The sequence below is a fragment of the Cucurbita pepo genome, chromosome 15, assembly GCF_057944985.1.
Source record: "Cucurbita pepo subsp. pepo isolate OVF chromosome 15, ASM5794498v1, whole genome shotgun sequence".
In the NCBI taxonomy this organism is placed as follows: Eukaryota; Viridiplantae; Streptophyta; class Magnoliopsida; order Cucurbitales; family Cucurbitaceae; genus Cucurbita; species Cucurbita pepo.
The window spans coordinates 7424216-7496304 of NC_141812.1; the positions used below are offsets into that span (position 1 = coordinate 7424216).

At 35.0% G+C, this 72089-nt stretch overlaps 3 protein-coding genes and 1 non-coding gene across 5 annotated transcripts; 3 read left to right on the top strand and 1 right to left on the bottom strand.

The window, feature by feature from the left end:
- Positions 1-7327: 7327 nt before the first annotated feature.
- Positions 7328-9045, bottom strand: LOC111811516 (phospholipase A1-Ibeta2, chloroplastic). The gene has a single exon (XM_023698407.2). The coding sequence runs from the start codon at positions 8965-8967 to the stop codon at positions 7477-7479; it is 1491 nt and encodes a 496-aa protein (XP_023554175.2). The 5' UTR covers positions 8968-9045; the 3' UTR covers positions 7328-7476.
- A 21934-nt stretch (positions 9046-30979) lies between these two features.
- On the top strand, positions 30980-32557 carry LOC111811533 (Heavy metal transport/detoxification superfamily protein). Of its 2 annotated transcripts, none has more exons than XM_023698426.2 (3): positions 30980-31148; positions 31241-31319; positions 32050-32557. In XM_023698426.2, exons 2-3 carry the CDS (start codon positions 31241-31243, stop codon positions 32409-32411), a joined length of 441 nt encoding a protein of 146 aa, XP_023554194.2. In that variant the 5' UTR covers positions 30980-31148; the 3' UTR covers positions 32412-32557. The 2 variants fall into 2 exon arrangements, with proteins under 2 accessions (XP_023554194.2, XP_023554193.2); XM_023698425.2 differs by having other exon boundaries at positions 30982-31152.
- Positions 32558-49490: 16933 nt separating this feature from the next.
- On the top strand, positions 49491-50751 carry LOC111811534 (Copper transport protein family). Its single transcript, XM_023698428.2, has 3 exons — positions 49491-49586; positions 49666-49744; positions 50236-50751. Exons 1-3 carry the CDS (start codon positions 49578-49580, stop codon positions 50463-50465), a joined length of 318 nt encoding a protein of 105 aa, XP_023554196.1. The 5' UTR covers positions 49491-49577; the 3' UTR covers positions 50466-50751.
- Positions 50752-66204: 15453 nt separating this feature from the next.
- Positions 66205-66344, top strand: LOC147789243 (small nucleolar RNA Z247). Its single transcript, XR_015412027.1, has one exon. It is a non-coding gene; the product is annotated as a small nucleolar RNA Z247 (small nucleolar RNA).
- The last annotated feature ends 5745 nt before the right edge of the window (positions 66345-72089 follow it).

A 72089-nucleotide genomic window follows, 5' to 3' on the forward strand; every position in this document is an offset into this window, starting at 1 on the left:
TCTCTGCCAGGCTCTCATCCAATAAAAAGTAACTCATAATCTGCTATGCACTTGATGCTGCGTCTTGTGTAATAGGGACAAAGTCTTTTAAAAACTTCAATTTGTGATTTTGCATTGCATAAATATTGGCAGCAAACTGAAAAGGGCGTTTAGCCAACGTTATGTTTTGATTGTCTTTGTTATTGTTGATAAAATCCACTGCTTCAACCATTGAGTTGAATGACTTAAAATGGAAGAATGTTGATAATAAAATTTGATCTCTTATAGAAGAATTACACTTTATCTCCTCCTTCTGATGATTATGATCCGCAAAGACAATCAGGCTTCGTGCTAGATCACACTCGTGGAAATGCAAAATACCACAGCGATAAATTCTCCCTCTGAAGTCAAGAAAGGCGGGTAGGTAAAATTTATAGCCATCGTAGGCTCTTGCGAGATTGAGAATCAATCGTTCATAGCGAGAACGCTGGATAGTCTTCATCACAGTATTTAACAAATCGTTAAAGGAAAATTCATTGTATATCACCTCATCCTTCATGTGGAAATCTCTAAGAACGGGGCTAACATCTCGTATATTCATCGTTTGCAGAAATTGTGGCATAAGAAGACCATCGTCAACAAACTGTTCTTCATTTTCCATTAAATGTTTCAACCAATCACTGTTGATTGTAAAGGGCTGACGCTGGAGGGCATTCATGACTTTACACAGAGACTTGTAATCATTCTTATTATAAGAAGAATTCCCTATATATATATAAAAGTTATTTAGGTTAACAGAACTTAATAAGCGGTAACGATCATAAATCTCACCTGTCGGTGCACTTAGGTACCCCCCTGATAGATCTGAGAGATATCTAGAAGATTGATTCGGCTGACACGCACTCTTCCAATCAAGAGGTGGGGATATCATAGGAAGGTTGAGCTTGACCGGAAGTAAAGTAAGATCAAAATTACAGACAATGAATAGATTGCTACTCGACTTTTTCTTAACAACACTACCAAAGGATTCCATTGTAATAGAACTGACCAATCCCCGCTCCTCCATAAACTCGAGTAAGAAGACACCGAAGGAAAACGTTTTTTTCTTTTCCATTTTCTCATACATATGAACATTAGAAATGCTCTTTTTAGAGGAGTGGGATTTTAATAACCTATAATGTGTACGGACAAAAGAGTCGAGTTGATTAATTAAAGAAGCTGCACGGACCATAATTTCGGTTTCTGATGTGTTGAAAACAATTCCCAGAACGTGAATAATTAATGCCTCCAGAGTATATTGCCCGAACTCTTCAAGCATTTCTATGTCATCATCATCATTAAATTTATTAATTATATAATCCTTTGCACTCAATTTATCCTTCTGTATTAAGATTTGAATCAAGTTAGGAACAGCATTATATATTGCACTCTCGTCGAACTTCATACTGTAATCTTCTATTTTCTGTTGGAGCTGACGTAATTCAATTTCTGCTAAAGGAAACTTCGATTTATATTCTTCCATAAGATTCAATACTGACTGTTTATAGAATTGAGATTTGGTCGTGTGAACCTCTTCCCGCGGTAATATAAATTTATTTTTCTCCTCCAAAGAGGCATAAAACTGATTTAAAAACACGTTTAGCTCTTTTGAATCTTTTTGCTTAGAATTCAAAGACGCTAAAATCCATTTTTTTGTTTGTTTTTGATACATTGTGTTATTTTGTTTTTATAATCTTTCCCGATTTTTTTTTCAACCTAAGGAAATTGGGCTTTTGCGCTAAGTTAAGTGGTAGACACCTTCTGATGTTATGTTAACAACTATGAAAACCATCGATGGGAAGACGAATCAACCCGCGATAGAAGTCATGGAAGCGCATATTATCAGTTCTTGTTAGTTTGAATAGTGAGATATTTTTGAGTGTGAGTGTTTAGAAGCGTATGTATGGTGTGTTTTTATGTCTTTTGGCAAATAGTGAGTAACTGAGGATATGCGATATGCTAAAGTGTTTGTAGTGTATGTGTTTGAGGGAGTGCATTTTTTGAGTTAGTGTAAGTGTGTACATGGTGTGTATTAGAGAGGTGTGATTAGTGTTTCAGTTGGTGTTTATAGAAGTGTATATTTGTAGGAAGTAGTATGTTTGGTTTTTTTTGTGTCAAGGCTAGTATGAAATAAGCTTCTTACTCTACTGGGTATCATTTATTGTGGAGTACTTTAGTTTGGATTTAGGATTTATTTGGATTTCAGAATAGTGATGTATCTTTGAGTGTGCGTGTTTATACGTTCATTGATTTATGATTTGTATGTGTTTTGGCAGTAAGAGGGTGAAATGCGATATACGTTCATTGAGTGGTGTTGTAGTGGTCTTTGTTGTTGTAGAGTATTTATGGAGTTTGTGTAAGTGTGTACATGTGGTGTATTATGTAGGTGTGATTAATGTTTCAGTTGGTGTTTAGAGAAGTGTATATTTTATGTAATGTGTATGTTTGAGTTTTTTTGTTTGAAAGTATGTCTGAGAAAGGTTTCTTTTCCTACTGGGTATCATTTTGTGTGGAGTACTTTTTAGGCAAGGTATTGTCAAGATTTAATTTGAATAATTCAACCAAACCCGTTAGTACTCCACTTGCTCCTCATTTCAAACTTAGTGCTTCCATGTGTCCAAGTTCTGACGATGACAAAAGGTATATGGAGAACATTCCTTATACAAATTCTGTTGGTGCGTTGATGTATGCTATGGTGTGTACTCGACCTGATCTTTCACACGCAGTAAGCATGGTGAGTCGTTATATGCATAATCCTGGTAAAGAGCATTGACAGGCTGTAAAATGGATTCTTAGGTACATTCTTGGCACTATTGATGTTGGTATTAAGTTTCAAAAACAAGAAATGTTTAATCTTGACAATCGTGTAGCTGGTTATGTGGATTCTGATTATGCTGGTGATTTGGATAAGCGACGATCTACTACGGGTTATTTATTTACTATGGCTGGTGGACCTGTTTGTTGGCGTTCAACGTTGCAGTCTACTATTGCATTGTCTACCACTGATGCAGAGTATATGGCAGTAACGGAAGCTTTTAAAGTAGCTATTTGGATGCATGGTTTGATCAGTGACTTGGGTATTTTGCAGGAACATATAGATGTATTTTGTGATAGCTAGAGCGCTATTTGCTTGTCAAAAAATCAAGTCCATCATGCTCGTACAAAACACATTGATGTCCGTTTTCACTTTATTCGAGAAATTATTAGCAAAGGGGATATTCGTTTATTAAAAATTGGAACTGCTGATAACCCTGCTGATATGTTTACAAAGGTGATCGCTCGTGAAAAGTTCTGGCATTGTTTGGATTTCATCAACGTCGGAAGGGAGTAGTGTGTTGACCGTGGTAGCAACCAAAATCGCTATCAACTTGGAGATCTTATGACAAGGTGGAGATTGTTGAACACTGTCATAAGCCCTATTCTCTAGACTTGGAGATCTTATGACAAGGTGGAGATTGTTGAACACTGTCATAAGCCCTATTCTCTAGGACTAAGACCTATTCTCAAAGTCTTTTTAGGCTTGTTAGTTTATCTTTAGGTTTAGCAGAAGGCTATATAATGCCATTCTTTCTGCTGTTGAAATCATCAAGTTTTGAGTGTCATATTGTATGTTTTGAGTAACTTTGGTGTTGTGAGTACATTTGTTCCGCTTTCGGCGCACAACACCTACGACGTAGTCCGCCCTTGTACATACTTGTACACGTAGATTGGCGAAGGTATGGATGCACAAAACTGTTAGGAGTTAGTGGTCTAGTCAACTTCTGTTTCATGTTTCAAATATAGTTCTAGTCTTTAGTGAGTCCTATTTTTTGATCCTCTTGGGATTTTTCTGTTCAACTACTTTACGTTATTTGTAGTTTCTATCTTTTTGTAAAGATTATATAATGTCATGCTCAGAATTAATAAGACCGCACTTGAGATCCAATTGTTTTTGTTCTCTGCTATAACAATCTGTTGCTGAACTTATCAATTGGTATCAGAGCCAGCTACAAAGAAGTTGCAATCTTCAAGTGATCAAACACTGAGAGAATGAGTGACGAAAAAACATTAACGAAAATTCCTCACTTAGATGGTCACTATGATCATTTGAGTGAATTGATGGAGAACTTGTTAAAGCAAAAGGCTTATGGAGCTTGGTGGAGAATAGTTTTTCAGAACAGTAGAAGGGACAAAATTGACTCCTGCACAACAAGAACATCTTGACGATGTTAGAGTCAAGGATCATCAGGTAAAGCATTACTTGTACCAGGCGATTGATCGAATTGTCTTTGAACAAATCTTGGACCGTCGTACATCCAAGATTGTTTGGGACTCAATGAAGAGAAAGTTTGGTGGAAACCAAATAGTGAAGAAATCACTTCTTAATGCATTAAGAAGAGAGTTTGAGGTTCTCAAGATAGAAATGATGAAACCATCCCTGAGTATTTTGCAAGAGTGATGCATTAAGAAGAGTTTGAGGTTCTCAAGATAGAAATGATGAAACCATCCTTGAGTATTTTGCAAGAGTGATGCAGGTTGCTAATAAGATGAGAAGCAATGAAGAAGATATGCCAGAGAAGAAAATTGTAGAAAAAATTCTACGCACCCTAACAGACAAATTTACATACATTGTAGTATCCATTGAAGAATCAAAAGATACTAATACTATGTCCATTGATGAGTTACAAAGTTCGTTAGTAGTGCATGAACAGAAATTTCGACGCCCCAACAACAATAATGAAGAACAGGTGTTGAATGTTGTAGGTCGATCAAGTACAAACAACAGAGGGAGAGGAACGTACAGAGGAAGAGGGCGTGGAAGAGGGAGAATAAATTTCAACAAAACAACTGTTGAATGTTATAAGTGTCACAACTTAGGACATTTTCAGTATGAATGTCCGAAGTGGAAGAATGAAACAAATTATGCTGAGCTTGATGAAGAAGATGAGATGCTGCTGATGGCCTATGTAGAACACCATGGATCAAAGGAAGTGACGCCTGGTTCTTAGACTCGGGTTGCTCAAATCACATGTGTGGTAATGAAAACATGTTTTCAAGCTTAGATAAAACTTTTACTCACAGTGTCAAGCTTGGAAATAATACCAGAATGAAAGTGTCTGGAAAAGGTACTGTAAAATTGTTTTTGCAAGAAAATTGTTATACCATTGGAGAAGTATATTGGGCACCTGAACTCAAAAACAATCTTTTGAGCGTTGGAAAACTTCAAGAAAAGGGAGTAGATGTACTGTTCAAAAATGAAATATGCAGTATTTATTATCCACAAAAAGGGAAAGAGCATAATCGATTATGAATGCAAACCGAATGTTCATTTTGCTTGCTAAGTCATCAATTACAACAACTGAAGGGAGCTGGCTCCAAGTCGTAATACAAATCAATCAACACTTTGACACTTTGACACTATCAAAAACTCAAAGTGGAGGATTGCCAAGGATGAGGAGATTAAATCCATTGAAAAAAATCAGACTTGGCACTTATAGCTCTATCTACTGGTGCTAAGAAAATTGGGGTAAAATGGATTTATAACACTAAGCTAAATGAGCTTGGAGAGGTTGACAAATACAAGGCAAGATTGGTGGTAAAAGGATACACACAAGAGCATGTAATAGATTACACTGAAGTTTTTGCGCCGGTAGCTAGAATGGATACTGTGAGGATGATCATAGCTTTTGCAGCTCTGAAAGGCTGGAAACTTTATCAGTTAGTAAACTCAGCTTTTCTACATGGAGAATTGAAAGAAGATATCTTTGTAGAACAATCAAGAGGCTATGAAAAAAGGGGGAGTGAACATATGGTGTATAAGCTCAACAAAGCACTTTACGGGTCAAAACAGGCACCTAGAGCGTGGTTTAGCCGAATCGAATCCTACTTCATCAAAAAAAGTTTTGAAAGCAGTTCTAGTGAGCATACATTCTTTGTTAAAAGGAAGAAAGGTAACATTTTGATTGTAAGCATATATGTTGATGATCTTTTGTTTACTAGCAAACATTACTCGAAGAATTTAAATGTTCTATGAAAAATGAGTTTGATATGACTGATTTAGGATAGATGAGGTTCTTTCTAGGGATTGAAGTAATACAACGATCAGATGACATTTTTATATGTCAAAAGAAGTATACAACTGACATTTTGAAGCGATATGAGATGGAAAATTACAACTTTGTCTGTAATCCCATTGTTCCAGGACAAAAATTGGTAAAGATGAAAATGACATTAAAATGGATGCAACTTTTTTCAAACAGATAGTAGGAAACTTAATGTATCTCACTGCCACTCGTCCTGATCTTATGTTTGTTGTCAGTCTAATAACTCGTTTTATGGCTTGTCCAACGCAACAACATTTAGCAGTAGCAAAAAGAGCTTTGATGTACTTGAAAGGTACAGTTAACTATGGTGTATTCTACAAAAGGGGAGGAGTGAGTGAGCTGATCGGTTTTACTGATAGTGACTATGCCAACGACATAGAAGACCGCAAAAGCACTCCAGGCTATGTGTTTATGATGAGTGAAGAAGCAGTGGCTTGGTCATCTAGAAAGCAGCCTATAGTCATTTTATCATCCACAGAGGCAGAATTTGTTGCTATTGCTGCTGCTTGTGCATGTCAAGCTGTTTGGATGAGAAGAATACTCAAGGAGATCGGTTCTTTACAGACAGAAGGAACCAAACTTATGGGTGATAATGCTTCAACTATTAAGCTCTCAAAAAACTCAGTTCTACATGGACGTTCTAAGCACATAAGCGTGAGATTTCATTTTCTTAGAGATCTTACAAAAGAAGGCACTATCCACTTAGTGTTTTGTGGTACTCAAGATCAACTTGTTGATTTGTTGACAAAACCTCTCAAATTGGAAGCATTTCAAAAACTGCGTAAAGAGCTTGGTGTATGTGATATTTCAGACTTAAACTAAATACAACCGCATATATATTTAAGAATACGATAACCTAAATACAACCGCATATATATTTTTCGTTGCTACCATTATTATAATCATTATTTTGGTATCAATGTATAAAACAATCCATGTTGCTTATAATGCACTTGTTATCTTGTCTCGAATGATGCATTTATAGTGGGTCTACGTGCATACTTAATATCTATCTAATCATAGAACGACTAAAATCTTTTTTTCTAAAAAATAATAATAATGTACTAAAACTTTACCTTATAATCCTTTAGATTCCATATCTACATAAATATACACGTATACATGATCTAATATTTGTTTAGTATAAAGTTTTATAATTTGTTACCCCTTGAATAAGAATAGGATATCCACAATGCACATTTAATTCAAAACAACCATGATATTGACACTACATTATTGCCAGCCCCTTGAAAGTTACATAAAGCATAGACAATTCATTTAATATCATGTACATAAGATTGTAATGAGGGAAAAGATTTTAAATCTCCACCTTCACAAAAATAAATAAATAAATAAAAAGTATAATTTGATCAAATCACGAGGGACTCGGTAAACACCCGAGCATCTGTAACTCCGGATTGAGGCTCAAATCCTTCACCTTCCTCATATACAATTTCTTCATGTTTCCCCTTTGATCATGCACCAATCGAACCAAGCTTCGTTTTGCGTTCGCTCGAAATGGACATTTTGACGACAAGAACCCGTCCACTAGATGTAAATACGCTTCCAAATCATGGCAGCACGCTACGTCGGCGTTTGGCTTCAAGTACGGTGACATCTTCGTCTCCACTCGAAGCTCTGTCCCGACGTGAGAGTATGTTACCGGCGGGACTTGCGTTATTAGATCTTGAGAGTTCACAATTCTCAATACCTTTACGTTTCGTGATGTTATTCGATTTGCAAATGCTGTGTTCCCAACTCGTGGTCCGCCGAATGAGAACACCGCCACCGGTGGAACCGTTGGTGAACAAACGCTAATCTCGTCTGCCACTAGGAGTGCTAATGCAGCTCCTAGGCTGTGTCCGGTAACAGAGATGCTTAGCGTTTCTCCTTTGTAAATTTCCATCAGTCGTCGGATCTCCTCCACCACCGACTCCGATAAGCTCTTCACATGTGCTCCGGCGGTTTTATACAGGCTGAGAAACCCACACTCGACTTTCGGGTCACCGGAATCGGTGTCGGTTGGGATGTTGGTGAGTTGAGCTCTAACATTTTCGGCCCATTCGAGACACGTGGCGGTTCCACGGAGGGCGATGACGATATCCCGCCGCCCCATACGAGCAATTTCACGGCGGTCATCGCAAACTGCCACGTATCCCATCCAGCTTGACCGTTGAGTCATCCAACCAAGATCAGGAGCGACCTCATCGACCCAGCCAGGTAAGCCGACGGATGACGTGGCGTAGAGACTCTTAGTGACTTTGTAGGATTTATCTGGAAGCGCCACGTGTCGAGGGAGTGGGGCCTCATTGAGTGACATGGCGGGGTTTGAGTGGAATGAATGGTATGCTGATTGTACAAACTCACCGTACCGGACGACTTCACGGCGGAGATTTTCGTCGAGCGGGTCGAGTAAACCGGACCAGTCGTTACAACCGTGGTACTCGCGCCATCGCCGGCCGAGGGCGTTTCTTGGTGAATACTCAACCGTTTTCGAGAGCAGCCGCTGCAGCCGGTTCAGGTTTCTCGGCGACATGTCCTCTGCGGCTCTGATCTCCGGCCAGATTCTTGCAAGGTTCAGCCCTTCTAAAAGCCCCTTTCCTTTGATGGGCATAACCGATCCCTTGTTCGGGTCTTTGAAAACCGGTTCCGGTTCGACCTTGGCAGGCGTATCGGTTTTCTTCAGCAACTTGTCCAGGTTCGCTAGGTGTCGGCGAGTCCCATCAACCGCCGCCGTCGCCGGTCTGAAATAAGAAATCTTCGCCGCCGACGGGTTCAACGGCGACATTTGGTACTTGAAACTCGACCGGCGGACCTGAAACCGGGAGAGATTTTGGGCCGGGATCGTAGAATTTATTATTTGCATGGTCTTTAGAGAGAGAGAGAGAGCGGCGGCGTTGTGAAGTAGAGACACCGCGTTGGACGACGGAAATGAAGGTGAAGGAAAACGGAGGAGGAGGTTTTATAGCGGAAGGTTTGGGAAATAGCCTTGATTTATGAAGAAATTACGAACTGTGCCATTGAAAACAAAAATAATATTATTATTTATTATATTATATAAAATAAAATAAAAAGCTGACTGTTTCATTCAGATTACGAAGAAAGTCTACGAGGATTCCTCAAAGGCAACTGTTAAACCGTGTCTGAGGGCAAAACCGTCTTTTCCTCTTTTTATTAATTCTTTTTCTTTTTTCTTTTGACAATTATATTACTTCACATATTGGTGGGATCAATACAAATCCAACAACCTCTACTATGTCCTTTGAAATTATTTTAACTATTAATTTTCTTTCTTAATAAATAATAATAATAAAGAATTAAAAATCACGGCTTATATCAATAAGGTGCATCAGGTTTTCAGTGACTCAATTATAGTGTTTTGTTTGGAGTAATTCTATGTTGGGCGACATATTCTTAATTTTTCTAGGATGCATGTGAGTGAGAACAAAACATACTAAAAAAAATCATGTTTGTTTGTGGGGATAGTTATCACTGTTGAAGAAAAAATCGTGTTGTCTGAGGCACACAATTGACGCATCTGAAATTCGAATTTTGGGCATCTTTTCATTTGGATTTGGTCACGCCCTTTTAGACCTTCTTTTTTCTTCACCATGTCGCTCCTTCTTCTTCTCTTTTCTTCACGGCTCGAATGAAAACGACTCATTTGCTCATCTTTTTTTTTTTTCACTGTTTGAAAGAAACTGACTCGCTACTCCTTTTCCATTATGTTCTTAGCTACAATTGAAAGTGTTCACCATTGTAATTCTCATCATAATCTTCATTTGATTATTTAAACCATTTTTCTTGATTTAAGGTTTAGATTTGTACGATTTTTAGAAGTAAGATCGATTCTTAAAATTGTGTTCGATAGCTTTTTTGTTAGGAGAAACTATCTCCCGATGGCCCTAGATTAGCCCTAGGTTAATGTAGTTGTAGACACAAAAACTTTTCCGATATATCTTTCCCCACAACATATGAGAAGGAAAGATTTGAATCTCTAATTTCTTTTGTCAATCGTATGCGCTAACCGAACATAAGAATTTTGATAAAGAAAAAAAAAAAAAAAAAACGAAGTGGAAGATAAATGTTTGGTTAGATTAAATTGGCAAATGTGAACACAACAATGAATATTCAAAATTTTGGAAGCCTACAATTCAAAAATGAGGAAGTTGGTAGGGTGGCATATGTCAGCTTGGGTGACATAGGCAGGTCCAAACATATGGCTTACAAATAAGAAGTCAGATACACATTATGGTAAACATAAAAGAGTTGATTTTTTAAGATTTTGAGTGATTCAAATGTACAAACAATTTAAAGTCAAATGATAATCTAGGAGAGAGGTCCAACTCTATTTGCTTGTCAATCACGTGTGAAGAGTCAATTTATTTCCTCACCAAGCAAAACAATATCACCCTCCCCATGGAAACCCATTTCTTGAACTTAGGTATAATAGCTCAAACCCACTACTAGCAGATATTGTCCTCTTTGAGCCTTGAGAGAGATTTCCACGCCCTTATAAAGAATGCTTCGTTCTTTTCCTCAATTGATGTGGGGTCTCACAATTCACCATCTTCGGGGTCAGCGTCCTCGTTGGCACTCGTTACCTTCTCCAATCAATTTAGGACATTCCAATCCACCCGTTTTGAGACCCAATGTTCTTGCTGGCACACCACCTCATGTCCACTCCCCTTCGGGGCTCAGTCTTCTCGTTGGCACATTGCCTGGTGTCTGTTTCTGATACCATTTGTAACAGCCCAAGTCCACCGCTAGCAGATACTGTCCTGTTTGGACTTTCTCTTTTGGGCTTCCTCTCGAGGTTTTTAAAACGTATCTGTTAGGGAGAGGTTTTCACACCCTTATAAAGAATGTTTCGTTCTCCTCTCCAACCAATGTGGGGTCTCACAATCCACTTCCCTTCGGAGTTCAACTTCCTCTTTGACACTCGTTCCCTTCTCCAATCGATGTAGGACCTCCTAATTCACCCCCTTCGGGGACTAACATTCTTGCTGGCACACCACCTTGTGTCCACCTCCCTTCGTGGCTCAGCCTCCTCACTAGCAAATTGCCCGGTGTCTAGCTTTAATACCGTTTGTAACACCCCAAACCCACCGTTAGCAGATATTGTCATCTTCGGGCTTTCCCTTTCAGGCTTCCCCTCAAGGTTTTTAAAACGCATCTGCTATGAAGAGGTTTCCACACCCTTGTAAAAAAAAAAATTCATTCTCCTCTCCAACCAATGTGGGGTCTCACGTTAAGCTTAGTTTTGAATGGTTCATATTATAAAATCGAAAGAAAGACGTTTGTTTCACTAGATTAAGTTTATATAGTTCGAGATCATAGAAGTTTAATTTCAAACCCTAATTCATAGTTCTATTTTGGAATATACAATTTGGAAATGTAGCTTGGACGGTAGAATGGGCATGTTGTTGTGGTTGAAAAGTAAGAAAGTTCAATAAAAAGTTTCCTTTTTTATGCAAATAAATTACGTGCACGGTATAATTTTGGATTGTATCACATCAATCTTGAGGATAAATACAAAAAATAAGTCAAATAACAATGAAATTATTGTCCATTGAAACAAATACAACACTTTTCATAAGTGGGGAAAGATCCCACTTCCAAATCTCAATTGTGAAAGACATGTTTTATATGCTAACATAATAGTGGTGGGAAAAAAGAGCTTTCTTGTGTGTGGATGCTTAGCTTTTCCTTTTGGCCACAAAAAATATCCCCAAAACCCAATAACTCAAACCCTAATTCATGATAGAAAATTGAGAAAATGGCATTGAAAAAGAAAAACCCTAAGATCTTGTTGTTTGATCTTCCTTACAAAAACCAATCGAGTGGAATTGCACCAAGTCTAGTGTGAAATGATTTTGTTTGCATATTACAAAGTAAATGGAGATGAACCCAACCAAAAATAAATTAAACAAGGAATGGGTTTCATCATTTTCTAATATGCCAACATGTTTTTAGTGCAAAGTTCTCTTTTTTATATGCAACACAAGAAGTGGGAGTTGAACATGGCCGGATTGGCTTCACCACTACTATTTATTCATCCACCCAAACATATTTATGGACCTCAAATTAATTTTTAAAGATAAACCCATAACAATAGTATCAAGAATAAATATTTTTCAATGATTTATCCCCGTTAGCCTCACAATCTTAAGATGGGTCTGTTAGGGAGAGATTTCTACATCCTTACAAGGAATGTCTCGTTTTTCTCTCCAACCAATGTTAGATTTCGCAATCCATCCCATTAGAGACCCAGTGTCTTCGTTGGCACATTGTCTAGTGTCTGGCTCTGATATCATTAATAGCTGAAGCCTTACTGCTAGCAGATATTGCTTTAGCCTGTTATGTATCGTCGCCCGTCTCACGATTTTAAAACGCATTTGTTAGGGAGAGGTTTCCACACCCTTATAAGGAATGCTTCGTCCACCGCTAGCAGATATTGTTTGCTTTGACCCGTTACGTATTGCTATCCGTCTCATGGTTTTAAACCGCGTTTGTTAGGGAGAAGTTTCCACACTCTTATAAGGAATGCTTCACCCACCACTAGCAGATATTGTCCGCCTTGGCCTGTTACGTGTCCCCGTCCGTCTCACGGTTTAAAACTCGCATGTTAGGGAGAGGTTTCCACACCCTTATAAGGAATACTTTGGTCTTCTCTCCAACCAATGTGGGATCTCAAAACCCACCCCGTTTAGGGAACCCAACGTCTTCACTGGCACACTACTCGATGTTTGGCTTTGATATCATTTGTAATACCCGAAACCCACCACTAATAGATATTGTCCACTTTGACCCATTACATAGCGTCGTCAGTCTCACAGTTTTAAAACGCGTTTGTTATAGAGAGGTTTCCTCACCCTTATAAGAAATGTCTCGTTCTCCTCTCCAACCAATGTAGAATCTCACATAAAATATCATTAATCATGTATTAAGGAGATTAAATTTAGTAATCGTACTTAAAAGACTTAGAGTTCATACTTAGGGTTGAAATTTTTGTTATGAAAAGAAGATTTTTGGTATAATTGGATTGTATGAGAGAGAAGAGAGTTCACATGTGTGGCTTACTCATGTCAATACTAAACTATAAACAATCATAGTAATGAATCTCATGCTAATACTTTAACTTCTTCACCTCTTAAAGTCTTCTCCAACACTCATATTTAGCCTTCCAATTTCTTACGTATCAAGTTTGACTTAGGGCCAAAAACAAAATAAGGGAAAAAAAAAGTTGACCATTTCTAAAATAAAGAGGCTATTACCAAATCCAATCCTTTCCTAAGCATTTAGGAGATATTTTATTATAAGGTAAATATCTACGTATTTGCCTTCCATATTTCTATTTATTACTCTTTCCATATCCTTGTAATTTATTTGATTATAAATAGAGAACTTTTTTATATTAAACAAACATTCTTAGTAAGGTACGAAAACTTTTAATGAAAAATTATTTAATATATGAATTAAAAATTTAATAAAATTCCTTATAATTATATTTTAGGACGTGCTAATGACCTATTAAATGTAAAATTCAAATCCTAATAAGATTTATTAGACAAATTTTAAAATTAAAATATTAAAAAAAACAAAATAAGAAAATTTAAAATGTTATTATTAGAAAAATAATTAAAAAAAAACGAAATTATTGAATATTTAAAATTATAAGAATCAACATATAAAATAAAAACGTAAATGAACAAATAATAATAAAAGAAATAATTAAGGAGGTGGCGAGTCGCGTAGGCAAAGCGCGTGTAACACGGTATTGAGACACGTAAGAGTTGAAGAAAAAAGGAAAACTGCTAACGGCGTAAATTAGCTGTAGGCTCCAAAAGTGCGCCTTACAAGAATATTATAATTTTGGTTTCGTAAGAATAAATAATTTAATATCATATGCGTGACATTTTATATTAATATACTTTTCTCTCCCCTTCTTAAATACATTTATGTTTGTTTAAGGTTCATGTCCAAACAACCATCCGTCTCAAAGTCTTTGTCTCCTTATTTATTATAATTTAAGAAACAGAGACGAAAGATCGAACCATCGTCCGCTTAGTATAATTGTAATGTCCAAAGTCCAAAATTTAAAAATTGGTATATAGGAGATCGCCCAATATAGGATTACTCCAAGAAAAACGCGCTTAAATTTGAAGTTCATGTGATTGACTAAGTAACTTTTGATTCTTTTAAGTTTTTCTTAGCCAATCTACTTCAGCTCATATACTCTCTTTTATTTAAGTGTCGTTGTAGTTCAATCATTTAGATCTAAGTAATAATATTAATTAGTGAAAATGCGATAATTATTATTATAAAAGTCGATGGTTCGATCTCCACCTTTACATTTGTTGTAGTCGCATTGCCCATTTCTTGTTCTCGCTCGAGAGCCAAAACGAAAACACCTGCTAACTATTGTATTGGACCTTCGACCAGGTATTCTACCATTGTCGAATCGAAACCAATCACTCCACTCTAATAATAGGAGAAAGGAAAATGCTCAAATAGTTGAGCGACTACTGACCAGCAACTTCCGTACACAGAGATAGATTCATTCTTTGTACCTGTCCAACTTCACAAGCCTTCGTGGGTTGGTCAGAAGTTAGTCTTCTTTGGTAAGACGAACTTTGATAAAGAAAAGAGAGAGCTCGACCACAACAAAAAAAAAAAAAAAAAAAACAAAAAAAAAAACCATAAATTTACTCATCTATAGTTGGTTGAATAATAATAATAGATTAAATTATAAAAACCAAAAGAATGAGACGTAAAATAAAGAAATAATAAATAATTAAAAAAACCAATTTAATTCTAATGTCACAATCTAAAAAAGGAGAAAAAAACATAAAATAATATAATAATTAATTATTTTTCCGACACAAAAAAAAAAAAAAAAAATATATATATATATATATATATTTTGAGATGAATATTTAAATGAGGATGCAAAGAACGTCAACATAGGGAAGTTGCAAAGAAATCGGGTCTTCCACACAAGAGATTGAGGATTTTATTTTATTTTTATTTAATATATAATTTAGTTGACAATTTGAAAAGTCAAAATAAAATTAGATTATTTTTTTTTAATGACAATTTTATTACCAAATTTTTATTGACTTCAAAAGCACCCACGGTTTGTTTGAATTGAATTTCCATCATAACTTTTTTTTTTTTTTATTATTATTATTTATTCTCCTATAACTTTTTTAAATATATTTTTTTATTATTTAAAAGGTAAATTTTCTAAAATATATATTCACAGTAAATAAATAAATATTTTATGAACCCATATTTTACTTTTACTAAAAACAACAAATTAAATAAATGACCCCGAGCATTCAACCCAACCCACGAACATCTCTAATTATAAATGAGTTATCTGTTTATTATAACGACAAAAGTGCATATCTTTAATATACACACAAGTTAACACTAACGACGTACATATCAAAATTACCTTCGTATTTTTTCATTATTAATACATTCAATTTTGACCGAAGATCAATTTTGGAACTAAAATTCGAATTTAATTTGAAGAGGAAAGCTAGAATTTAATTTAGGTATATATCTTGATCACTAAGGAATGATAAGAATAATAAAAATTCAAACTTTTTATTTTTTTTTTCTACAAATCAAAGTGTTGTATAGAAAAAAAAAAAAACCCTAAAGACTAAAGAATTTAGAAGTGGGTGAAAAGTAGATGAGGAAATAAAGTTCAAACAAAGACAAAGTCATATACTTTGATATTTTTTATGCACAAAACCTTAACCCTTTTCATGAACCTAATGCTATGAAAGATGGAGGCAAAAAGCTTAATAAATAATACCAAATAAACCTCTAAATTCTTCGAAATGAAAAGGGGATAAATAAACAATGAGAATCTTTGGACTTTTGGCGATGATGTTTACACTTAGAAGACTAGTTTTCATTTCAAAATCAAGTCGAGTTTGGTTGTCGGTAACTCATGATACCTAATGAGACTTCAGAATTCAAAATGGGTTTGAAAGCTTTTTACATTTAGAATAGTTTGTTGTCTATTATCGAGTTATTTGTAACACTGTTTAGCTTTTGAGGCTAAATGACATAATCTAAAATCGATAAAAATCATAGCTTTGGATCCATTTTCGAGTTGGAGCTGTCACCTAAATCATCAACATTGAAAAGATTACTAACCCAGAGTTATGTAAAATGGGTTAACTCGAATCATGAAACAAAAGTTGGGTTCAATACCCGTTAGCTAGCATGCATCTCCCATCAAGATGGTGACTCGACATGGTTTTCGGCTCAACGGATGGTGACTCCGAAGTATGAGGAACCACCAAAATCGATAAAAACCGTAACTTTGGATTCATCTTTGAGTTGGAGTTGTCACCTAAATCATCACAACATTGGAAAGATTACTAATCCAGAGTTACGTAAAATGGGTTAACTCGAATCATGAAAGAAAAGTTGGGTTCAATACCCATTAACTAGCATGCATCTCCCATCAAAATAGTGACTCGACACGGTTTTCGACTCAAGAGATGGTGACTCGAACCACCAAACTGAACCAACTCGTTCACATTTGCGTTGAAAGTTTGACATTTTTGTCACTAGAATTTATTTCATATGTATTGTGGCCATGGATCATCGTATCTTTGATTAATTATTTTACATTTACAAATTTGACTTTGAAAAGACAGTCTTTTGCCAAATTGAATGGGTAAAATTTGACAGATTCTTTTACCGCTAAAATTAACCATATTTGATTTATTTGATGGTTCTCCACTATTTTATTATTATTTTATAGGAAAGAATTCTCAACATTTGGAATTTGAATGTACCGTTTTTTTTTTTTTTTTTTTTCAATCATTTTATATGAAATACCCATATTTGTTTTATGAATATTAACTGATGCACGAAACCACATCTCCTCAATGCCCCCAAACACGACTAGTTCTTTTGTTTTCTGACGAACACGATGCTGGTGAATCGGAGGCACTCCAACCCAATGCTATGACGAATGAAGCACCACACAAAGACAAAAACAATGAAAATTGGGTCGTGACACTAGATATTTTAGAGATAAAAGATTTAGATAGGAATAAATCTCGAAGAACACATATGCATAAAAAAAAAAAAAAAAAAGATCACAACTATGTAAAAGATAAGGTTGTAGATCACGAATGTATGGTCCATATTGTCTAGCGTAACACTTAAGTCTGAGGGTACATGGATGAACCGAGATCACATTCAAATGAGAGCAATCCCGAGGATATGATGACTAAGAAAGACTTAAAAGAATTGAAAGTTAGTATCTATACAAGGTACACTTTCCTTTTCGATGGTTCAATTATAGGAACTCCATGATTAAGCGTGCTTTACTGAGAGCAATTCTATGTTGGATGAACTTCTAGGAATTGTCTGATCTCTTATAACTCTTAGTATGATATGTAGTTGCAACTCTGACTGATCTTCCATATTTTAAACGATTCCTTGAGATTTTAGTCAGTGAGTTTTTTCGTGTCGTATATTAAACCCTTAGTTTGTAAATGAATTTTGTATCTTAAAATTGGACGCATACACCGGTATACTTTACTGGTTTTGATTTAATGTAATTAATGTTGTTGCCAAATTTTTTTTACCGAATTCTTACCTTTGTGTCTAGTGACGATCTAGTTTTCAAAGTATGGAAAGACGGGTCGTTAGAGCTACGCTTGCAAGTCTTCGCTCTCGAGGCAGGGTGAGAATTATTGGTACAACACAGCACTCCTCCTATGACTTGTATGTTTCAAATTACTACTCTAAGCTACAAATACTCATAAATCTGTTATGAATGATCCATTTCTCCTTTAATGCTTGCTCCTATAAAGTATCAAAATAAATTCCTAAACTAACAATAACACATTGTATATATTATCAATTATTCATGAAACAATAAATGGAAAACAGCAACTTCATCAATTTTCTACATTTAATTGTGTTGTTCTACAAAGTTTCTAGAACAAAAGCAAGGGGGATGGAACAATCAAATAAACCCCTAAAAAAATGAACAAAAATGGATAACCACATCTCGCTTACCATAATCAAACGACCCCTTCATCGACAACGATCAAAAGATTTAAGGAGCAACGAGTCATGTTATATTAGAGGAATTTTGAGATTAGTTCTTCTTTAGAGGAAGATCTAAGACGTTGAACATGGAAACAAAGTATTATTTTGGTTTTCGACACTAAATGAGGAATCGAGAAAGTGAGCTTTTTTTTACTTAAAAAAAGTGACAATGTTGTGCACATAGTCTCATTCACAGTCATACTTATCCACGACATGTTTGTGTTGCATATTAGATGTGTTTGTGTTGGACGTGTTATCTGTGGTTGTCTACTCGTTCTAGTAAAGTGTTGTTTGCCACGAATTCTCCTTACCATTGCAAAAAAATCAATGTCTCACAGGTATGCTCGTGCACCCAAATCATTATCGAACAAGAAACAACGACCCTTTGCTCGTGTAGTTGAAAATGTTTAATTTTCTATGTAGTCGATGGAACATTGGAAAGACTACGTGTTTCTATTACTCTTCACCAAATTGAGGCTAAAATACCAAGGCCCACATTTGAGGCCCATTTCCATTTAATTCAACTAATGTATATGGGGATGTTTTTTTTTTTTTTTTTTTTTTTTTTTTTTTTTTTAAGATTCACACATAATTTTTCGACTCAAATAACTTTATTAAATAATCAAATTACCCAATTCAAATTTTAATTAAATTGATTTGATTATCATTCAACTTATTTATAAATACTTAATTAAAATTTATCACTCAATTTTGATACATATTTTAAAAATTTATAAAGTTAAAAATTATTTTTAAGGTAATCCGTTCCATACTTTCTCTTGGGTTGATTTCATATCACTAAAGTCGCTACTATATACATCTCATAGACATTTTATACAAAAATACTTCATTCAATATTTATCATAAAACTATAGCCATGGACTTACATATTTCTTAAAATAAAAGGCCTTTAAATAAAATAACATAATGTAAAAATGCTCCGTGCTAACCTTGCTGCAAAATTAAACGCAAACTAACCTATACTAACCTATAATCTATGAAATTCAAATTGCAAACTATCATATGCATGTGCCATGGTCTCTTGGGTTGCGATGCCACTGTCACCCGGAGCCTTGCCTTTACCTTGAAAAATAAGAGTAGTAGATGACTTAAGTATTGTAAAAAAAATATTCATTAAGTGACCCCCTATTGGGATTAGATGCAAGCACATATAATCATGAGTGAGACCTATCATATCAGTCTATATTCATTAGGTGACGATCCTAAGCGGGTAATTGGATGTGTATTTACTGTTCTAAAAACAATCCATACATGCGAGTATGGACTCACCAGTTGGTTCGCACACCTCCTAGATCCCTGTAATGGCCCAAGCCCACCATTAACAGATATTGTCCTCTTTGGGCTTTCTCTTTCGGGCTTCCTACAATCCCTTTCTTGTCGGGCGAGCATTCTCTTGGAGCTATTGATGCAGGACACCCGTTAGGAGTAGCGACCGTCGCAACATTATAATAAACATAATGATCATTTCCCTGCCTCGTAGTGTTCGCATCCGTACCATCGTAAAAGAAGAAGGGGTATCCCTCGATGGATGAATACACAATGATGCATGAGGTCTCAACATTTTTCCTTTCGTCATAATATATAACAACCCCTCTAGTGTTTTCCTTTATATCATATCATTTTATCATAGCTTTCCATGCGTATATCGGGGTCGTGCATTATGTCAATTCATCATATTGGATATCAATCATATCATATATCATTCATGTCAGAACATATGTCATATCATAGACTTATCATGTCTTCTAACGTATCATATCATACCATATCATAAAATTCACATATCATATCACGAGCATGTCATCAAACATATCCTATCTTGACATATCATATCGTAAACATATCATTTCATCACATATAACATTACATTTTGTTGAGATATATTATTTATGGAATATATCTTAGATATTATATCTTAATATTCTTCCATTTATGATTTGATTTAGAGTATATTTTATTTTATTCTCAGTATTTAATTATTTTATATTTTCCTCATTTGTATTTTGTGTATCCTATTTAAAAGATATCAATATCAATGATAATATACACCTTCCCAATTATATTTTCTATCTCATTCTTAACACATTTGCATATCATATCGTACATCTATCAATTTGAAACTGTTCAAATATATGAGAATATGAAACGTATGAAACATACAATTATAACCAAACCAATAGTAAGATCAGTTACTTGGTTAGTCTTAACTAGTGTTTCCCTAAACTTAAGTATGTTTGACTTCCGTCCCTCAAAGTTGCTCCAAGTATCAAACGTTTGGACCAATAAGTTTGGGCCACTTTAAGCTCTCGAATTGTAATAACCAAAAAAATTAGAAGAAAAAAAATAAAAGAAAAGAAAAGAAAGGGATTGTCCCACGTAGCTTAAGTTGAGAAGTGGGGGGTTTGACCTCCACCATAAAAGGGAGGCTCTTACTTTATTTCATCATCCCATCCCACGTGAATGGTTCGAAGTTAATTGGAGAATATATTTTTCTCATGGCTCTAGGCGAGCATTTTGGCTGATCCAACTTGGGTCTGATATGCTCGGATCATTCCCTTTTAGTTTCAACTCTTCGAAAGTGTTTAAAGTAAGTATCAAACCTTTTAGCTATTTAAATTTTTGGAATCAAGTTTAAATTATTTATGCATAATTAGGGTTTAAATTATATTAGGCTTAGCTAGTTTAGATGTTTTTAGGTATAATTAGGTGTTTAAATTATTTATGCATAATTAGGCTTACCTAGTTTAAATTATTAGGGTAAGTTTTTATGTATAATTAGACTTAGCTAGATTAAATTATTAGGAATATGTTTAAGTTATTTTATGCAAAATTAGACCTAATAGTTTAAATTATTAGGAGTAAATCTAAATTATTTTTTTTATGTATAATTAGGTGAGTTAATTACCACATTAAAATTCTAATTGATGATTGTGGGACTCCTTAAGTAGAATTATATTTCTGAGAGCAGTCTTAAAGCTAGTATCAGACATCAAGGGTTCGTAGTAGCTTCGTCCTAGGCCAACTAAGTAAGTGGCCCTATTGTCGGTTTTGTTATAACAATGTACTATATGATGACACATGTTTGTGGCTTCGCACGTGTCGTATGCCTATATATGCTAACTGTTATGAAATGATATGTATATGATATAATTCGTGAATATTATGTTGTATTCGATGAATTGATATGTTTATGATATGATATGTTGAAGGCATGCTCGGGTTATGTTATGTGACTGTTATGATATATGATATTGTATGATATGTGCAAGATGTGAATTGTTATGTCTGAAGGCATGAAAATGCTATGATATGACATATGTGCAACATGAATGATATACGATATGATTGACATGCAAAATGACGAATTGTCATGAAATACAACCCCGATCAAGCAGGAAAGATATGATAAAATGATATGAAGGAAGATGCTAGCGGGGTTGAAATATATGATATTGAAAATGGAAAAATGTTAGGACCTCATGCATTAGGAGATACTCCTCCTTTCACAATAGTATAGACACGTACGCTACGAGGCATGGAAACGATCATTATGTTTACCATAACGCTGTTATGACAGTCGCTATTCTTAATGGGTGTCTGACATCAATAGCTACCAGAGAATGCTTGCCCGACCAGAAAGGTGAACTGATTGGTGAGTCCACAGTCACACATATGGACCATGTGTAGGAAATTAAGTACCTATCCAATTGCTCGTTTAGGATATCTACCATAGAAAAATAGACTGTTATGATAGGTCCCACTCATGAATTTTATGTGTTTGTATTTGGGGTAGCTTACTTAATATTTCTTAAAATACTTGAGCCATTTGCTACTCTTATTTTTCAGGTAAAGGTAAGGCTTCCCTATACGACTGATGGTGACATTGCAATCTAGCAGACCGTGACACATGCTTAGGATACTTTTGCAATTTGTATTAGTAGACTATATGTTAGTATAGGTTAGATTGCATTTTCATTTAGGCATTTTTACCTTGTTATTTTTATTATTTCAATTTGCATTATTTTATTTATAGGCTTTAGAAGAGACATGCAAAGACCAAGATCATGTTTTTATTATAAAGTTTTTAATGAAATATTTTCATATTAAATGTTCATTATACATGAGCGACTTTAGGTTAAGTATAAAATTTAGGACCGTCACATGAATCTTTTATGAAACTTGTTGGAAAACTCATTTAGAAGGTCTAGGAGTTGGATTGACATAAAATGGTGTACCATAGGCTTCAAATTTAGAAGAAATCCAAAGACTAAAAAACTGAATCGTGAAATCTCTTTATTATGAGTTGCTTTAAGGTTATCTCTTGCTCCAAACAATTACCCTACCTTCCTTATTTATAGGTGAACCTTGCACCTACCTTCAAACATCTAATTCTGAGATAGTCCGTAAAAAAAAATCTACTATATCTAGAGTGCCACTTGTTGGATGATGAAAGTCTTACATCGGCTAATAATCATCATGAATTTATAATAAAAAAATACTATTTGTATTGATATGAGGTCTTTTGGAGAAGCCCAAAGCAAAGACATGTGAGCTTATGCTCAAAGTAAACAATATCATACCATTGTAGAGAGTCGTAATTTCTGACCTTAATCTACTATTGGATTTAAAGAGTCACCAAATCTAGAAGTTGAATTTGAAGATACAGGTGATTTTGTAAGGTGGGAGTTCTAACACAAGGGCATTTTTGTAATTATTTTAAAATTCAATATTTTATTAAAAAAATATAATTTTTTTCCAAAAATTTATTTATATTTTTTTATTTTTGTACTTTTTTTTTTTACTTTTTGAGCATCTAAAAATTTGAGAAGTTTACTTTAAATTAAAATTAAAGAAAAAAAAAAAAGAAAAAAAAGAAAAAAGAGTGTTTTGCCTTTATTTCACTTCAATTTCAAATATATATTTTTATTAATATATCTAATATACGATTCGAGATATTTAGGAGAGGATTATGTTCAAATAATAACTTAAATATCTACAATATATGGGTAAGGTTGGTTGTCTTATTCTAATAACACTGTCGATATGATCTACCTTGTAATTGTTACAAATAATTAGATTTAAATCGTTCACGTAGAGACATGTGAGTGAGAGTATCATATCTACTAAATTTGTATAAAACTAAACCATGATATATCTCTCTTTATAAATTCGTTAATTAAGAATATTGACGATCATATGCGACTTGATTTTAATCATGCGTGAGATATGATCTCATGCTTGTGTAGTTTATTTTTTTTATTTACCTGGGTGAAAAATGACTTTTGTAATTGATTCAATATGGTTACCATTTTGGAGACTTGACCAAATAAAAAGTTAGAACATAATTTCGTGAGATGAAATTCACTTCTTCCCATATAAGGTAAGTAGATCAATAGTTCGCTTAAATGTTGATCTCGGGACTTAAACAATTTGACTCCACCCTCTCACTAGCTCGAAAAGAACTTAGTTTATGGTTTTATCATAAACAAATTTTTTTTATTACAAAAGTCAAACAAACTTTTGATCTAGTTGTAATTATGAACAACTCTAATTCATAGAATTATAAGTGGTATAAACTCTGTAAATTAACTGTATCACTCTTATACATTATAGGACGGTATCTATAGAAATAATTATTATAAATTCATCTTTCACAGCTTCATAACGATTGCAATTAGATCAAAAATTCGTTTTAACCCGTACTTACATCTTTTACAAATATCACAAATTCTCTGATAAACAATTTATTTATAATCTAATCATAAATTAAGTTGGTTTTGGATGAGTGAGAGCGTGAGGTCTCAATGATTAAAAAGAATTAATTATGTTATTAGATATAAAATGTAACGATTTAATTTTCAATTTTGTTACGAATAAAAATTAAATTTTATGTTTATTTAAATTTTAAAACTTTAATATAAACTTAGAAATTTGAAATTAAAAAGAATTTATATTTGGTATATAAGAGGAAAGTGGGGTAGCAATTGAGTTGTTGGCGTGGTGGAGAACACAACAAACATAATAATTACTTATTATAGTGATTCAATTAATTGTTTCCACTTTTTATATCTTTGGTCAACTTCATAATTAATACTCAAAATATTACCAATATTTATTTATTTTTTTGGTTATAAAAAGCATTTTTATATTTAATTGACTAAATTAATTTTAAAAAATTTTAAATTTTATAATTTTATTTAAAAAGGTCTAAACTTTTAGAAATTTCATTAATACCCTTCAACCTCGGTTACCAACTGTTCTGTCCAATATATTAACAGTAAGAGTATTTTTGAATTTTTTTTTTAAAAACGCTTAAAGGCAGTTTTTAAGTTTTTAAAAGTTTTGAGGATATTAATGAAATTTTTGAAAACTCAATGATATTTTTTAAATATTAAAATGTGTTTTTGAAATACTTTTAAAAGTTGAAGCATTCGAAAAAAAAATATTAACGGTCTTCATCGAAAACTAGTTCTAAGAGATATTTTTATTAATTTACACTAATTAATTTTAGTTTTTTTTTTTTCTTAAATAAAATGGAGTTGAAACACGTACTTGAATTTAGGGAAACACGAGCTAGTTTACATTATTTTTAGATATAACATAACATATTTGGCTCAAACTTATTTGTCCACCAACTATGGTTGTGGCGATAAGAATGATTTAAAATCCAATCCTGAGTCCACAAGAAATTTCATCCCTCCGAACTAGTTCCATTCATTTTCTAGGATGTCAAGGATAAATTTCGATGATGACCATGAAAGCTAAAGAGGTTTGGATCGAGGGTAAGCAAAGGAAGTTCATATTGGATCCATTTGTTTTGAATTTGGTATAAACCCAAGAACTTAGTTCGAGAAATTGAGAGGATTCACGTAAATTCGTCCTTCCAAAATAAATTATTAAGAGGAAGAGGAAGAAGAGGAAGAGATTTCATGAATGATGAGGGCTTGATAAGGTTTGAATCACTCGAACCAAATAGAAAACTTCTGAATTTGACTATGTGATGTCTTACATTGGTTGGAGAAGAGAACAAAACACCCTTTGTAAGGGTGTAGAAATCTTCCCCTAGTAGACGCGTTTTAAAGCTTTGAGGGGAAGCCCGAAAGAGAAAGTTCAAAGAGGACAATATCTGCTAGCGGTAGGCCTATGGGTTGTTACATACTCCGACAAAGAAACAATTTTTCGACAAATTTTTTAGGCCTATAAATCATGCTACCGTCCACGAAAAGGTAAGAATTTTGTCTCTACCTCTTCCTTAACCTCAAGTTTCATGAAGAAGTAGATGACCAAAATTCATTGTATCAAGGTGTGGAAGTCGAGTTCATGAGTTGTTCGTCTTTTTCCTCCGGTAATGACGCATATGGTTCAATTGAATCGACCACGCTAGGCAAAAATCCAACTACCCTTTGTTTTTTCTTTAAATTAAATCCTTCATGATGGGTATTCCTCAAATTATTTTTTGTTTCTAAAATAGACTAAAAATGGATTTACCAAAGAAAATTTGGAACAATTCGAATACCGAAAGCTCGAGAATAGAGCACTTGAACATCAGCAATGAAATAATTTGCCACTCTAGACTTTTTCTAAGTTATACTTGTATGAATCATTTGGATTTCTGGAATGCTTAAAGGTTTCAACAACATTGTAGCTTGGTTTATATCATCTATCAAGTGTTTGTCATTCTCAAATACTTATTAACTTATAAAGCTCACTATATAAGACCGATTGTCAAACTAACTTAGGATTTATTTTGTTATTCCTTTTAGCCCAATATGATTAAGATACACACACTAACCTCTTCAAAGATTTGGTTCATGAAAAACTCGGTAGAGTATTAGTGAGTCAAAAGATATTAGAGAAACTCCGAACGACCATGTCAAACTTGGAGAAAAGTTTTGTAACATTGTCCTTCTTGACTAGTATACTTGAGGGAACTTTTGTTTCTATAAGAATATGTGTTATTCATCACTACCTTAATAACTTCTTGATATCCAATATATCGCTGTATGGACCGATTCTTCCCTCGTAACAATCATAGCTAATATGCTCGCTAGAAAATGTTAAGGTGTGGACTTAGTAACTCATGTGTTTGTTGCTCGGTCTGCATTAACTCTACTAATTCATTTCCATGGTCTTGAGAATTCGAAGCAAGTTCATGGCTCGGACTCTTTATTAAAATCAACCTCTCGTGTTGATACTAATGTTAGAAAATCTTAAATACTTAGTATTTTGTATGAAAAACGTAAGACCATGGCGATGTTTTCCAAATATGAAGTTATTTATAATGTTTTCAACATTTTTGCTATGATATTTTCTTTAAGAGTTATGTTCTGCATATTAGGAACCTGAGATGTTAATAATGACTATGAGTAAGTAGAAATTTAGGGCCGTTACAAATTTTGAGTAAGCAACATGAAACCTTAACGAAGGTAAGATCCTTAGAACATTATGGTATACTTAAAAAGTCCATCACTAACTTACTCGAGGTCGGTCATACTAGTATAGAGCAGTCTTCATATTCCAAGCAAAGAAAACAAATCACACTATACTAATAAAACATAATAGTGTAGAAGTATAGGATGGTTGTCATATGTATGTCATCTAGTTGGGAATAACTCCTTTGATATAGTCATCACAAAAGTTTTCCATTTTGTAAGCCCAAATAACTATTTTTTTTTAATATTGTTTTCGTACTAACACTTCGATTTTATAGTAACGTACTTCGTAGTGACAAAATTTTCCTTTGACAATTTTTTTTTTTTTTTTTTTTTTTTTTTTTTTTAATTCAAACCTCGCCGGAAATCGCTCTTTGTATTGATATATGATTCCAACCAAGAGCTAGTTAGAACAGTCGTACATGAATGCCTTGCCTTAACCTGAAAAAATGTAGTAATAGCCTTGCCTTAACATGACAAATGCAGTAGCACATGACTTGAGTATTTAAAGAAATACTCAGCAAGCGACCCCACTATTGGTGGTTAAATGCAAGAACATGCGAATGCAATGACGGGAACTATTCTTTCAATCTATTTTCCTATGGTACTATCCTAACGGGTAATTTGGACGTGTAACATATACTCTACACACAGCCCATACTCAAATGAATAACTATTAGATCAAATTTGGAATCTATGATAGTCACTCTTAGATCCCAAGACGACTCACTACAGAATTAGCTTGATTAAGACTAATCCAATGAACCAATTTTAGTTTAAACATAAAGCAAGGTTTCAAAAAGAAACATCAACCAAAGGGTTTCAAGAGAACACAAAGTTTCTGTATTCAACAATGATTTCAAACTTATATTACATGAATTTAAATAGGTCAAAAAAATAATCTAAACCTAATGTAATTAGTCTTAAATGGTAGTTCAACTACCAATGACAAAAGAAGTCTTCAAATCACTTGACATTGCTCCATTATTTTCTGATGAGATTTTGGTGTATACTCTCATTGGAAGAAGACGCGGAGCACCTTTTTCACATGGAGAGAGCAGTGTTCCAGATCATCAGGGAAAATCCGTTCTATGTGAAGTGCTTTGCATAAGGTCTAGTTCCTTGGGCATTGGATTGGCGACGGAGTTGGTTGGATCAAGAGAAGGTGCGTGCAAGCCGTGGTGGACTGGGAGACGCCACGCAAGGTGCAGGAATTACGATTCTTCCTCAGATTAGTCCTACATCTGTTTTTTGATTGAGAGGATATATTAAACTATAGGCGGTTCATCGAGGGCTTCTTTCTCGGGTGATCGATCGGAAGGGCTTAAGCTTTCCATTAGATTATATATGCATTTAATGAGTAGTTGGATTCATATAAGTAATGGTTTAGAAAAAAAAATTAATTCAAATCTCGCCGGAAATCACTTTTTGTATTGACATACGATGTTATGTTATTTCATGTTATGTGTGTGATTGCATTACCATCCTCAACCGTGGGGTGACTTACTAAGTATTTCTTAAAATACTCAAGCAACGTGCTACCATTATATTTTTAGGTAAAGGTAAAGCTCTCATGCACGAATGACGGTGAACGCTAGAAAGGTCATGAAAATCAAGATAGGACCGTGGTTTGCATGATTTTATATTTATTTAGTAGTTAATATGTGGTTTATTTATTATGAATTTCGGCATATGTATTTAAGGCATGCAGGTAGTGAATCACTAAATAGGGCGTTACAACCATTCTCAATATCTATAGTAGCTTATAGGACATTACTATCTATCAAGCCTCTTTGATCATTTTCATTTAAAACAATTTATTAGTAATATGTAGGTACATCTTTTTTCATCTCTATGTTCATAGAGCACTGCAACATTTTCTATATTTCGAGACATCTGGTTCAAACACCTATCATTGCTCAGCAAAAATTATTTTCATGTTCATACTAGTGTTAAATAGTTTACTAATCTCTTTTCATGAAATTATATCTCCACAATCACGGTACAGTATCTTACTAAATCACATCCATGCATAGTAATGTTCCTATGAGACATAACTCCATTCTATACATCTAGTAGCGTTCACATCCATGCATAGGAATGTTCCTATACTTATGATGCAAAACATACCTCCATTTTTTTTCATGACATAATGTTCCTATGACATATGCATATGTATACTAGACATATCTTTCATGGTTAACATAAATGGCTTATCAATGTCTCATAGACATAGTGTGAACATGCTAACATAAGTATATGTAGCATAACGGTTCAAGCATCATATAACATTCATATTATAACATAATTTCCCAACATAGCATAATCATAACATAACATCATAAAAATATAACACATACAAGACAATAGAGTAGACGTCATTCATACAACATACAAGTCATCCAACCGAACCCATATGCATCCAACAGTAAAACTGCTTACCTGGTTGGTTTAAGTAGGAGTCACTAAATTTTTCAAGTTGATATTATTGATTTTAATTTCGACAATTTTTTAATTTTGAATTTTTTATCAACAGAATTATACTATATTCAATCTCAATTTTTTTTTTTTTTTTTATATTGAATTAGATACTCAAAATTGAAAATTTTGGGAGCTAGAAACTTTTTCAAGAAGCAAAGTACACCTATCACAAAATAATAATAATATTGGAATATATTTTATATAGCCTTAGATTTTCTGTATATATTTTATCTTATCTTCGTAAAATATTTTTTAGATTTAGTTTGTATTCTATTTAAACGTGGTGAATATTAATGAAAATTGAAGTTTAGAACTGATTGAGACTTTCGATCTTACTTATATTTCTCAGACTTTCAATTCCACTTCTGTTTCTCATTCTTAACATTGTATTAGAGTTTCTCATTCGTAAAATATATCGTAATATGATTCTTAACAAATAAAAATAAAAAATTGTGGGTTAACAACGTTAATTGGATTTTAATAATGACTACTGAAGAGCGTTTGTGGGATTCACTATTATATATTATATATATTCATAATAAATATATGATATGGTCACCTGAATCAAACTCCACTCCTAAAATTGATTAAAGGTAATTAATAAGTGAGATTAAAAATGGATGGAATTAGGGTTTTTGTGATTTAAAAATGCCCATTCTGCACCCTAAAACTCGGAGGCTAATGGACCACCCATCATTATCACACCCTAAACTACACTTTTTTCTTTTCCTTTTCTTTTTAATTTTAATATCATTCTTCTTCAAAGTTTATTTTATTTTTAATCTTACCACTTTTAAATATCTATCTTTAATATTTTTTTTTAATAGGTCTTTGGAACCCACGCCAAATTTTAGATGGATTGGATTGGTATCTCGAACAATTCAAATAGAGTTCACAATTCAATCTAGTTCAATCTTCTCTTTTTAAGATTGGGTTAAATTGTTAAGTATAAAAATATTTGTGTACCATATATGTTACATTAATAACTACAATTAAGTCACAGTCCAACAGTCCAACATTAACCTCAGTTACAAATGTCAAATAGTCTCTATCACTTAAATTTTTGAAACATATTTGTATTTTTTAATAAAAAAATATTATTTTATTCAAATTTGAACAACATTTTAAGTAAACATATTTAAAATATGTATTTAAATTTAATTATTTTTTTTTTAAAAAATGGTAATTTAATTAGGTGTGTGGTTTTGAAGTTGATTATGATGGGTGTGTGTGTAATGTGGTGGGGGTTTGTGAGGGAAATTATTCCTAATATCCACGAAAAGCGTGGGATATGTTTCCACCGCACCGCCTTGGTGGACAGCGCCTATCCCACGCGTGCCCACCCTTCCTTTTCAAAATCCAACGCTCCTCTCGTCTCTTCTCGTTTTTTTTTTTTTTTAGTTCATGACACGACTCTCTACAATAGTATGATATTGTCTACTTTGAGTATACGCTCTCATAGCTTTGCTTTCGGCTTTCCCAAAAGGTCTCATACCAATGAAGATAAAATTACTTGATTACTTTAAATTAGCTGACGAGGGACTTTCATCTAACAAGATTTAAGTTCATTAGGTTTGATGATGAAAGTCCCACACCTAAGCTAATTTAGGGAATGATCATGGTTTTATAAATAAAGAATACTTTCTCCATTGGTTTGAGGCCTTTTGCCACGAGAGTTTATGCTTAAAATGGACAATATGATACTATTGTGGAGAGTCGTGTTCATCTAACACAACGTAGGATCTAAAAAATGTTGTAATCGGAGCCCATTACAGAGCATTTTGAAAGCAAATCACATGGATGAAAAGGGAGGGAGAAAAAAACATAAAAAAGAGACCAAAAGGAAACATGTTTGGTAGTGATGATGAGAGGATAACAGTTAGCTCACACACACACTATCTATAAACTCTACACATTGTCTCCCTCTTTCTCCCACACTCACTCTGTTCCTTCTCTTTCCCTTAGCTTTATGCATGCAACCAACTCTTCTAATTAACAACTCTTCCACAACAATGTCTGTAAGTCTCTCTCTCTCTCTCTCTTTCTCTCTCAAACAACAACTCACCATAATATCTCTATTATCTCATGCATTTCGGTGCGTTTCAGATGATCGAGGTTAGAGTTCCAAATCTCGACTGCGAAGGTTGCGCTTCAAAATTGAGGAAAGCACTCTTCAAACTCAAAGGTACCATTATTATATCATTTTCGTTTAGTTATCAACTTTGAGAAGCATTTCTGTAACGATACAAGTCCACCGTTAGCAGATATTGTCCTTTTTGAACTTTTCTTACGGGTTTACCCTCAAAGTTTTTATAGCGCGTCTGCTAGAGAGAAGTTTTCACAACCTTATAAGAGTATTTCGTTCTCCTTTTCAATTGACGCGGGATTTCACCGTTTGATTTTATAACCCTTTCTAATTTTGTAAGAAATGTTTCTAAGAGGGTTTCAATTAAAAAGGTTAGTTTATCAATTTGAAAAAAAAACATTTGAATTCATACCCATAATTTTACAAAATTTATTTTTAATTTTCAAATTTTTAAATAATAGTATCCATAAAAGGAGCCTAAAACAAAGTGGCCCTATAGGGCATGGTGAAATCTCAGATCGGTTGCAAAGAAGAACGAAACACCCTTTATAAGAGTATAGGGAACCGAGCGACCCTATTTTGGTTGGGTACCGTGAGATACCACGTAAGTTGGAGAGGAGAACAAAACACCCTTTTAAGGGTGTGAAAACCTTTCCCAACCAGGTACGTTTTAAAAACCTTGAGACAAAGTCCAACCGATGAAAACTTTTTCGTAGTAGACGTGTTTTAACAATTTTAAGGGAAAGTCCAAGGAAGACAATATCCGGTAGTAGTGGGTCTATGTTAACGGTTGTAATAAAAAAATTAGTATGAATTTGGATGAATGTAGGAGTGGAAGAAGTGGAAGTGGAAATAGAGATGCAGAAAATAACAGTAAGAGGGTACGGATTGGAAGAGAGAAAAGTGGTGAAGGCAATAAAGAGAGCAGGAAAAGCAGCAGAGGCATGGCCATTCCCAGGATACTCTTCACACTACGCCTCATTTTACAAGTACCCTTCATACATAGCCACACATTACTACGACGCTTACAGCGCCACCACCAACCCTACTGCCTCTAATCATCATGCATCGCCCACTTCCCTTCACACTTTCTTCCAGACCCCTTCACTTTACTCCCGCGCTGTCTCCTCCGACCACGCCATTGCCTCCCTTTTCAGTGACGACAATCCCCATGCTTGTTCCATCATGTGATATCATGTCTATTCTACTTTGCTTTTTCACACTCATTATTTTTTAATGGCTTTTTTATAGTCGGGTCAGAGTTGAATGTGTGGTACTACTTAACATGATTATGGTATGGTCGCTAACGCTAATCTAGAGTTAAATTAATTTTATGATTTTTTAATGAAAGCTTTAATTAATGGGTAAATGAAGGTTTGGAAAATGCAGCTTTTTGAGGGGTAAACTCCAACACCACTAAGCAATGAGGCAGAGGAATCTTCAGGATATAGTAATAATAATAAAGGGTTTAAAGTTGGGAAAAGCTATCGATCACCGTTTATTTTTTACAGCCTTTTCAATATTGTGCCCAATACTCTGTGCATCCTCTGTGTAGCTCAGAGATGGCCTTTTCATTATATTTTCTTCCACCCTTTTATGAGGGGGTGTACATCCATTTTTTATTACTGTTGTACATTGAAAATGGACGGGTTCATTTTTTGGAATCCGATTCGAGTTGGGTTCGAGTTTAAATTTTAAATTATTGGGACAACCCAACTCAATTCGAAAATCATACAAAAGGTCCTAAGTCTATGCACCCGCCCATCTGGTCTGACTTTGCCATGTGGCACATATGCAATATTCAATGTTCAAACTAATTAATTATTGTAATTGTTTTTCTCTTTCTCTCTCTTCATCTATCTCATTGTTCTCTTCTCACGGTGTTCATCTTCTCGGTTGACGTCTTCATCTCAAACGTTGATCTAGCTCCCTGGTTACCTCTTTATTTCTTCGTCAGATTCTCTTCTCTGCTCCTATTTCTCCACTCGACGTCGTACTGACTGTCTCTCCACTTGACTTTCCGTTCCATTTCTGTCGGACTTTTATGTTCTGTGTTTCTTGTCGGACTTCTTCGCTTTGTGTTTCTTGTCGGACTTCTTTGGTCGGCCATAGTTTTTTCTCCACTTCTTGTCTCTTCTCAGTTTGGAACAACTTGAACCCAACCCAAAAATTTTCGGGTTGGGTTGGGTTGTGAAAATTTTCAGGTTGGGTTGGTTACCAATCTACCCAACCTAAACTTTTGGGTTAGTTCAACAAAAGTCCCTCAACCCAACCCGACCCAGATCATGTACACCCCTACCTTTCATTCCTTCTTTCCATAAATGAAGTTCACCACTTTCAAATATTGTCTTATTTAGGTTTTTTATTTTGGGCTTCCACTCGATAGGAAAACAGAACAAGTGTCAGTGAGAACGTTGGACCCTAAAGGAGGTGGATTGTGAGATTGGAGTGGACCGTGAAATCTCACATCGGTTGGAGAGAGGAACAAAACACTCTGTAACGGTGTGAAAACTTTTTTTTAATAAATGCTATTTAAAAATGGGAAGCCCATAAGTAAACACTCAATACTATGGACTTCCGCCATTAAAATAAATTTTTATAATTTGTTTTAAAAAAATGCTTTTGAAACTTATAAAAGTTTCAATAATACCCGTAAGCCCTTTGTTTCATATTCCTAAATTTTTAAAAATTTAATCAGAGAGAAAATCGAACAGGAATATGATTTGTGGTGCATATAAACTGTTTGGTGATATACTAACCATATGAAATTTCTTTTAAAAAATTAAATAATTACTTTTTAAAATTCATGAGTATTTTTAAACATATTGGTAACGGCTTCCATGTACAATAACCGGAAGGGTACTTTTGAACTTTTTTTTAAAAAAGTTTAAGGTAACCTCCCTCCATCCCACATTTCTACTGCCGAAAACAGAATTTCCTTCCAAATTTTAAATCTAAAGTAAACGTTGTTTAAAGAAAAGAGTTTTTCCATAAACCTCGTGCGAATACATTGTTTGTCGGGTGTTGCACACATTCAAGCTCACAATAAGTAATGTTATGGTTTCGAGGCTATTTTGATAGGTCAATTTCCATTCACATTTGGTTAAAATTTCATCAATTTCATAAGACGATGTCATAGACTTATATGTTTGCATCAAAATCTTAAAATAAAATAAAATAAAATCAATAAAAACAATTAAAACAAATAAAAAGAATCTACCCGATAAAATAAAATAAATAAAAAGAATTAAAACAATGCCCTATACTAACCTAGAATCTACAAAAATAAAATGCAACTATCCTACGTGTTTTGGTCTTTGATGTAACGCTGTCATCAACCGTATAAGGGTGTCTTGCCTTTACTTGAAATATAAGAGTAGCACGAGACTTGAGTATTTTAAGAAATACTCATTAAGTGACCATTTACTTGAAATATAAGAGTAGCACGAGACTTGAGTATTTTAAGAAATACTCAAAGTGACCCTACTATTGGTGTTTGAGATGCAAACACATGCAACATGAATGAGACCTATCATTTAAAATTATATTCTCTTAAGCAGCTTTCCCGTCCCAAGTCATTAGATATGTATTTAATGCTCTACACTCGGCCCACATGTACAAATATGTGTTAGGTTTTGACATAAGTAAGCCAGAAATTCGAAGTTATGATCTTATTGAATACTGAACTTTGTTTTTTGAGCAAATCTGATAAACAAATCTTAAAAATATTAAAACTATATCTCTCAAAATACTCTAACTGTTTTTACATGATCAAATTCTTCTAACAACCCCTCCCTTGAACTATTCTTCTTTGTCAAGAATTAGTTAAAAACTCTGAATTAGTTAAAAACTCTGCACACCAAGTTTTCACCCAACCTCAGGAATGCTTTTAAATTTAGAGGCTTTGTTAACAAATCAGCCAGCCTGATTTCGGGTACCACAAAATAATAAATGAATAGTTCCTTCTTTTCTAATATCTCTAGGAAAGTGAAATCTTACTTTTATGTGTTCAGAACGTCCACGTAGAACTGGATTTTTTGAACAGCTTAATAGTTGAAGTATTATCACACATTAGCTTTGTTCCTTCTATTTGAGAGTGACCAATCTCTTTGAGTATCATCATCATCCAAACAACTTGACATGCACAGGCACTGGCAGCAACAAACTCAACTTTTGTGGTTGATAAGGTGACTATAGGCTGCTTACGAGAAAACTAAGCTACTGCTCCTCCACTCATCATAAACACATAGTCTGAAGTACTCTTGCTATCTTCCATGTCTCCGGCATAGTCACTATCAGTAAATCATAAAACGACTAATCAAACTTACAACAAACATGAGATCAAGACGAGTAGCTATGAGATACATCAGACTTCCCACTATTTGTTTATACAAAGTTACATCTACTTTTGCACTATTTTCATCTTTGCCAATTTTCTGTCCTTGAACAATGGGATTACAAATAGAATTGTAAACTTTTGCACCATTTTCATCTTTGCCAATTTTCTGTCCTTGAACAATGGGATTATAAATAGAATTGTAATTCTCTATGCCAAATCGATTTAAAACTTCAGCAACATACTTTCTTTGACATATAAAAATATCATCTAATCTTTGTATTACTTCTATTCCAAGAAAAACTCTCATCTGACCTAAGTCAGTCATCAACATAAATGCTTACAATAAGAATTTTACCTCCATTCCTCTCGATGAAAAGTGTTTGCTCACTAGAACTGCTTTTGAATCTTTCCTTGATGAAGTAGGATGCTTTTGAATCTTTCCTTGATGAAGTAGGATTCTATTCGACTAAATTAGGTTCTAGGTGCTTGTTTTAGTCCATAGAGAGCCTTTTGGAGTTTGTACACCATCTCCTCACTTCCCTTTTTCTCATAGACTTCATCGGAATCTACACCCTTTCGCATAACTTTCATACTTGTATTATTTCCAAGTTTGACAATGTGGGAAAATGTCTTGTCTAAGCTTGAAAACATACCTTCACTTGCACACATATGGTTCTTGAAAACATACCTTCACTTGCACACATATGGTTTGAGCAACCAGAATCTAAGAACCAAGCATCACTCTTTTCTGCTTCATGTCTTTCCATATGAGATTAACAACACTTCATCCTCTTTCCATATGAGATTAACAACACTTCATCCTCTTCTTCCAGCTCTGCATAATTCAATTCCTTATTCATCTTTGGACAATCATATTGAAAAAGACCTAACTCATGACACCTATAACATTCAACAGTTGCTTTGTTGAAAGTTGATCTTCCTCTTCCGTGTCCTCTACCCTGTAAGTTCCTGTTCCGTGTCCTCTACCCTGTAAGTTCCTGTTCCGTGTCCTCTACCCCTGTAAGTTCCTGTTCCGTGTCCTCTACCCCTGTAAGTTCCTGTTCCGTGTCCTCTACCCCTGTAAGTTCCTGTTCCGTGTCCTCTACCCCTGTAAGTTCCTGTTCCGTGTCCTCTACCCCTGTAAGTTCCTCTTCCTCCATTACTTATTTTTGTTCGTCCTTCGACTTCTATAACTTGCTCCTCTCCATTAATGTTGGATCTTCGAAATTTTTTGTTCATGCACCACCAATGAACTTTGTAATTCATCAATGGACATATTATCAGTATCTTTGGATTTCTCAATGGATACTACAACATAAGTAAATTTTTCAGTCAGGGTACGCATAATTTTTTCTACAATTTTCTTGTCTGGCATATCTTCTCCATTGCTTTTATCTTGTTGGAAGTTATCATCATTCTTGCAAAATAATCTATGATACTTTCATCATTCTTCATCTCTAGGATCTCAAATTCTCTCCTTAGTGCATTAAGAAGAGATTTCTTCACTTTTTGGTTTCCACCAAATTTTCGCTTCATTGAGTCCCACACAATCTTGGCTGTGCAACGATCCAAGATTTGTTCAAAGACAGTACGATCAATTGCATGGAAGAGGTAATGCTTTACTTGGTGATCTTTGAGTCTAGCATCATCAAGGTGGCACTTTTGTGCCTCAGTCAACATTGTTCCTTCTCTGTTTATGAGAAACCAATCTCCATCACACTTCATAGCCTTTTTGCTCTGAGCAAATTTTGTTCCTTCCTATTCTGAGAAACCAATCTCCACCACACTCCATAGCCTTTTTGCTCTGAGCAAATTTTCCATCAATCTCTCCAATGATCATAGTGACCATCGAAGTGAGGGATCCTCGTTAAAACTTTGTCTTCACTCATACTCTCTCTATTTGATCACTCAAAAATTGCGGCTTTGATACCAATTGTTAGGTTTTGACATAACTAAGCCAGACACATAAGCCAATGAAGTTCGAAGTGATGATCTTATTGAATATTGAACTTCGCTTTTATATTCTTACAAATAACCATGAATAGAATCTAACCACAAATCTTGTAAACAAATCTAAACAAAAAAAAATATTTAAACTAGATTTCTGAAAATACTCTAAATGTTTTGACCTAATCAAATTCTTCTAACAATATGGATCCATAAGACGGTTTGCACACCCCTTGTGTCTCCGGTTGGTCAGGCTAGCGTCTCTGGTGTTGTTGCTTAACACTCAAAAGGAATAGCAACCGTCATAGCATCATATTAAATATGATGATCATTTTCCTATTTATAATGTACGCATTCGTACTCATCATAAAGGAAAATATCCCTATGCACGTGAACATACATTTATGCATCAACATGTTCATGGTAAGCAAATCATGCAACACAACCCTTGTCTCAATTTCATTTCATTTCATTCATATCATAGGGTTGTACATCATAAACCTCCTTGTCTCTAATATTTCATTGCATGTCATACATATGATCATGGCCTAATGTAATGATGTCACATAATCTCATGGCATTTCATAGCATATCATAATTAATCAAAGCATAAAATGACATCCATTCATATTCTAATATTACTTGGCATGTTTGGACACATTATATCACAAACCATATCATATCATCACAATACATCATATCATTGAAATGTATCATATCCTAGTACATAACAAGCATATCAAACATATGTCGCATGTAAGGCTACTGGGAATGTGTCATTATACATAAGACAAATTCTATCAACCATATCAATGGTAGAGCCACTTATTTGGTCGACCTAGGCCGGAGTTACTAATTATTATCTGTACCAGTCCAAATTTGCTCCTCAAGTTCCAATTCAACCTCATATTCATCTTCTTAATTAATACAACATGACTGCAAAGATCAGCCATCTAGTAGTCCAATTATGAAGTGTAAAGAAATATTTCGACATCTAGTTTCATGAGTTCCCTACGACGTATTCTGTGTCATAGGACCATGTTGCATTGCTCATTGGGAAGTTTTTAGGATATCTTGGGTTCTCGTTCTAATAGATTTTTTTTTTTTTTTTTTTTTTGTTAAGTCTTGAAGCAAACTAAGGAAAAATTCTTAACAGGTACATCCTAACCCATGTCTTTGCATGCATAAATCTTTCATAAGAATCTTGTCACTTGGTATTCATTTACCTTGATTTCTTATAAAATGTCTTGGGAGGTAACGACGTACTTTACCTCTGGGTTCATATCCCAATTTTTCCAATCTTTTTAAGATCTTACATACTTACCCTTAATATTATAAATGAGTCTCATATAAATTTACATAGAATTTTGAGTTTTTTAAGAAAACATCTTACATACTTACCCTTAGTATTATAAATAAGTCTCATATAAATTTACATAGAATTTTGAGTTTCTTAGGGTCTTGAAAACATCTTAAATTTTTCATAGGGGTATTTGGACATTAACCACCCCAAACCTTGTTTTAAATTCTCAGCATGGTAGGTCTTGTAACTGTATATAATCATTTTAACCCATGAAATAAGGTTCCTCGTCAAATTTTATGCCATAGAGGGATCACTTTGGTCATAACTACAGGTACATAATTACAGTGGCATTTTAGTCATTTTACACTTATCCCTTGGTTTATCCCCTTCTCATAATCTAATGATAACCAAATTTCATACATAACCTTATTATAACACATTGAGTATTTTCATAAGATTTAATGAGCAATCGAATCTATTTAGTAGGTTCATGGCTCTGATGCTTCATTGAGATCACTATTCATGTGGACACTAACGTTGAAAAACCTTAAAATACTTAACTCAACCTTAATTTTAATTTTCTTACTTTTAAGATGACTGGCTTTCTTCCACCAACTAGACCAATAGTTTAATTAGTTTCATCCATTACATTCTTCTCCAAGTCTAATTCTCTAAACCTCATTTTAACAATCTTGAAATTTAGCTACGTATTATTTTGAAACATCTTGGCATGACTATGAAAACTCATCGTTAACTTTCTATAGAAATTTTTTATACCAAGCTTTTGTAATGTATTCACGTAGGGGTATAGGGAAGATTACCATGGAATTTCTACTTGATTTAGAGACCAAGCTATTGTAATGTATTCATGTAGAGGTATAGAGAAGATTACCATGGAACTTCTACTCGATTTAGAGACTTTTTTTTTACCATCGTGGATCCTCTGCCCAAATGGCTTCGTACCTTTAAGACATCTGGAAAATATCATATTGCAGGCCATCTCCACAAATACTTATAAAACTGTGGCCATTATCCTAACGTTTTATCCTACCATAGCTAAATAACTTTAAATCAACTTACAACCCTCACACCTTAGTCATTTTCATTTGAAAATACTTACTCGTCAGTATATGATGGTACATTCCTTTCCATCTCTATGGTCATAACAATGCATATTTTATCTACGTTCGAGATGTCTAACTGAAACATCTAACTTTCCTTAACAAAATCATTTTCATGCGTATGTTAACATTTAGTATCTTACTAAACACTAGTTCCCCATTCACAATACAAATCTGGCTAAATTTAAACATCATCAATAAATCAATTAACATTCACATTTCATACCAGGTAAATCATAACATAAAAAAACAACATCATTTATTATCTTTTGTAAGACATGTCTAATGGAGATGAAACATCAGCAGTGGAACCATGAAATATATTAACCCTACTCCCTAAGTTAGTCTACAGAATCTATAACGTAGAACTCTGATATCAACTCTAACAACCCTAATTCCCTACTAAAACAGAGTCGCCATATGCATGATGTAACCTCTTTATGCATAAACATTCATTTAAAACAATTTCATAAAATAATGTCATAGACTTATACGTTTTCATAAGAGTCTTAAGATAAAATAACTAGAAATGTCCCATGCAAAAATAAAATAATAAAAAAAAGATTAAAACGGTGTCTTAGACTAACTTAAAATCTACAAAATAAAAATACAACTATCCTGTGTAGGTTTTATGGTCTTTAGTAACAGCATCCCATAAAAAAAAAAATGAAAACCATGAGTTGGCCAAAATTATAACTCGGAACCATATATATACTAAATTGCATCAAATTCTAGCTTCTCGAAGATCTTTAGGTTGTAGCGTATTAGAGGTCTTCGACTATTGGTTTATTGAAAGTGTCTCACTCATAACTTCTTAAAGGATTTTGACCTTGGACTTGTTAAAGGTAGAACTTTTAGCTTATTGAAGTTCTTCGAGCAGTAGCTTTTTGAATACTCGATTTTCGAGATTTTGAATCTTAGACCATGACTAAAAAGAGAAGATAAAAGCAAATAAAATAAAATACAAAAAATACAGTAAATTTTAAGTCAAATTAAACAAAAAAAAAAAAAACATGTAACACGGGATCCGTCGCCCCTCAACCAACTAAGACATTTATTCATCGATTCCTCTCATCCCTTGTCACAACAAGACAGAGCTAATCCAACATTGTATTGCTCTCTAAAAGGCCAGTCCATTTGACGAAGCAATCTTGGACTGGAGCTCGGGCCAAAAATTAAATACCTAATTTTTCATTTTAAAGTCAAATTTTTGAGATTTTATTGAGGGTTTTAGATGTTGAATTTATAGATGAGGTAGAAGAGATAAATGTTTAGAAAAATTCTTGGAACTTAAGAAAAATATAAAAAAATAGTAAAAAGTGAGAAAATTGGACAAAGTCAACCTCGAAGGGTAAATTGGTAATTTTTATCCCCTTGTCTAATTGGGGTCTAGGTGATGGATAGAATATCTCTATGGTAAAGTATGCATGAACCAGAGCAATTTACATGTTGACTTAGGTTAGAACTTTTCCAGTAGATCAAACATCGTAGGATTGTGAGTGACGATTAGAGGTCTAGACATAGGTGCAACTAGAGAATTGGTTTAGCCTTGAGAAGCTAACTTCAAGTGATCTAGAAACACGAGATGAGACCTAAACCACATAGACGCTCTAGAACCTAGTAATCTACACGATGCCCAAGGAAAATTATGAGAACACATGAGACTACTAGCATAGTGAACAAAATCAATTTAAGGAATCCCTATTGCATGTAGAAACAGGTCAAGCCTGTAAACCCACCTTGAGAGGGGACGAGGGACTACATGAATAGGCGACATGAGAAACTACTACTGTGTGTAGAAATGAGTTAAAGCTCGTAAACCTACCTTGAGAAGGGACGAGAGATTACATGAGTAAAGAACATAAGGAATTGCTGTTGTGTGTTGAAACAGGTTAAAGTTCGTACACCCGCCTTAAGAGGGGATGTAGGACTACGTGGGTAGAGAACATAAGAAACCAATATTGTGTGTAGAACAAACCTGTCTTGAAAGGGGATGAGAGACTACATACGTAGATAACATGATGAATTGCTACCGTGTGTAGTAACCTGCATTGAGAGGGGACGAGGGGCTACACAAATAGTTAATTGAGGATATACTATTATGTGTAGAACAAATCCACCCTGAGAAGGGACGAAGGACTATGTAAGAAGGTTCTATTGCGTTTGGAATAAATCCACTTTAAGAGGAGACGAGGGACTACATAAATTGGTGCCACTATAGAGTGTACTTTTTAGAGCCCAAAGAAAAGTCGGTGGTAACTTACTAGGTTAAGGATGTAATGTGAGCCTGCAACAAGGTCGCTTACTAAGTACATTTTTATACTCCCCTTTTCTCATTTTCTTTTTGAGGTTTTTGCAAGCTGTTGATCGAGGTGGAGTAACGTTCAAGAGCTCTGTGGTCATAGTGGGGTTGTTTTGAAGCATTAGTATATCTTTATATTTCGAGACTTTTGTATATTGTTTTGTTGTAATGAAACGTAACTAAATAAATAAAATTTAAATTTTTACCGATGTCGCTAGAATTTTTGGATCTCACAACCACGACTTCGGCGGATCCTCCCTAGACGTTCCCTCCCTCCTCCAGCCTTCAGCCAATGTCACAAACACCTGCACAGAGGAAGAAAAGAGCGGAAAAACTGAGAGAGAGAGAGAGTTCGTAGTTTTTCCCGCGTGAACCAGCACCTCTAACAAACCCACAACCCCTAAAGTCCTACACTCCAACAAACTCTCAGAACTCACATGTAAAGATAGTAATCACAAAATGAAGAGAAAAAAGGATGGAAGACGAACGGTTTTGTCTCGTCGGACGTAGCCAACAAAATAGAGACAACGTTATTATATTAAAATGGAAAACCAATGTTATTTAGGAAATATTTTATTCTCCTTCATAGCCTGGCGGCAACATGGACGGCTGGAGTGCTGAAATCGCACCATCCTTAAGAACACAAATCCCACCGACTGGAACACAAACAGTTATTACCGTTGACAATTGGCAGACGACTGCGACTCCTCATGAAGACATGAACCACATCGCCTTTGAATTCATTATCAAAATTAAATAATATATATATTTACATATTTGAATTTCATTAAAATTAATTATATATAATTATATATAATACATTAATAATTATTCTCCTTAATATTTAATATATCATAAATATAATTAATATATTTCTCTAATTTAATATATTTAATTTATTCATTAAGTTCACAAATTAATTTTTATTCATCAGACGTTCCGTCGCACTTTTATGCATTATAAGACAAGTTGTGACCATAGATGTAGTCATTTCCTATCAAGTCAATCGTGGTTCACAGTAAGTCTAAAGTTCATTTTGCCTCTATAACTACATCTTAATTTTTAAATATCACTAATCGTGTAACTAACCATATGTGCATGATGCAATCATAGACTAAGTCTCTCTCGAAACAATGAGAAGGTGGAATCCAGTCCGAACTTGTACACACGATTGAGTTTGTGGACTTAGTCTCTCGAATTATGGGTATGAAGGTGGAATCCATTAGTGAATAAGACTTTGTGGAGATGAGTATCAACAAGATTGAGTTTCAACTTGTTGATTTGGAAGATTTGCCCATGCATGCAGGCTGAAGTAAAAGTAGCTTGAGTATTTTATTAAAATACTCAGTAAGTGACTCCGCTATTGGGGTCAGGGAATGCAAATACATGTCATCATAATTAAGGATCTATCATTTAAAACAATGGAGGTGGTCTCCAGTCCGGACAAATTGAATGTGTCGTACTTCTCTATACACGATTCACACGTGCAAGTATGGGCCCACCAAGTAGGCTCACATACCCCCTGGGTCTACATGGTCAGACTAATTGGCTATAGCCAGACATCTGGAGGTACAACAAACCCTTGTACATCATGCAAGACATGATGATGATGATGATCATCATCATAATGTACGTGTTTGTACTCATCATAAAAAGAAAAGTATAAGTGAACATTTAATATGCATGAGGTTTCTATACTTTTCATCTTAAATCATTCATGGGACACAATCCCACACATTCTTCACATATTACCCTAGGTAACATGCATGCATAAGCTTTCATACATTCATCCTTCATCACATCACTTCGGAGTTATGTATCAGAAACCATTCATTATTATAATATAGTATGACATCTCATACATGCACATCATTGTAACAATAGATATCATCATACTATGTCATATCATCATCATATATCTTATGTCATCATATCATAATGCATCTTCATCATGATGTATCATAACATCATAATATATCACATCATCCTAACATAATGCATCACCATAACACATCATAATATCATAGCACATCACATCATGATAACATATTACATCATCATAGTATAGCATATCAACATACATGACACATGTAAGGGACACTAGGCACGTGTCATCGTACATATGACAAGTCTTCCGACCAAGCCGATAGTAGGACCACTTACTTGATTAGTCTAGACCAAAGCTACTACAACTCCTTGATGCTTGATGCTAGCTTAATGCTGCTCTTTGAAATTTAATTCTAGTGGAGAAGTCCCACAATCATCTATTAGAATCCTTGCTCAATCTTAATCATGGTTTTTTAAATTTAAGTCATATCTCGGAAATCTCATACTACATTTCATCTAAAAAAGTGCCTATAAAACTTTAACATGATTATAACACCTTATCCAAATCATAGCTTAATAACTTCAAATCACCCCGACACTATCATACCACATTTCAAACCTTACAACTAGAGCTAAGATAAGGAGATTTCTATCTTTCACTACTTTCAAAACTCAAACATCATTAAAGACACGTGATTTCTACAAATTCATACAAGTACACAATGTTCGAAATTTCACATTGATAACCTTTTTTGTGTTCATACCAACTACTTTAATTTCATCCTTACGTATTTTGCAGTGACATAATTTTCCTTCGATACTACTAGTCTCAATATCTATTCGATACTACTATTCTCAATATCTATTCGATACTACTATTCTCAATATCTATTCGATACTACTATTCTCAATATCTATTCGATACTACTATTTTCAATATCTATTCGATACTACTATTCTCAATATCTATTCGATACTACTATTTTCAATATCTATTGCAACCTATAATACATTACAATCTACCATGTTCTCTTAATACTTTTTCATCTGAAGCAACTTACTCATTAGTATATGTGGGTACTTCCTTTTTCATCTTTATGGTGATAATGATATATCGTTTAACTATGTTTCAAGACTACTAATTGAAATATCTAATATTCCTTGTCAAAGTCTTTTTCGTGCGTATACTAGTGTTAAGTAGCCTATGAAATTGTAACTCCACAATTATAGTGCAAATCTTGCTAAATCTAAACATGTTCGGAATAATAAATACATTATGTAGCATTAACATTTTATGCTTAGTAAATCATAACATAACATAGTGTCATTTTGTAACAATCCTAAATTTCTACCGGCTACTAACTTCTCATGCTAAGTTCATATGCAAAATATAACTCTTAAAACAACATTGTTTATAGAATAAAGTTTCAAAAGAATAAAACAACTTCATCTTTGAAAATACCGCCATGATCTTACGTGTTTAACACATAATACTGAAATGCGAATAAAAATAAATATGAAATAATTTAAAAATATGAAATGGAAGACAACCTATTCTAACCTAGGTTTAGGAATTTAAATACATTCTATCCTATGCACGTGTCATGATCTTTACTTTGCGATGCCACCATCAACCGTACGTGGGCACCTTTCCTTTACCTAAAAAATGATGTAGCACAGGACCTGAGTATTTCAAAGAATACTCATTAAGTGACCCCACTATAGGGGCCATGCAAAAATGCAAAACACATGCAAATATGCTCTAGGGACCTATCATTAACTCATCCTAGGGGTGGCCTCCAGTCTGGACTAACTTGGATGTGTAGTACTTCCTTACACATGATCCACACGTGTGCGTATGAATCCCTAGGCAGTTCGTACTCCCCCTGGACCCATCATCGTCGAGCTAGGTGTCTATAGTGACGTCTGGAGGTCAGCAGATCTCTAGGTGTCATGCTCAACATGATCACCATCATCATTTGTAACGTGCACGTCCACACTCATCATCATAAAAGGGGATGTATCCCAATGCTTATGTACATAGAGAAATGCATGAGGTCCCTCTATTTTTCGTCCTTAAAACGTGTTGCTGACACCACCCTAATTCCATCTCTATATTATATTAGTAATACATGCGCATTAGTTACTCATCTTAACATCATTATTCATACTCGGTAGGGTTGTGTCCTCAACAGATTTCTTGGCATGATGCAACATGGCATTCATAACATATATCATGCTTAATATGGAAAACATCATCATATTAAGGTAGCATAAATCATAATAATCATAAATCGTCATCATAATGCCATCAAATACATCATAATCATCATTCACGTCATCAAGCATCATTAGACATCATCATATTACTCATATATGTCATCATACGTCATAACTCGTACATCATACGTCATAACTCATACATCGTACGTCATACGACAAACAAGTCTCTAGCCTATTCTATGGTTAGGCCACTTACTATGTTGGCCTTAGCTGGCATTCTTCTTAATTTATAAATGTTAGCTTCCATTCCTCGAAAGCTTCTCCAAGAGTCGTCATGGTTCGTTCCCTATTAAACCGTTCGTCACCTTTCGTTAGTGTTTCACAATTTAAGAACAATCGAAATAACATATGTGAAATACGACACTAAAACGACCTCACGTACTTTAATTAAGACTCAAAATAGGTTCAGGAGAGTCGGTACAGTGGAAATCGGGCTAAAATTGGAATGCCTGAGTTAGATAAGCCAAGGAGCCATAAGAGTCGAGTCGAGTCATCCAAATCGACCTAGTCGAAGGGCTGCTTTTGCTACAGGTTGACACGTGGAACAACAGGAGTGGGCCACGTCGTGGTTTACCTCTTGGGTTGAGGCGCGGGTGTTCGGGTCGGTCGTGGGTGTTCAAATTGAGTTGCCACAGATGTGGGCACTACGGTAGATTGGGTCCAAGGTTCGGTCTAGGCCTCGGGTTTGCGTGGGCTGAAGGAGCGGGTTGCAGAGGCTGGTCACGGGTTATCCTGTTCGGCCTAGATCGGTTGTAGGTTGGGTCGCGCGTTGCAGGTGTTGCAGATGTGGGCCGCTGCATGTGTAGGCCGAGTCGTCTAGGCTGGTTGCTAGGCCGAGAACAACAGTTGGTGAGCGGGTTACGAGTTGAGTCCGGCCTAGATCCGGATCTGTCATACTTTTTCTTTACCCTACTCGCAGTGTGATTTTTCGATGACCTTTCTCTCTCCTCTGTTCGACGTTTCCGTCGCAGTTTCTCGTCGTTTTTCTTCCTCTACTTCTCTATCCACCTCCCTTCTTCCTTTGCCGAAGTCTTGTAACTTAAAAAGGCCTACAATCACATATTTAAAAGCGTTTAGGGAATCAGAAATCTCGACTCCGTTACTGGTCATGACACGCATGGAAAGTGCATGGAACGTACCTTAGATTGATGTATGATCGTCAAGGATCCTTCTTGTGGCATGAGTCAAACGTTTTGACGTTGGGTTTGGTTGTTTCGGTCGTGTGTCTCGTTCTTGGATCTCCCTGGAAAACCTTGCTAACTTCTCTCTCTCTCGTTCTTCGATTTTTCTCTTTTGCGGTGTTTTAGGAGCATGCTGAGGTCAGGGATGGTGTGTGACTCTCCATGGAGGTCGCGGAGTCGTGTTTCAGCGTGGGTGACAAAAATTCTAGTAGTTGCCAGAATTATTCGTGTCCACTGGCAGTTGACACAATTTTTTTTTTTTATTAACTTAATTTATAACGTTACGTTACACATTTATTATCTTTCATAAGACATACTTGATGGTGACAAGACATTCACTCCAAGACCATGAAATCATTCTATGTTGGAGTCCTATCTCCATTGGTAGGAGGCCTTTTGCGGAACCTAAAAGCAAAGACAGTAGACATTATGCTCAAAATGGAGAATATCATGCTATTTGTAGAAGTTTGTTGTTTCATAATTAAGTCTATGGTGTAGCACTCATACCAACTAGAACGGCCCTACTTTTTTTCTTTACCTAGAAAATGATTAATGTAGAAGTGACCCGACCGCTGGGGTCGAGAATTGCACTTAAAATTCCATCATATAAATATTTAGACAACAATCTTATTACAAAATTTAAATATAAAAATATTAAAATGTCTAAATCATATCAATTTAATATTATTTTAGATTTAAAAAATTATATAACTTGTTACACTAGTAATTAAAATCTCAATATAATAAGGTTTAAATATGAAACACTTACAAGTCACAAAACATCACTAACGTCCATTACAAACGTTAAATATTCTTAATATTTTTAAAAGTAAGGTAGGGTTGGAGTAGGTGGTAACTATTTTCAGGAACTCGACCAAATAAATGCCAACCTATAAACCGAAATGAATTTCCAGTTTTCTAAAAATTATATTCCATTAAAAAAACTATTCCAACCTTGCGAGTTCTCACATCGATTGGAGAGAGGAACAAAACATTCTTTGCAAGGGTGTGGAAACATCTTCTTAATAGACGTGTTTTAAAATCGTAAGGGTAACGGCGATACGTTGCGTCCAAGGGCGTGAACCGCCTGGGGATCCACGCTCGCATATGTGGGTCGTGTGTAGGAAAGTACTACACATCCAATTTTGTCCGGACTAGAGGCCACCCATATGATGATTTTAACGATAGGTCCCTAGATAATGAGTTGCATGATTTGCATTCCCTAACCTCAAGTAAAGTCGATTATTTCTTAAAATACTCAAACTATGTGCTACTTCTATTCTAGGTAAAGGTAAAATACACCTATATTGCTGACAACAACATCGCTAGTAAAGACTACAACACATGCATAAAACAGTGGTATTTCATCTTTTAGACTTTTAGGTTAGTATAGGTATATTTTACTTTCAATATTTTGTTTTTTTATTTAATATTTTGTTATATTATTTTAAAAACGTTTTCAAACATGCAAGTCCATGGAAATATTTTACAATGAAGTTTTAAATGTTTATTTCCACATAAAAGAATATGTTTGGACGACTTTAACATCGAAATCTAGGGTCATTACAAAAACATATTCTCTTCTAAAATGATGAGGTTGACAGTATACATGATAATTGTTAGCCGTGGCTTGGACAGTTACAAACCCAAAATTTTATTGTTTAGATTGAATATTTAAATTGGAAAGATTATCGAATCATATGAACACCTCTATGTAAGTTGGTAAGATAAAAATAGTTTTTGTAAAGTAGAATTTAAAAATATAATAATTTATGTGGTTATTATTATTTTTTTATTTTTTGAAAAAGAAAGTCTTAATCCAAGTTGAAAAGAAGAATTTGAAAAGAAGATTTTCATGACATGAGTATGCGTCATTGTTGAAAATAATAATAATAATAATAATAATAATAAAAAAAGAATATAATCCCTTCTCTCTGCCTTTTGGCTTTTCACTCTTTGAAATCGCGGTGTTAGATAGCGACTTTCCCTTACGCTCCCCATTTTTTCTTTTATAAACATTTTTCTCTCTTCATTCTCTTTCACATTTCACCCAAATGGCTCAGGTTTCTCCTCTTCCTTTTTCTCTCTCACTCCTCTTTCTTTCTTCTATTACATTTCTGTTTTCTCTTCGATCTTCTGCAGAAAGTTGTGCTGAAGGTGATGACCATGACTGACGACAAGACGAAGCAGAAGGCAATCGAAGCTGCTGCCGACATCTACGGTTCGTCTCCGATTCTCTGTTCTTTTTTTTTTTTTTTTTTTTTGTCCAAATCTTTCTTCCGAGTTTTCGATCTCTAAGTGTGGAAAATCGATCGACTCTGTTTGTTTGTTTGTTTGTTTGTTTGTTCTGTTGTCTGAAAAGAATCGGAAACTGAAAAACTATATGAAATCATCTGGAATCGGAAACTGAAAAACGATATGTGGAATCGTAAACTGAAAAACGATATGGAATCATTTGGAAACGGAAATTGAAAAACGATTTGAAATCATTTGGAATCGTAAACTGAAAAACGATATGAAATCATTTGGAATCGGAAATTGAAGAACGATATGAAATCATTTGGAATCGGAAATTGAAGAACGATATGAAATCATTTGGAATCGGAAATTGAAGAACGATATGAAATCATTCGGAATCGGAAATTGAAAAACGATGTGAAATCATTTGGAATCGTAAACTGAAAAGCGATATGAAATCATTTGGATGATTAGGTGTTGATTCGATCGCGGCGGATCTGAAGGATCAGAAACTGACGGTGATAGGATCGATGGACGCGGTGGCGATTGTGAAGAAATTGAAGAAAGTAGGTAAAGTGGACTTGATATCAGTCGGACCTGCAAAGGAAGAGAAGAAAGAGGAGAAGAAAGAGGAGAAGAAGGAAGAGAAAAAAGAGGAGAAAAAAGAGGAGAAAAAGGAAGAGAAAAAGGAAGAAAAAAAGTGAAAAAGTACAATTCCTTCCCCCCCCCCCCCCCCCTTCTTTCAATTTTGATTTTCCATACATTTAACGAATTTTAATTCAAATAAGTTCTTCTCGATTCATATCAAAATTACATGAAGAACAAACCTCTGTACCTACTTAATTTTTGTTTTCATAATCCCTTTCAAATTCATGCTCTGATTCACTCATAATGCAGCCATTTGTATTTCCAACATACGAACACAACAGACAATTTTCCCTAATTGGTATCCAAAATTTATGTAACAGATCGACATATTTTGTATTTTCATGTTTAGTGGGACCTACAAAGTTTGTTCCGTGGTTCCGTGGTTCCGTTGTTTCTTGATTTTCGCAATTTAAACATAATTTAATGACTAGATAAGAATTTGAAATGGGATATAATTTTGGTGGTGGTGGTTGAGCGGGGCATGGGAAAATGTTCAGAGCTATATGGCCAACAATGGTGGCGTACATAATTTTTCATAATTCTTATTTTGAAGTTTTTGGCTCTTGATTTGTACTCATTCATTCCGGTGTGTTTCACTTTATTTCTCTCTTAAAGTCTTATTTTACGGCGAGGAATGAAGTTGTTCAAGTTGAAATTGATATCCTCTAACTATCATAATAAATTCATAAATTTTATTTCCTTAATATGAGATTAATAGTATATGGATTATTGTGGTAAAACTATCCTAATGATTTGATCTAAATTATTCATGTGTAGACATGTGAGTGTGGTATCATATACAATAGGTTTGCATAATATGTTCCGGTGAAATATTTATTTTTTTTTTCTTTTTTGTAAATTAGTTGATTAAGAAGATTAATATTTGACTGTTAAAGATATTTAGTAATAAATTATAATTTACCATATATATTATATTTGATATTTTATTAGAAGGCAAATATTGCCTTCTTGCCATAGTTATTTTTCTATTTATTGTTATTTAAGTTGATTACTCTTTTCATATCCTTCTAATTTATTTTATTATAAATAGAGAACTTTCCCACACCAGTGGTGGATTAAGCAAACATTCTCACGATATCAGAGCCTTTTTCGGTTTAACAAGCCCGATCCTTTTTTTTTTTTAATGGCTTCTGAATCCTCTACTATTTTTCTCCACCACCATTGCTTGCTTTAATGTCGCAGGGGCAGTTGTCATGGCTGCCGCAAGTGGAGCCAATTGATTACTCTTTGACTCCACCCTATTGACCTCCAAATCACCTTTCACCATACTCTGTACATACAATCTTACCTTTTCCAACCCAATCGGTTTTCCCTTAGCCAACATAGTCTCCCTCATTTTCTTCCCAATCAACCCTTCATCCTTCACAAAAACCCTAATCTCATGATCCTCATCAGTGTTCTCTTCGAAAATATACAGAATCTCAATAAGCCCATCGACCTCTATTTACCTTTGGAATCTGGGCGCCGCACTGGCCTCTTCGCCAACCAAGTCGCCGACGCCCTTCTAGCCAAAATTGGCTTCTTCGCCCACTGTGGTGACTCTTTCGGCTTCAACATTGTATTTGTCCCTTGCTCTAGGTTTCCCCTCTACTTCTTGGGTTGACATATTCTCACCAGAGCCAAGGCAGCATCGTCGGTAAGCGACGATCCCTCTTCATGAGTTAGACATATTATCGTCGAAGCCAAGACAGCATCGCCGCTTAGCGACGATCCCTCTGCAGTTTTCGATGCCCAAGAAAGTGTATCTCTACACCTCCTCTGAACCCGGTTGTTGACATCTTCATGAAAAGTGTTTCTCAACCTCTCTTTGAATTTTTCAGATCCAAGCTTCACGTTCGTTCAAATCCGACGCTTAGCTTGCGGTGGGGTGTTAAGGATATTTAGTAATAAATTATAATTTACCATATATATTATATTTAATATTTTATTAGATATTTGTCTTCTTGCCGTAGTTACCTTTTCATTTATTGTTATTTTTGTTTATTAGTCTTTCCATATCCTTATAATTTATTTGATTATAAATAATAGAGAACTTTCACACACCAAAATGGTGGATTAAGCAAACATTCTCATTCACAATATAATCATATTTGACTTTATGTTTATTTTTTAGTTATAAAATCCTCCATGTGAAGGATTGTTCTTTGATTTGCAAGTGGAAGTGACGGTTGAAGTCAATTCAATAAATCTATCATTTTGGAACCTTTACTAAGGATTTGAAAACATAATCTCAAAATATAGAATTCACTTCTTCCATAGATTAGTTACTTTCTCTAACTACAAATTTCGGGACTTGAATAATGAGAATTCATTTTCTGACTCGCTTGAGAATGACTTAGTTGATCATAAACATCTTGTGCATTAAAGGATCAATTACTTGAGGTATCAAATGTACTTACGAGGTTAAACGAATTTTTGAACCAAGTGTATTGATGAACAACTCGTGAATGATCAACTTATATGCAACGGTTATGTCCCTAGATACAACTTGTCTTACAATACACAAGATTGCAACTCTAGGTCTATATTAAGGAGAACTAGAGTTAATGAATTAAAATGGATTTATTAAAAAGTTTAGTTAATAATTTTTTTATCCCAGGGAAGTAAAGATGTAGAAGGAAGTTTGGTGAATTCCATCGAGTACAGGTGTGTTATTGAAAATCTAAGGTACTTAACTCATACTCATTTAGATCTTTCGTATATTGTTAGAAAGTTAGAATGGTGAGTAGGAACATGGAGAAGTCGACTGTGATGCATTATCAAGTGGTCAAACACATTCTCCATTATGTGAAAGAAACCACAAGCTATGAGTTGAAGAATCAAAGAGGGCGAGAGACGGAAGAACAAGTCAGTTTTATCGATAGTGATTTAGTTAGAGACATTGACGATAGAAAAGTACTGCATGAATGATATTTTATATCAATGAAAACTTTAGCACTTAGCAATCTTAGAAGCAGCGAACCGTGACACTATCTTCTTGTGAGCCCGAGTTTATGTCAGCAACTGTAACATCATGTCAAGTATTGCAATTGAGAAACTTGTGCCAAATAACCAAAAGTAAGCTAAAGGTAGTAACTCAATATATTAACAAAAAAATTTGTGCTTGCATCCATGGAGAACCTGGTGTTTTGACGCATAAAAAAATATATCAAAACTCGCTTCCAATTCCCCTGTGGGTGTGTCAAGAAGTAATAGATCGTTGTGGAGTTTATACCCTAGAGAGAAATGTGCAAATCACCCCGGCCTTAGCAAGGGTTAAATTTGCAAGGATGTGAGTAAAGAATTTTTAGCAAGGGAGATTGTGAGTCAATAAGCTTGACCTCAAACTTGATTTTGTTTTTTTTTTTTTTTTTTGTTCGATTTTTTAACTTGTGGAGCAAGTTTATGAAAATTATTAGTGCTTCTTCCCCTATAAATAATCATCGGAGGTATGTTTTATTCTCAACAAAAGAAATTAAGAAGCATAGTGCTTAAAGTTTTTTCTAGTACAAAGAAAGTTTCCCCTCCCTCCCAAGTTAGTTTATTTGTGTTTCAGTTATTTACTTCGGTGTGATTCAATCGAGGGTCAAAACCAATATGTGATGGAGTCGCACATTGGAAAATTATCTTAAAATTGCTCTAAGTTAATAATTTTATTCACTAAGTCAAGCTTATTAACTCACATTTTCCTCCATAAGCTTGACTTTGCTCGAGATTCTTCACTTCAAGCAACTCACGTATGTCTGCAAATTTAACCCTTGCTACGGTCTTGGTGAGGATGTCCGCACATTTCTCTCTAGTTTCAACTTTGCTTGGTTCCTAATCAATATTTGTCTTCAGAAGAAATACTAAATTTTTCCACTTCTCTATTTTGTGCAAAACATTTGTCATCAGGCTTACATGTAGAAACTTCTTTTAACGTACTATTCCATTTTTCACCCCATTTTTCACCCCATTTTTCACCCTTCTTTTTAGGCCTATCTTTAGGTTTCATTGGTTGAGATGACAAGATTGAAGTCTCATTTCTCTTCCACTGGGCCTAAGTGGTTGAGATAATAAGTCATAAAACAAATGGACCTCTAGGCCTAAGTGGTTGAGATAATAAGTCATAAAACAAATGGACTTGTTGTAGGTTGTAGTTGGCTGATTGAAGCTATGAGATCCTACCTCCGTTAGGGGAGTAGAATGAAAAATTCTTTATAAAAGTGTGGAAAGGGAAATTCTTCCTAGTATACGCGTTTTAAAAACATTGAGGGGAAGTCCGAAAGGGAAATTCTAAAGAAAACAATATCTACTAGCGGTGAGCTTGAGTTGTTACATTCTAACTATAAGCTCAATAAGGAGATAACATCCGAAAGTATTAAAAACAACATATATCTCAAAATATCATTGTATGGCATCTAGCTCATATATCGTATGGCATCTAGCTTGTCTTAACCATCATCATTGGCAAGTTAACTTGCAGACCCTTCCAATGAGTCCTAGAGTCACTCTGAGTATGAGATGTGATCTCGTGTGCTTGCTAGCTACTAGGTTATATGCATGATTCCACGCTCCCTTTTAGAATGGGTGTACATCGCAAAGGTCCTATTCAAAAGACTCCCGGTCATTTTACCTAGATAAAGGCAACCCTACATTATCTACCCTATGCTTGGCTCGATGGTTTTACTTCTATGCTCCTACGGTTTGGTAGGGTGCTGCTTGTGAAGACTTTTTTTTTTTTTTTTTTTGTAAAATAATTTAAAAGATAGCTAAAACATAAGTTCATACATTTATACTAATAATAATTAGTGGTTATATAGACCAATTCAAACGCAAAATAAGAAACAGACACAAAAGATAAACACAAAATGTAGTAAGTTAAAGATCGGGTTAGTCCATAGCCCTCGCTCCAAAGTCTGCTTCTATTCACTGACCAGCTCCTAGTTACTTGAAAAAAATGATAAAGATGGAGTGAATAAAAACTCAATAAATAGCCTACTTATAGGCTTTTAATTGTGATATTAAGTTAGGATATCCTTTCTTGTTATGTTTTTAGGAACATAATACTTAGGGATCATAATGTTACTGATCCTGAAAACTTTACCATCAAGTAATCTTTAATTCTCTCCACATGAATTCATGAGTGGTGCCGTCGTAATCGTGTTATCCTGCTTGTAAATCGTGGTGTAGGGCATCTTGTTTAGGTGATGGAAAAGGTAAGCCCATGATAAGATCCAGCTCATGATGCATATTGCATGGCCTCCCACCTAAAGAGGAACAGGGGCCTCATAGTAAACATCATAATGGAAGAAAATGATTACTTATGAGCATCGAGCCTAGCAACTTATTTAGTAGGTTACTCATGTAGTCCTAGGTACTTTCTTGAATTATTGATGAACTAGGTTTATACCTAACATAATGGGTTAGGCTTTGAAACTTGAAGGTTTTTCTTTAGAAAAATGATAAAGAGTTGCTAACATGGCATAATGAGTATGGAATCCTACTAGTGATTCGGTACCACTGTTATAGGATCATAGGAGGAGTTTCATGTAACATGGGTATCTTATTAGTCCTATAGTGGGGTGAAATCATAGGAGGGGTATTAGGGTCATTTTACCCCATGTCTTGGTTAAGCTACTTGATGTTTCTCAATGACTTTCAATCTTCACAACATCATCTAACATTATAGAATAAGGTCTAATACAAAATTTCATAGCGTTTGAAGGTCATCTAGATAACGAACTAAAGGCTACTTACCTCTTGTACAGTGTTCGGGGCCTCGATTCTCGAGCTTTCAAAACTCGATTTCCTCCAAATTTTCTTGGGTAACTTCGAGTCTAGTTTCTCGAACCATTATGAATTTTGTGATAATTGGCAAAGAAGGGATTCAATTTGATGAAAACCAAGGAGGGACAATATTGAACCAGCCACATTACCGTCTTCTTTCTCCCGCAAGGGTAGAAGATGCTGCATAACAGTGCCCTTCGTCTGAAAATGGAGTCTGCCAGCCCCTTCTATGACATTTCTCCCCTTGATTCTTTCATGAAATTTAAAGTTGGAGTGTCAATGAAGAGTTTGAAATTGGTATCTCACTTTCTCGTGAACTACTACGTAAGTTATAGGAATCCAAAGTTGAGGAAAAACTATTTTAGTCGCCGGAGAAAACCCAAAAGTTTTGTTACTGGGCAGGACGATCTAGACTCTATTAGGCCACGCCTTCTTCACCAAAAATCTCCCCTATACTTTACTGAAGCTACAGGAATAACCCTAAGGAAAACGACTAGGCATGGTTGAGGCTAATTTCGAGTTTTCTTCCTCGGTCTACACCTCAACCCAAAACACGATTCTTCCTTCTATTCGGTAGCTCGATTCGGGGCGTATTAGACCTCAGCTACTTCATCAAACACACCTCATTTAGTACCCTCAAGCTAAATGAGCATTAAATTTTGAGTATTAAGGGTCGTAAAAAAGGATTCGAGTTTTAACCCAAATCTTACTTGATATCAAATTTCCTTGATTACTCATGTTCATGAGGTTGTCTCTCTCGCGTCCTTCTTAAAAACTGATCATTAGGTGTGCAAAAATTGATTGCGATAGGTCTCATCTGGTGAATACTTATGTAGCCTCGAATTGGATTCGTTCTCTCCTTTCAGCCTTCAACAGCGGAGAGAATTGGGGGAATAGGATTGGGACATTTTCGAAGCTTCCTCCCTTCACCAAACTTATGGGTAAGCTTGCTTAGAAGGTGTAGAAATAAGTTTGAGGAGGAATGATGGACTGTAGCTCTCGAATTTGTGGTTAACCTGAGAACATGATGTCCAAAATCTAAACGCTCGTAACTCTCGATTCAGGACTTGATTAGGCTCACTTCTTGTTCCAATTAGTTGCCCCTCATTCATGATTTATAGGTGGATGATCCACCACCATTGAAATGTCCAAAATTGTCATAATTCTATTTTGAGTTTTTTTGGATATTCAGTTCGAATTATCTACTCAGATCATAGCCTTATCGTCCTTAGTTCTAAATTCTAGCAGTTGGATGTGTTCTCAGTGAGTGTTATAGATTGGATCTTGGTAACTATTAATTAATGACTATTAATATTAGCCTTTTTTTCTTTCTAGATGGGAAGAAAAGAAAGGAGTCCTATTAAATTAAAAACATTAACCTATTATCCCGGATCTGAGTGTTATAGATTGTGTCCAATTTTTTAGATCAAAAGGTTGACTTTCAGATTTGATAGATTTTGTGCATATGGTCACGGTGGAAACTCGTATTCTTGCCAGAATGACATGTTCGTAATTATCCATATTTTTAAGGGCATTTCTCCTCGAGATTAATCTCATTTCTAAGAGCACTAAGGTCTAGACCTCTAACTCATGATCCTAAGGTGCTCAGTCTAGTACTGACCTAGGTCAACTGAAACCACCCTAGCTCTGGCGTCCTATTCTTATTCTAACCATAAGCTCAATAAAGAGATACCATCCATCAATCACTTAGAGCACAAATCACAACATCTCATTCTCCTTTCTACCGTAGTGGAAAGTATTAAAAACAACATACATCTCAAAATGATATCATTGTAGGGACATTTTTATAATTTCTATAACATGTCGTGTATTTTCCTTCAAAATTGTCCTTCTAAAGTCCTAATCATGCATATTCTAACCACCTAAAGTAAAACATGCATAAATACTAGCACGTCAGCCGCTCCTATAAGTAACACTTGAAAGAAAGTCCAAATTGATACTTACATGGGTGACACATGTCTTCATGAGATAACTTTTTTTTTTTCTTCTTGAAATTTCTCTAGTGTGAAATTAGAGTCATAACTCAAACGAAAATAAGGTCAGAATCGAAATCGAAGTATAAGCAAATGAACGAAGGTTAAAACAATGAAAAGAGACAACCTCATGCGCCCTCAGAAACAGGTACACATACAAGTAATCCACACACTTGAGGGAGGAGTCATGGTGTTAGCATCACACATGCGGAAGCAATTTGGATCTTAGGCACTATAAGTACATCAATTTTAGTAAATTAGTTAGCATGTCTAAAAGCATTAAAACTCAAGGAGTTTTAAGTACTACCTTTTGTAGTTCAAATCGAAGGGAATGAACTCTTCATCCACATAGCGGAAGCATTGGTAACCATTTTGATTTTTATTATGAATTAAAACAAAAGCAATAAATACGAGAATAAAAACTCTACCTTTGTAAAAACCCTAGCTTGCAAGTCCTTGAAGTTTTCCAACTATGCAAAAGCTCATCAACATTCTACGAGATCTTCCTTGCTATGACTCGAACCCAAGGTCAAAACTTATAGGAACTTCTTAAAAGAAAATCACTAAAGAATTGGAGAAGAATAATTTTGAGAATTCCGTTGAAATGTAATTTCATTCTCCAGAAAAAATAGGAGAGATTGATGCATCTTTGGCTCAACCCGAAGGTCCTATTTATAAGGACTCTAGAAGAATATATTTGCATATTAATATATTAGGATATTATACCTTAGATAATCCTAATATATATTTAACTAATTTGTATCTCATTCAAATTTCAAATATATTTTTATTTAATGTATCGAAATACTGATTTAATATTTAAAAAATATTTTTTTTTATTATGCGTAATATATTAAATATTAATTTGAATCTTTAAATTAATATATTTTTCTCAATTTATATTTAATATATTTAATAATTAAATATTAAATATTAATTTGAACCCTCAAATTAAATAGATATTCTTTATTTATTTCATATATCTAATATATTAAATATTAATGTGCCATTTCAAATTAAATTTATTTTCTCCTTTATATTTAATATATCTAATATATTAAATATCAATTTCATCTCTTCAAATTTTCTTTCAAATAAATTGAGCCTTTTATTATTACTATGAGCTAGCGAGGAGACCTTATGGACCTACCGATTATAAGCTACAATGATACAAAATTAATTAATTAAACTTAATTAATCAATTTCCATTCATTAACTATATAGATCACTCTACTATAGACCTAAAGTTGCACTCTTATGCACGGTAGGACAAACTATGTCTATTGATATAATCATTACAAGCAAGTCGATCCTTCACAAGTTGTTCATAATTACAGCTGGGTCAAAAGTCCGTTTTACTCCTGTAATTACATCTTTCACCTTAAGTACCACTGATTCTCTAATGAACAATTTGTTTATGATCCAATCATTAACCAAGTCCCTCTCGGGCCAATAAGAGGGTGGGGCCCCATTGTTCAAGTCCTGAAATCAGTACTTAAGAGAACAATTAATCTACTTTTCTTATATTGAAATAAGTGAATTCCATCTCATGATATTATGTTCCCAACTCCCTATTTGGTCAAGTCTCAAAATGGTAGGCATATTGAATCAGCTAAAAGAGTCATTCTCACCCATCTAAATTAAAGGACAAGCCCTCACAGGCAGGAGTTCATAACTCACTCAGGATTAAGATCGAGTCGCATATGATCATTATGTGAAATATTAATCTTCTCAATTAACGGATTTATAAAGAGAGATTAAATATTTCTTGGTCCAGTCTTATACAAACTCATTGTATAAAATACCCCCACTTACATGTCTCCACATAAACGATTTGGATCAAATCATTTGTAACGATTACAAAGTGGGCCGTATCAATAGTTTTACCAGGATTAGACACCCTACCTTATTCATATACTATAAACTCTTTAGATTATTACTTGAACACGATTCTCTTGTATGTCAACTACATGTTGTTCAAGATTACATTAATAACCTTGGATTGTCATACCATGGATAACTATTAAATTACAAATAAAATAATAAAAGTTATGGTTAAAAAACTAGATAATTAATTACAAAGTTTTAAAGCATAAATCCCAATCCAAATTCCTTTCTTATATTAATTCCGTTTTCCTCGCGAATCGGTTTCGAACCACCACTAGTGCCTTTTTTACTATTCTCTAGCCTTAGAACGAGATTGTGAAAACCCGTGAGTAACTTAAACTTGGAAAGAATTTAGTATATGTGCAGAAATAGTTTTTTTAGGGAGTTTTTCAAAGTTTTTTCAAGAAACTTTCGAGATACCATATTTGCATGGTGATGCAAATTTGAGATTACCAAAGTTTGACACTCAAAATTACACTCAAATTTGTGGAGTTATTCGTCAATCATACATGTTTGGTTAAACCATATATTGACCTTCAATATTCCACCTACCCAAACATGGATTTTTCCATTCCAGTCAACCTTTTAACTTTCTTTATTTTAATTCAACAATTAATTTTAAATTAAAAAATTTAATTAATATTTAACACATATTGATTATGGATCTCTATTCATAATTATTATATTTAAATCTTATTTGAATCCAATTCTCTTTTTTTGTTTAATTCGTAATTAAAACAAAATGCGGTTAAATATATAGTATATATTTAGCGCATATTCCCTAATTTGAATTTGAACACTTTGAACTCACTCGTCACACTATTCTAAGGTTTAGTTCGATATGAGCTAGCAGGGGGACCTAATGGACCTACAGATCATGGGCTCCAACGATCCAAGATTAACTAGCTAAACTCATAACCAACATTCGTTAACTATTAGGACACTCCACTATAGCCTAGTAGTTACACTCCACTATATCTATTCGTTAACTATAGATATATTTCTGTCAATTTGATATCACCATGATTAGTAAGTCGATTCTTCACAAATTGTTCGTAACTAGAGCTAGGTCAATTTACTGTTTTACCCCTGAAGTTACATCTTGTTCCATAAGTCCCACTGATCCTCTAATGAACAATTGGTTTGTGGTCCAACTACTAAATTGAATCCCTCTTAGGCCAATGAGAGGGTGGAGCCCCTTGTTCAAGACCTAGAGTCATTACTTAAGAGAACAACCTCTCTACTATCCCTAAAAGCAGGTAAGAGCGAATTCCATCTTGCACCTCAAGTTCCCAACTATTCACCCAGTCTTACCCCTGAAATGGGAGGCTTATTGAGTCGACAAACTCAGGCCACTCTTACCCATGCAAATCTAAGGATAATTTTGAATAAACAGGAGTTCATAGTTAGCTCAGGATTAAGATCGAGTTACCTAGGTCATCGAATAAAAAAATCAGTCTCAACAGTAAACGACATTATAAAATGAGAGTGACTTTCTTCATGATCCGATCTTATACCATACTCCTTGCACAGGATGACCCCACTCTCATGTCTCCACATGTACAATTTAGTGATCACATTGTTTATATCATATACAAAAGTGGGTCGCATCCATAGTGTCCCCAGGATAAGATACTCAGCCTTATCCAAGTAGTATAGATCATTTTGATTATATACTTGAACTCGATCCACTTTTAGGTCTCTACATATAGTTCAAGTATTCATACTATAGCTAGGGTATTCTTAGTTGATTGGATTTAGATTAATGATCGTGAAATTCACTTAATTCAATAACAATCCTTACTGAATAAATATCAATAATAACTTTATTTCAAACAGAATATGTTTTTATTTACAAATTATGAGTTTTAGGATATAAAACCCAATAAGAAGTACCTATGTCCTTAGTTTGACATGTGGCACATGATACCTTGTCACTTCGACCCCACATTCTTGGGTTTAGACCTCGCGTGAAATTTTTTCAACAATTTTTTATCATAATATTTTCCTATTCTGACATGTGCCTACTCCTTAGTAGGCCGAGTTCATCCTTTCGTTGCCTGATACATGACCTTGTCCTTGCTTGATGCGATCGCTACCTGACGTGTGTCAACTTCTTCCTCACACCCACATCAAAGTCAAATTTTCGCTATTTTTTCCATAAATTTTTTTCATCCCAACTTGTCACTTCGACCCCACATTCCTGTGTTAAAACCTCTCGGGAAGTTTTTCCAACAATTTTTGGCATGCATCTTCTCGTTGTCTGACATGTGTCTACTCCCCAACAGGCAAAGTTCATCCTTCCTTTGCTTGACACATGACCCTCTCCTTGCCTAATGCGATCGCCGCCTGAAGTGTGTCCGTTCACCAGATTTTATTTTTACTTTAAAAATGTTAGATTTATCGTAAACCAACTTATATGTTTAGCTGTAGTTTTACTTGCCATTATATGATTTACCTTGCATGTTGGAGTCACATTAGTTTATTAATGGAAGATCATAGGTATACTCCCCATAGATATATAATGTTAGGTTATAGAATTTGGTGCTTGTTTATAGTATGCTCAATGATAATATATATTAAAGTTATATATCATAAATAGATAGTTATATATATATGTTAAAGGTAAATATACTAAATTGAACCATCCTCATTATACAATGTATTGATAATGCACCACTTTATACATAGTTGAAGTCATTAATATAAACCTCTAACTAATATTTCTCCTTACATTTTCTCTCTCCTATTTTTTGTGTGCATCTATATCGAGTGTGTGTGTCGTGTGACTATAACATATAAGCTGAAGGGAATAAACTCTTCATCCACGTAGCGGAAGCATTGGGAACCGTTTTGATTTTATTAAGAATTAAAAGAAAAGCAATAAATTCGAGAGTAAGAACTCTATAGAAACCCTAGTTTGCAACACTCCTTGAAGTATTCCAACCATGCAAAAGCTGTTCAACATTCCACGAGATCTTCCTTGCTATGACTCGAACACAAGGTCATGGCTTATGGGAGCTTCTTGAAAGAAAATCCCTAAGGGATCAGAGAAGAATAGTTTTGAGAATTCTTTGTAGATGTAATTTCATTCTCCAGAGGAGATTCGTATGTTTTTGGCTCAATGATCCTTGGAGGATTTTTGCCAAATAATATATTTGCATATTTAATATATCAAGATATAATATCTTATACAAATCATATTTAATATTACAACATATCCTAATATATATTTAACTAATTTAAATCTCATTCAAATTTTAAATATATTTTTATTTAATGTATCAAAATATAGATTTGATATTTAATTGTATCAAATAAAATGAATATATATATATTTTTTAATATATCTAATATATTAAATATTAATTCAACACTTCAAATTATTATATTTTTCTCCATTTATATTTAACGTATCTAATATATTAAATATTAATTTGATCCTTCAAATCAAATATATTTTATCTATTTATTTAATATATCTAATATATTAAATATTAATTTAACATTTTAAATTAAATTTATTTTCTTTTTATATTAATATATCTAATATATTAAATATTATATCTAATATATTAAATATACATTGGAATAGTTTAAATTTTCTTTCAAATAAATGGAACATTTGAGTGTTATTATGAGCTAACAAGGGGACCTATAGACCTACATATTATAAGCTCCAATGATATAAAATTAATTAATTAAACTCTTTAATTAATCAATTTTCATTCATTAACTCTAGGTCACTCCACTATAGATCTAGAGTTGCATTCTTATGCACTGTAGGACAAGTTATGTCCATTGATATAACCACTACAAGCAAGTTTGTTCATAATTACAACTAAGTCAAAAGTCCGCTTTACCCCTGTAATTACATCTTTCACATTAAGTACCACTTCTTCTCTAATAAACAATTTGTTTATTATCCAATCATAAACCAAGTCCCTCTGGGCCAATGAGAGGGTGGGGCCCATTGCTTAAGTCGCGAAATCTGTATTGTGTTCCAAGTCTCCATTTGATAAGTCCCCAAAATTGTAGGCATATTGAATCAGCTAAAAGAGTCATTCTCACCCATGTAAATTAAAGGACAAGCCCTCACAGGCACGTGTTCATAACTCACTTATGATTAAAATTGAGTCGCATATGATCATCATGTAAAATATTATCTTCTCAATTAACAGATTTATAAAGAGAGATTAAATTATTTCTAGGTAGTTTTATATAAATTCATTTTATAGGATACCTCCACTTACATGTCTCCAACGATTTGGATCAAATTATTTATAAAGATTACAAAGTGGGCCGTATCAATAATGTTACCAGGATACGACACCCAACCTTATCTATATACTATAGACTCTTTAAGTTATTACTTGAACACGATCCTCTTGTATGTCAACCATATACTGTCGAAGATTACGTTAATAACCTTGGATTTTCATATCATGGATAACAATTAAATTACAAATAAAATAATAAAATTATTGTTAAAAACTAAATAATTAATTACTAGGTTTGGGGCATAAATCCAACATAAGCCAGAGCGAGGGACACTATCTCCATTTATATGAGATTTTTTGAGGAAACCAAAAGGAAAGCCGTAAAACTTATGTTCAAAGCCGATAATATCATACCAATATAGAGGGTTGATGTTCCTACCTTGCATTCATATAATTTTTGTTTGTTCAGGAAACGCGTGCATTCGCTTTGCGTAATGCTCAAATGACCTTTATCATCCTTCAAAACATGTCATAGACGGTGAAAGGTACTTAAATTGGCATCGACCTCTATGTATTTATAGGTGCTACAATGAAGTTGTCATGCAAGAATACCAAGGTACGTTCCGTTGATGGAAATGGCCACCACTGACAAAAACGACTACTTTCGGTTGCTGATACCGAAGAAAGTGATGAGACACGACCAGTGCAAGGTTTATTCGGTGAAGTCACAAGACAAGAGTTGCATTAAGCCATCGAATCTGAATGACGATGTGGATGGGGCAAAGTTGAAGCCTGTGAGGGCGCATTCATGGACGCCGAAAAGAAACATTTTGTACATTACAATGTTCGATCATTAGGTTTTGAACCTACCTGTCCACATTGAACGTACAATGAGGTTAATATTGTAATAGTTAGAGCTTTTGAAGATATGATGTTTTGAATTATGGCTCTTTATTAGGTTCTTATGATATTATGGACAAAAACGTATAGTTTTGTCAAACAAGAGAAGAAAAAACATCAGCTTTCTAGAGAGAATTTACAGTTTCCCTCCCTAGCTTCCTTCCTTTCTCCATCAATATAGTTATCATTATTTTGCTTCATTAATTAAAAGTGTGACACTAATTCAAGTTTAGAGTAGGTCCCACGTTATTTAAAACTTTCAGTCGGTTTTGTTAAACCTAAAATAGATCAATATACTAAAATAGTCTAAGATTTACTAATTGTTATGATTTGAAGGGTTTGTTACCAAATCTATGATTTTATGGCTTGTTACCAAATCATATATTTGGAATGTAATCTTCATTATACGCATCTATAAATACATGAGGTCGTGACCCATATAGGTCATCGTGCCATTCAATCTAACATGGTATCAGAGCTAAGGTTTATTTTTTAAACTCCTCGCCATGTCTTCTTCCTCCTCTCCATCCACCATCTCCAACACCGTCTCAACTACCATGGCGACTTTTGGCCCAATCCCTCTACACCATGTTGTCACAATTCGTCTAACCAAAAACAACTTCATCATATGGCGTGCCCAGCTCCTCCCCTACCTATGGAGTACGAAGCTTATGGGCTACCTCGATGGCACCAATGTTGCACCTGCCAAGCTGATCCCTTCCTCAACTGCTGCTGGTGCTGAGCTGGTCTCTAATCCGGCCTATAATCAGTGGTATGATCAGGATCAACAAGTCCTTAGCGGCCTTCTCTCCTCCATGTCTGAGGAGATTCTTCATGATGTGGTTGCCGCTACTACGTCCAAGGAGGCGTGGGATACCCTGCAGCGGATGTTTTCATCGTCAACTCGTGCTCGCACTACTCAGATTCGTGTTGAGCTCGCCACGTCTAAGAAACGAGATCAATCTGCTGCAAATTATTTTTGCAAGATCAAAGGGCTAGCCACCGAGCTGGCCGCCGCCGGCTCTGCCTTGCAGGATGATGATGTGATCGCGTATCGTCTCGCTGGTCTTGGCCCTGACTATGATCCCTTCGTCACCTCAATGACTACCAAGAGTGAAGCCCTCACCCTTGATGATGTGTTTGCACATCTAATGACGTATGAAGCTCGCCAACTACAACACCAGGCTGAACTTCAGTTAAATCCGGGATGTTCGACCAATTATACTGGTCGTGCTGAACTTCAGTTAAATCTTGGATCTTCTGCCAATTATGCTAGTCGTGGTGGTCAGCAGAAGAATCGTGGGCGTAGGGATCGTGGTCGTGGTCGTTCTCAAGGTTATGCACCCTCTCGTCCTGCTGGTGATTGTCGTGGCCCTTCTGCTCGTCCTTCCTGCCAGATCTGCGGCAAAGTGGGGCATACTGCTATCCGCTGCTGGCATAGGATGGATGAGTCCTATCAAGATGAACCTTCTTCTGCTCCTCCTACGGCACTGGCGGCTACTTCCTCTTACAAGATTGACCCAAATTGGTACAGCGACACAGGCGCTACGGACCATATCACCAGTGACCTGGATCATCTCGCTGTGCGTGAACGTTATCATGGAGGTGAACAAGTTCAAGTCGACAATTGAGCAGGTTTGCGTGTTTTGCATAGTGGTCATTCTCTAATTAATACTGCTACTCGTCCTCTTGCGTTGCGTAATATTTTGCATGTGCCTGAAATTTCCAAACATCTTCTTTCTGTTCATAAATTTTCTCGTGATAATGACGTATTTTTTGAATTCCATCCTTGGCATTTTTCTATGAAGGATCGACAGTCGAGGAAAAGCCTCCTAAATGGGAGGTGTGAATATGGTCTTTATCCTATTAAGCCATCCGATGTCGATAATCTCAAGCACGCCTTGGTGAGCAGATCTACTACTCACGCCCAATGGCATGCACGTCTTGGACATCCTTCATCTCAAGTAATAAAATTCATTTTGCGTCTAAATAATATTTCGTGTGCTAGTGAGTCATCTTTGTCAGTTTGTAATGCGTGTCAGTTAGCAAAGAGTCATCAATTACCATATACTAGTTCTTCCCATAGGTCTTCGTCACCTTTGGAACTTATTTTTTCGGATGTTTGGGGCCCTGCACCTCCATCTGTTGGGGGTTTTAAATATTATATTAGTTTCATTGATGATTTCAGTAAATTTTCGTGGATCTATTTGATGCATGATCGTACAGAAGCTCCTCGTATATTTTTGCAATTCCAAGCTCATGTTGAGCGCCTCCTAGATACTAAAATCAAGTGGGTTCAATCTGATTGGGGTGGGGAATATCAGAAAATTCATAACACATTTTTTCGTTCCCTTGGAATTGGTCATCGTGTTTCGTGCCCTCACACACATCAACAAAATGGGTCTGCTGAATGCAAGCATCGTCAAATTGTTGAAACTGGCCTAGCCCTTCTAGCTCATGCTCATGTACCTATTAAATTTTGGGACGACGCGTTTCTTACAGTCACATATCTCATCAATCGTCTTCCTACTCGTGTCATCGATAAAAAATGCCCCTTAGAGCTTCTTTTTCATACCCCACAAAATTACTCATTAAAAATTTTTGGGTGTGCTTGTTGGCCTCAACTTCGTCCTTATAACAAACAAAAGCTCTCTTTTCGATCAAAGGAATGTGTCTTTCTAGGCTACAGTTCTTGACATAAAGGGTATAAGTGTCTTGACACCGATTCTGGTCGTGTCTATATGTCTAGAGATGTCATATTTGATGAAAATGTTTTTCCATTCAAGAGAGCCCCACCTAATTCTTCCCCAATCATGCAGTCGACGCATAATGCCCCTGATTTGTGCACCTTGCATTTGGGTAATAGCAGTACTAATTTGGAGAATGATCACATGCATATGCCTGGGCCTACTAACTCTTTGGATGCAGAAAATTTGGTGTCTACATCAGCTTCGGAATTGCCGCAACAATCCTCCGCGTCGCTGCCATGCGAATCGGCGTTGGTTGTTCCGCCAGTGATTGAGGCCTCGGCTCCTCCGCCAGCAGATGATATTGCACAATGCCCGGTCGAATTCTCGGCCGCTGGTCAACCAACTGCTGTAGCATCGGTTGCTCCCCTCGCAACGGCTGATACGGCCGTCCCCTCAAATGTGGATCCTGCACCTACTACTCATCCGTATGGTACTCGATTGAAGCACAATATCAAGAAACCCAAGGTGCGTACAGATGGAACAGTAACATATCTTGTAGCTCGGTCTTCTACCTCTGAACCTACTTCACATATTACTGCTATGGAGCATCCCCTCTGACGTCAGGCAATGAATGATGAATTTCAGGCACTTCAAAAAAATAAGACATGGCACTTAGTTCCTCCTCGTGCTGGTCTTAACGTTATTGATTGCAAATGGGTTTTCAAACTCAAGCAAAAGCCAGATGGCTCTATTGATCGCTACAAAGCACACCTGGTTGCTAAAGGTTTTGAACAGCAGTATGGCGTTGATTATGATGATACCTTTAGTCCAGTTGTTAAGCCCACTACCATTCGGCTCTTATTATCTCTTGCTATTTCTTGTGGTTGGGCTATTTGGCAGATTGATATTCAAAATGCTTTTCTTCATGGCTTTCTTAATGAAGATGTTTATATGAAGCAGCCCCCTGGATTTGTGGATTCTCAACACCCTGGTTATCTCTGCAAGCTGGATAAGTCGCTTTATGGCCTTAAACAAGCTCCGCGTGCCTGGTTTTCTCGCCTTAGCTCCAAACTATTACAGCTGGATTTTACACCTTCAAAGGCTGATGTCTCTCTTTTCATTTTTAACAAAACGGGCATTCAGATGTATATCCTCATCTACGTTGATGACATTATTATCATCAGCTCATCTTCTACGGCTACTGAGAAACTTCTTATACAGCTTCAGGATGATTTTTCCGTCAAGGATCTTGGTATTTTGAGTTATTTTCTTGGGATTGAGGTCCGCCATACTTCCAGTGGACTTATTCTGACACAACATAAATACATTCGAGATTTATTAGCCAGAACCAATATGCTCACCTCCAAAGGTGTGCCCACACCTATGCTTCCCAGTGAGAAGTTGTTATTGAATGGTGGTGAAAAGCTCTCACCTGAGGATACTACTCGCTATCGAAGTGTCGTTGGTGCTCTCCAATATTTGTCTCTGCACGTCCTGATATATCCTTCTTTGTCAACAGAGTGTGTCAGTTCATGTCCTCTCCGACTTCTATACATTGGGCGGCAGTCAAACGAATTCACCGTTATCTACATGACACTATTGATATGGGTTTGTGTCTTACAAAGTCCAGCACTGATTTGTTGAGTGCATTTTCAGATGCTGATTGGCTGGGAATCCTGATGATCGTCGAAGCACTGGAGGCTATGTGACCTTCTTTGGTGGCAATCTTATCTCTTGGAGTTCGAGGAAACAATCGATAGTTTCTCGTTCTAGTACGGAAGCCGAATATAAGGCGGTTGCTGATGCCACTGCCGAATTAATTTGGATCCAAGTCCTCTTGCGTGAGCTCGGGATCTCGCAAGCGTGAGCGCCTAGCCTATGGTGTGACAACATTGGTGCCACCTACCTATCCGCCAATCCAATCTTTCATCGACGGACGAAGCATGTTGAGGTTGATTATCACTTCATTCGTGAACGAGTATCGACTCGTTAGCTTGATGTTCGACTCATATCTTCCAAGGATCAGCTCGCCGATATCATGACAAAGCCACTACCACCTCCTTCTTTTAGCTATTTTAGGCGCAATCTGAACTTAGTAGTACATCGTCCAGATTGAGGGGGTGTTAAACCTAAAATAGATCGTAACTGTATATACTAAAATAGTCTAAGATTTACTAGTTGTTATGATTTGAAGGGTTTGTTACCAAATCTATGATTTTATGGTTTGTTACCAAATCATAGATTTGGAATGTAATCTATAAATATATGAGGTCGTGACCCATATAGGTCATCGTGCCATTCAATCTAACAGGTTTTAGTGTGAGTGATCAAAAGACATGAGGAATCATTGAAACCAAAAAACGTAATTCAAATGGGTACATTTAAAGTGCGTTATTAGATTTCTATACCAGTTTGATTGGTTTTTGTTTCAGATTGAATCGATCTAAACAACCTTTAACTTTATTGTTAATTAAAAAAAAAATGCTTACAATACAATTAAATATACTTATATGATTATATACAAAAAGATAACCTCTCCTAAATATAAAATTTTAAGTCTTTAAAAATTTACATTAAAATGAGTTACAAATCCATTTTTTCTATCAACATTTCACTTTTACTCCAACAAAAAATAGAATAAATGATTCCAATAATCCACCCCAATGCTTTATAGTTAGATAGAGTTCATTGTTTAAGAATGATGTTTCAGTTGAAAAAATTTCCAATCCAAATAGTTGTTCGAATTTCAAAATCCTCTTAACTCGATCAAACTCAACACATGAATATCTTCTAAACCCATCGAATTGAACGTAGACAATTCACTCCTTCATGAAACAACTCGCCCTTTCTATATATGCATGTTACCCCATCTTTTTATACTTACCATTCCTATTTTTTACAAAATTAAATTCAAACGATTGACCTTTGAAAATAAATATAGAATTTTTGTATAGAATGAAAGTCATATATGGTATATATGGTATTGGGAGTTTGGTGCATTATTTCTAAATCCAAACTAAGTTAAAAATCTAACTATGCATTTCTCGAGACAAGACTATTCACCTTTTACTTATATAGTATACTTTAAACTTAGAATTTTTTAATCATATTATTATATTTCAGTCTATAATATATTAGACTTCAACGTTAGAACTACATGGATTCTCATCACCACAACCTATCCAGCAAGTCCAGCTTAAATGACATTGAAGCTTCCAAAATTGAAGATAGCTCTCTTCCTACACCAAGTGGTCAAGGGAGTCCCTCCCAAGGAGGTTCGCCAGACATCCATTTCCATCACCACTACTGTCGCTATGGTCACATCCCACAAAGCCAGTCCAGCTTAAATGACATGAAACTTCCAAAATTCAAGATAGCCCTGCTCCTACACTAAGTGGTCAAGAGAGTCCCTCTCAAGGAGGTTCGCCAGACATCCATTTCCACCACCGCCGCCACCACCACTGCCATGGTCACGTCCCACAAAGCCAGTCCAACTTAAATGACATTGAAGCTTCCAAAATTCAAGATAACCCTGCTCCTACACCAAGTGGTCAAGAGAGTCCCTCCCAAGGAGGTTCGCCAGACATCCATTTCCATCACCACCACCGCCATGGTCACGTCCCACTAAGCCAATCCAGCTTAAATGACATTGAAGCTTCCAAAATTCAAGATAGCCCTGCTCCTACACCAAGTGGTCAAGAGAGTCCTTCCCAAGGAGGTTCGCTAGACATCCATTTCCATTACCACCACCGTAGGACAGCACCGTAGGGAAAACGGAATGAAAGATAGATCTCATCATCTCATTGCATGTGATTGTTGCATTTAACCCCAATAGTGGGGTCACTTACTAAGTATTTCTTTAAATATTCAAGCCATGTGCTACTAAATTTTTCAGGTAAAGGCAAGACATTTCTGTACGGCTGACGACGACATCGCAACTCGAGACCATGGCACATGCATAGGACAGTGGTATTTATTTTCTTAGACTTAGGCTAGAATAGGATGTTTTTAACTTAAACTCTTATTCATTTTATTTAGTCTTTTGTTGTGTCGTCTTAAAAATGTTTTCGAAACACGTAAGTCTACAGCTGTGTTTTAAGATAAAAGTTATGTTTTATGGAATTTAAATGAAGTCTTCCACATTTAATGTTTATGGTACGTATTCAATAGCGACCTTAAATTAAGTAGAAAATTTCGAGTCGTTACATTTCCCATCCCAC

Coding starts and splice junctions, on each gene's coding strand:
- LOC111811533 (XM_023698425.2), top strand. CDS start 31,108: ATGCAACCAACTCTTCTAATTAACAACTCTTCCACAACAATGTCT. Junction 31,153..31,240: donor ACTCTTCCACAACAATGTCT/GTAAGTCTCTCT, acceptor GGTGCGTTTCAG/ATGATCGAGGTTAGAGTTCC. Junction 31,320..32,049: donor AGCACTCTTCAAACTCAAAG/GTACCATTATTA, acceptor GGATGAATGTAG/GAGTGGAAGAAGTGGAAGTG.
- LOC111811516 (XM_023698407.2), bottom strand. CDS start 8,967: ATGCAAATAATAAATTCTACGATCCCGGCCCAAAATCTCTCCCGGTTT.
- LOC111811534 (XM_023698428.2), top strand. Junction 49,745..50,235: donor AGCTGCTGCCGACATCTACG/GTTCGTCTCCGA, acceptor TTGGATGATTAG/GTGTTGATTCGATCGCGGCG.